Source organism: Anomaloglossus baeobatrachus, chromosome 10 (assembly GCF_048569485.1).
Source record: "Anomaloglossus baeobatrachus isolate aAnoBae1 chromosome 10, aAnoBae1.hap1, whole genome shotgun sequence".
Lineage (NCBI taxonomy): Eukaryota > Metazoa > Chordata > Amphibia > Anura > Aromobatidae > Anomaloglossus > Anomaloglossus baeobatrachus.
In genome coordinates this window covers 79,839,992-79,912,080 of record NC_134362.1, presented here as the reverse complement: position 1 = coordinate 79,912,080, position 72,089 = coordinate 79,839,992, and positions in this window count along the sequence as shown.

Here is a 72,089-nt window from a genome sequence, read left to right as displayed (position 1 = left end):
TCCTGACCTGGGGGGGTCACAAGTTTCCTCCGCAGGAAACCGCAGCTGCTCGTGCCCGCAATACAGGCTGGGGCAGCTGCTGTCTTTCTGTCTGTTCTCCCTGTGAAGGACGCTTGCAGCTGCATAGCAAAGAATTTACATGCTTGCAGCTCAGGAAGCCGCACCACAGGTCAGTTTTTGCTGTGGGCCGTACACGCACCGTGGGCATGGGATTTCTAGAAATCCATCCACTGTACAACACAGCGTTTGGACACAACTGAAACATGCTGCATCCAAAACACTGTGAACACTGATCATGGGCACGTACCCTAACTGTAGTATGCATAGCTACTGCTAAAGGTCATAAAAATGGGGGGTACACTTAGGTGTACAAACACTGAATGTTTTTTGTGGGCTATTGGTTCTCTTTTTGGATTCTTAGATTATTATTTTTGCCTGTGTTTCCGCTAGGTTAAAATAATAGGCTCTCTTGTTACCATCTCTCCTTAGGTCCAAAACTGCCTCTCTGTCACTATTCTGCCTACATCAACAGAATCAGAGTCCATAAATTGCCAATAAAAGTCAAGTGTGCTGTAGTCAAGACATCATGTCTGCAACCCATCAACGAAGCCTGGCACGGCGGCAGAGAGGCTGCGCGAGACCTGGGGAGGGTCAGTAATATCTGAGATTATTTTGTCTTAGAAGAGGTTAAATGAAAAAACTTGTACACATACATTTTTTTTTAATTACCGTAGAATGTTCATTTAACTAACAGGGGTTATATTTGCTAAGAAATTCACTTTAAGAAACGTTTTCTAATTTAGTGATGAACTGTACAGTCACACAACCTATGTTAGCGGATCAGCTAATCGTAACTTCATTCTTTCTAACCTTGAGTTTGGGCCTAAAAGGTCCTGTTTTGTCCTTCAGGATAGTCAATGTTACACTTGATAAAACTATTAACACACATTTGGGAGTTAATAGAACCAATGTGAACTTTGATTCTTAGTTGCAATAGATACTCCAAAAGAGTCAATCATATTTATTTCTTAAAATTGTGTGTGAGAGAGGAACTGCTCCATAGAATTGTGTCTTATGACTCCTTTGACCTTTCCAATTCCAATAATACAAAAGAAAAAATAATTGCTTGAAGGTTTCCAACCTCGAAGGTGCTTTTCTTTGACAACCTCATGGCAAGTCTGCTAAAGCAAGTCATTGTGTTATTGTTATTTTTGGTGAAATGTAATTTGAAAGAAAAAATATTGACCTCTAAAATTGCTTAATGACCTGGTTGCCATCTAAAATAACCTTTATGACTTCATCATTAGCTGCCAGTCTCTAAAAAAGTATGACACTATATAATTTACTCATCCCTGGAATATAAAATTGACATTTTTTTAGAGTTCTTACTTTACCCAGTTATTAAATTGAGCCACCGAGCTTGTCAACAAAGCTTGTAAGCTGATTCAATTCTGCTGGCATTTCATGGTAAGTTCATCGGTTAATTAAGGATAATGGAATGGAACTCCTGCCACTCGGTATTCAGCTCTAAACCCACCAGGTGTCATGGTGCCTTCTGGCCCTGTTCACACTGCAGAGTCTGGCACGCCACCTGGTGCTTTTGAGTTGCTCACTTAGAGCCGGGCGTCGACCCTTTGTGTGCTTATTAATGATCGGTTTAGCAGGAGTTAATTTTTGCTGGCCTGTGAATTGCTGCTAGGGTCATGGGTTTCTGTAGACCTATTACAGCCGCCTCCACACTTTAAAACAAGGTGGAATCTTTTCCTCCATGCCAATAATAACTTTTACTATTCTGGTCTGATCCAGCTTCTGGTGAACTTCTGGTGAACTGCTGTATGCACCGGTCAGATCGGAAATCATCTCTTGTAACTTGCAGTAATTGGCTGCTGGTTACAGGACCTCAGTCATGTGAGCTACAGGAGTCATCAAATGACCTTGTGTTACCATGATAACCATCGGATCCATGTTGTAACGTCACGTGACTTCCAGTGGTGGGCGGTGAGTACAGATCTACCACGATCGCCTCTAAAATGGCGCTGTCACATTTTGACAGCGCCGTTTAGGGGTTAACAGGTATGGATGGATAACGATTCAACTCGTGCCTGCAAGGCACTCATGTCAGCTGTACAAATCAGCTGACATGTGTGCAGATCACCGCCGACAGTCCGCAGCAGTCGGTAGGGATTAACACTATTACCGCTAGGGCGTAACTTTACTGCCCGCGATCGTTAAGGGGTTAAGGGGGACAACTGCTTTCTGTTTGTGCATTTGTTTCTATAATTTTGGCTCGTTGATACCATTGCTTTTTTGCTTTTTTTATAATTGAGTTAACTTTTTTTTTAATTTCCTCTCAAAAATGTCTGGGCTGTTTTCTATTGCTCTTCTTACAACAGTAAAGGCCGCTTTACATGGAATGACATCGCTAATGAGATTGTCGTTGGGGTCACGGAATTCGTGACTCACATCCGTTCTCATTAGCGGCGTTGTTGCGTGTGACACATACAAGTGACCGCTAACGATCAAAAATACTCACATTAACGTTGATCATTGACACGCTTTCCAAAATATCGTTGCTGTTGCAGGACGCATGTTGTTCGTCGTTCCTGCGGCAGCACACATCGCTATGTGTGACACCGCAGGAAGGAGGAACCTCACCTTACCTGCGGCCGCCCACAATGAGGAAGGAAGGAGGTGGGTGGGATGTTCGTCCCGCTCATCTCCACCCCCTCCTCTTCTATTGGGCGGCCGCTTAGTGACGTCGCTGTGACGCCGAACGAACCGCCCCCTTAGAAAGGAGGCGGTTCGCCGGACACAGCGACGTCACTAGGCAGGTAAGTAGTGTGACGGGTCTGAGCGATGTTGTGCGCCACGGGCAGCAATTTGCCCGTGACGCACAACCGACGGGGGTGGGTACGCTCGCTAGTGATCTCGCTATCGAGATCACAGCATGTAAAGTGCCCTTAAGGGTATCTTTTTATATTCTGCACACAGCAAATTTTCATATTTTTAATTCTCTTGAGAGCATTAATTATTGATAATAATGACTCGATCATACTCCAACACAATAAAAATGTCTCCTTTGATAGTCGAAGCAGTATTTTTGTATTTTTGCCCACCATTCAAAAAGAAAAAAGTACTTGTAAAAAATAAAAAACTTTCAGGTAATTATAAAAAAGTTTTTTTATTTTTCCAAGACTAAAGGGGGCTTTACACGGTAGCGATATCGCAAGTGTGTAAGCACCCTCTCCCGTCGCACATGCTATATCGTGTGATCGCTGCCGCAGCGAACATTATCGCTACGGCAGCGTCACACGCACTTACCTGGTCGTCGTCGTCGCTGTGACTGCCGAACAATCCCTCCCTCAAGGGGGAGGGATGTTCGACGTCACCCCGACGTCACTAAGCGGTCGGCCAATCAAAGCGGAGGGGCAAAGATGAGCGGGACGTAACATCCCGCCCACCTCCTTCCTTCCGCATTGCCGCCGGCGGCAGGTAAGGAGACGTTCCTCGCTCATGCGGTGTCACACATAGCGATGTGTGCTGCCGCATGAGCGATGAACAACACTGATAAACAACCCTTACCGATTTTTGAGTTTGTGACGACCTCTCCATGGTGAACGATTTTCACCATTTTTGAGGTCGCTTAAGGTCGCTGGTAAGTATCACACGCTGCGATATCGTTAATGATGCCGGATGTGCGTCACTAACAATGTGACCCTCCCTACCCACGGAGGGGTTAACATCCGGCTGCCATTACATCTCCCCCAGGTGTCCCACAGCAGCAGCGGTGATGTCCCACTTCACCACACACCGTAGGTGGCATGACAGACATTCTACAATCAATCCTGTACAAATACGTCCCCTTTTCATTCGTAGTGTCCGCGCAACCCCGTGTCCGGGGAACCCCTTGAACCGTACCGTAGACCCAGATCCGAGCAGCGCCAGCTGCTGGTGCGGGGGTGGCACAATTGTGTTACAAAAAATCAGTCTTTCCCTTTAATCCTGGACATCAATTTAATTGTATGAAAGGAAATGTTAAAGTGGCCAGACTACCCGGGTCCACACTTCAATTGCACAAAGTTGTCTAAAAAAAATAAATTAAATTTGCTGGATTAAGAAAATAGTAGTATTTTAAGTGCAGCTCGATGATATCTGGAGCTAGGGATATTAAGAATGGATGCTTATTAAAGTGTAATCTTATAGTTAGATATACAGCGGTAATGAACACAACATTGAAGTTCTTGTGAATTCTCAGGTGCCATCACGTCTCTTTCTCTACTATTCTGTGATACATTATGTTCTTAAAGACTTTGAAAGTGGAACAACAACATATCCTATGAGATGTAGACTGTGTTTTTGAATCTTGGACCATAATACATACAGAAGGTCTATTACTCCACTAAGTCTAATTAGATTTATACTTTCATCATCTGACTAAAGGTTTCCCTATAGACATCACATCCACTATTTCCCAGAAGGACTTCTGTATCCAGATGAATAAGAAGACTCATATCCTTCAATTAAATAATTTATCTACTGTTTCCTTTTTTACTTTTTATCATTCAGTTGTATATACTGTATTTTTATTGAATATTTCTATGTTCTGTTTCACACTTATATATGTCCATTTATTTACATGTTTCCAAGTCTCTTGTAGTTACTGCATATGGAAGTGTTTGGATAAGTAGATAAATTGTGCTTCTTGAGGTGTTGTCTACAAGGGTGGCTTAAGTAAAGATATTTCCATCATATCTTAAATTCCCTTACTTCACAAGGTAAGAGGTCCACCCTGACATCAGTCCTGGGAACCTAAAAGGAAGGTCAAAGCTATCTTTACAGTAAACCTGCTGTTAGGGTTCAGTATCTTCCATGGATTGTTTGATAGGTTATACTTGTATAAAGTGGATATATTCAACATTGATTTCAATTCCTAAAACCTCTAAACCAGGGATGGGGAATCTTTTTTTCTGCCAAGGGAGATTTGAAAACATCTACCATCATTATGGAGCCTCACGAAATTATCAACTTGAAAATTAACCTGCTATATTTGGTCAAACAATTAATGAACTCACCCCTACTGTGATGGCCAGAGTGACTTCTCTTTGGTGCGGCTGTGATCTTAGGTGATATTGATCATATTGCTTCTCACAACTCGTTTTCCACATTTGTCTCGATCTGGAGTGCAGTCAACTTTTTGTAATAATACACTGGAATGCAGAAGTTCGGGTTATTGTGAACAGTTAAGCAAATTGAAGATGAAATGTTCTCTAAAAGGCATGAAGTTAAGATGACACATGTACTTTGTATTTTAGACAAAATAAAACATTTTCATCTTTTACATTTTTAAATTATCAAAATTGAAAAATTAGCCAATGCAAAAGTTTGGGCACCCTCCGAGGTTAGTACCTTCTAGCACCCCCTTTGACAAGTATCACAGCTTGTAAACGCTTTTTGTAGCAGTCAAGAGACTTTCAATTCTTGTTTGAGGGCTTTTCATCCAATCTTCCTTGGAGACGTCTTCCAGTTTTGTGAGATTCCTGACTCATCTTGCATTTACTGTTCTTTTGAGGTCTAGCCACAGATTTTCAATCATGTTCAGATCAGGGGACTGTGAGAGAGTCATGGTAAAACATTCAGCTCACACCTATTTGAGATAGTCTATTGTGAGTTTTGTGTTTGGGTTCATATTCATATTCATTTGTAGAAGCTATCCTCTTTTCTTCTCTTTTCTACTTCAGCTTTTTTACAGATGGTATGTTTGCATCAAGAATTTGTTGAAATTTCATTTAATCTATTCTTACCTCTACCCATATAACGTTACCTTTGCCATTGGCTGCAACATAACCCCAAAGCATGAATGATCCACCCCCATGCTTAATGATTGGCGATATGTTCTTTTCCTGAAATCCTATGCCCTTCTTTCTCCACACATACCTTTTATCGTTGTGGCTAAAGATTTGTATTTTAACCTCATCAATCCACAGGATTTGTTTCCAAAATGCATTTCGCTTGTTTAGATATTATTTTGCATTCTTCTGATGCTGATCTTTATGGTGAGAACACAAGAGATGTTTTCTTCTGATGACTCCTCCAGATGGCCATATTTGTGCGGATGTCTCTGAACAGTAGAACAATGTACAACAACTCCAGAACGTCTTTTGTATTTTAGCAGGAGTTCTGATTTTCCACTCTAGCAATCCTATGAGTTGTGCTCCCAGAAATGTTGCTGTAAAAAGGATGAAGTTGAAAAGAGGATGCCTTTTATGAATGGATAATCGCTAAGAATGAGCAAAACCGAACTGTAAAGTTCAAACTCTGTACCAAACAGAAAGTGAGGGCAGTATGTGAACATTCTTACCATTGTTACCCTAATGCTGTGTACCGCCCCGTGTCAGCGGCCGAGCCGCTCGGATCCAGAACCGCGGTGGCTCGAGGGGTCTCCAGACCCGGGGGTTCGCGCGGTCACTTGAGTTTGAAAAGGGGGGTATAAACAGGGGAGTTAGAAGTTTGTAATGCCCCCCACGGTGCATGGTAAGATTGAGTACCACCGCTGCTGTTGGTGGGGGAGCCCGATGGCGGTGGTATGACAGCAAGGTGTTTAACCCCTCCGTGGGTAGGGAGGTTGTGCCCCGGGGCCCGGTGGTTGTGCAGGGTGGTGCCATTGGGAAAAGTAAGGGTCTCTGCGTACTCACTCAGTCCAAGAATACTGACACCGACAGCTTGTAAACCAGAGTTCTGAGCACCGCTGTAGCAAGGAAGGAGCACGCTTGGATCCGTGTCCTTGGTGTTGCTTGTTAGCCTGTGGCCTTTTCCGTGGCACCTTCTCACTTGTTGGACCCTATAGTCTGGAACTAATCGGATCCCGCTCACCCGTGTGGCTAACAGAGTGAGCTTGCTCTCAGGGTTCACGCTTGGGATTTGGTGGACTGTACTTTGGGACAAGTCCTATCCCCTCGTTGCACTAGTACCCCGATTTTGGAGCAGGTGAGAGATGAATCTTGAAGACTTCACCCCGTCAGGTAAATTGCCAGGACGCTTGAAGCTACTTCCCGGCCTAGGGTCCACGTACCCCGTCATGCCCTGGCCCCTGCCCGGAGATGCTCAAGGCCGCCGGCTGCCCTCATCGGCAACTCCGTGCCCCTTGACACGATCCCCTTTGACCGGCGGGGTTCCAGCTCCTACCAGGCCCAGACCAATGTCTGACACCTAGGATTCTACTAGGAGCCCAGCTCCTCAGCCTTCACTCTCCACTTCACAACTCCTCACACTTTTTCACTTTCCCCTTCCAACCCCCCAAGTTAGCTGCCCTATTCCCTTCAGGCCCAAAATGGTGTGTCTGGTGGGTATGGTGTAAAGTGTTCCTAGGGTTTTGACTGGCTCTGATCTTAGCAACACCAAAGGACAAGGATCCTTAACCAAGGAGGATTGGATAATACCGTGCAGAAGGGCAGATTGCACAGTACCCTGTGACGACCTGATAGGACAGGGCGTCACAGCTGCTCACCTGTCTGTGCTTCAAAGCCACTTCAGCCTTCCCGCTCAACACCTTCTATGTGACTTACCAATAAGATGGAACTCCACTTTGCATATTGTGGAGAGACTGTGCGAGCAGCAGCAGGCATTGGTGGAGTTTTGCCTCCATGTAGGGCCTGTGTGCCATGTTGGCTGCTTTAAATATTCGACCAACATAGCTAGTTCTGATGACACTATAATCCGCGTCACTATAATGATTTTATGCATGCTGGAAAAAACACTGGAGGCTATGATGGATGAGGTGGTAGCACCAGAGGAAGAGGATTTATCTAGGTTGTCATGCACACAGGTCTCCAAGGTATGATTTGTGGGCCGAAAGCGTCCATGTCCTCAGCTTTCCAGCCAGGGGACAGTTTCAGCAGAGGAGGAGGAAGAGGAGGAACCTTCTGTACACCAGGGTGGTTGAGAAGTTAGGTCAGGAGCATCACTGCAGCATCGCTGGTTGGATACTGAGGAGCCAGTCTATACACTTGCAATTGAGCACAGCTCGTCATTGACTCTGGGAAGCCTGGCACACTGAGCCAATAAATGATGTTGTGTCTGTGCAATGACCCTAGAGTTGTAAAGATTCTGACCAGTGGTGATTACTGGGTGGGGTGACAGCCTTGCTGGACGCACACAACAAGGACCATGTAGCATCATTACTTTCACCACTGAAGCAGCATCTAAAAATGCATGAATATAAGTCTTGTTAAAACAAGACAGTATAGGAGAAGGCAGAGGAAGTGAACAACGCAGCAGTTGCAGTGGCCACACCTACAGAGAGAGGGTCATCATGTCCGTACTTTGGCAACAATTCCTGTGCAGCCCTCTACACCATCCAGCAAGACCATTTGCTATAGTGCGTATTTCAACGAGTCAGTGTTTAGCAAACATGGTATAAGAGTACGGGTCCACACGTATCTCAATGCTATCTGATTGTTATACACCATTTAATTTCTGGGTTGCAAAATTGAATACATGTTCTAAGTTTGCACAGTATGCTTTGGAGGTGTTCGCCTCCCCTGCCACAAGAATACTGTTTGAAGGTGTGTTCAGTGCGTCAGGGGGGTCATCACACATAGGCACATCTGCCTGTCCTCAGCTAACGTGGACAAGATGACTGACTGAAATGAATGTCGTTGATTATACCAGACTTGTCCATACCTTTAGCTTAGTAGACAACTTGACCACCCGCAAACAGACATTGATATACTCTATTTGTCATACCCAGTGTTTTGGAGACTACAAAAATACAGTAACTTCTCACCAGGTTCTGTGCCTTTAATTTTTGGTAAAAAACTACCTCTCACCACTTCTCTCCAGAGTATGTCATCTTAATGTTTTGGAAAAACCACCAATCTCCATTTTTCACCAGGGTATGTGGTCTTCGTTTTTAACAAACTTCTTCTTGCCACCGCCTGTCTGCAGCCAGGTCTGTGAAATGAGTTGGAGAAAAAAACGAAAAAAAAAAAGTCACTGTGTACCAGGTATTGTGGACTTTATCTGTCACAAACCTTTAACTGTGCTGGAGCAGGCACAGTGTTACGGAGCTCGGAATACCATCTGTATTCCAGCACTGTGCAAGAGTGTTGGATCTTAGTCAACCTTGGCTGTGAGGGTCAAACAGGTAGAGAGGATGTTTAGGGGTCTTTTTAAAATAGGTTTTCTGGAGGGGGAGGGGGAAATCTGTAAATTGTAAGCTGTAATACACCTTCAGCTGGTGACTGCTTGTTGTTGCCTCTGTGCAGCGTGGCTAATGTGAGCAGGTCCTTGTTGAAGTAACTGCCAAGTGACCGCCAAGTTCCCCTCACTGTTACCAGTTCTGATTACTAGGTGGCCATCCTGCTGGATGACACTTACTACATCAAGGTGCCGTGGTAACTTCCATCACTGAAGCGTGGCCGAGTCACCTCTTCAACAACAGTACCATCAAACCCAAGAATGGGAACAGAGTGTTATCCATTATTCAAAGCTGTCGTATTCAGACAGAGCTGCTGTGCTTTGACCAATCATTTTTCAAAATACATGCTTTGGATTCATGGGATACAGACTGAGCAGCATTGGTGGGCCACTTCCAGTCAAATAAACAAAACAGTGTGTGTACATGATGCCTTGCATTGTGAATATCTGTGAAACCTGTTTCTGCATTGCATCATGCAGCTTTGTATAGCTATCCAATACTGCTGAGCACTAGAGATGAGCGAACCGGTCCCGGTTCGGCTCGAGGTCGGTTCGCCGAACGGAGGTCCCGTTCGAGTTCGGCTCGTCGAACGTTCGACGAACCGAACTCGAACTGCATAGGAAACAATGGCAGGCAATCACAAACACAGAAAAACACCTAGAAAACACCCTCAAAGGTGTCCAAAAGGTGACAAACAACTCACAACACAACACATGGGAAAGTGACAAGGACATATACTCATGCGAAAACAAAAGAGCTGGACAAGGAAAAAGAGGAGGACACACAGATATAGGCATGGCACGCCCTTCTAAAATCATGAAAAACACCGCAAGGTGACTCCAAGCGGAGTCTCCCTTTTTTCCAAAAATTGTGCCCCACACACACCCACCATAAACCAATTTTTTATTTATATTAGATTAGAGGATCACTTGAACACCAGAAATTTTCTCTCTAAAACGTCACTTTTATTATTACTATTAAAATACTAAAATAATACTAAATTCTGGAGTAATGTCCAGAAGTAAAGACATCAACAAGTCGTGCTTAGTGATAACAAGGTCTTGAGGTGGACAGGGGAAAAGGGGTGTGCACCGCCTACTAAATTCAATTGATATACTGATACTTATAAAGGTGGGATAGGGGGTCTGATAATCCCTGATGTTATTCCCTACCTAGCCACGGAGGTCAAAAGCACCTTAATTTTTTGGGTGCCCCCCGTTCCTCGGCGGCTAGCCCTAACTGCCCCTGTTACTACTCCTGACCCTGACCCACCACCAAGTGGATTGTGCAGTGGTGCATAACAGTCATGTGTCATAAGTCATACCAATTACAATAATAAACCCAAATCTCATGTGCAAATTAAAGATTTCAAGTCACAGTTTTTACAGATTGCCTATATGGCTAAGAAACTGGGAAGATACATGAGAATAAGGGTCTGATCAAAAGATGATGGACCTGTGGTCCTAGTACTTATCCTGCCAGGAATAACTTGATCCCACCCATTCAGTGGCAGCACTTGTGCCCTAGTTGTACACTTCACAGCTAGATTTGCATCAAGCACATTCCAAAATACGCCGTTCTTATCCGTCCCCAGGATGACACCGGGGTAGGTAGCAAAGTCTTTCCTGATCCCAGCTCTGTTCATCTTGGCTTCTTTTAAAAACACATCAAGCAAGGGTTACTCCAAGCGGAGCCTCCCTTTTTTCCAAAAATTGTGCCCCACACACACTTACCCATTCAGTGGCAGCACTTGTGCCCTAGTTGTACACTTCACAGCTAGATTTGCATCAAGCACATTCCAAAATACGCCGTTCTTATCCGTCCCCAGGATGACACCGGGGTAGGTAGCAAAGTCTTTCCTGATCCCAGCTCTGTTCATCTTGGCTTCTTTTAAAAACACATCAAGCAAGGGTTACTCCAAGCGGAGCCTCCCTTTTTTCCAAAAATTGTGCCCCACACACACCCACCCATTCAGTGGCAGCACTTGTGCCCTAGTTGTACACTTCACAGCTAGATTTGCATCAAGCACATTCCAAAATACGCCGTTCTTATCCGTCCCCAAGATGACACAGGGGTAGGTAGCAAAGTCTTTCCTGATCCCAGCTCTGTTCATCTTGGCTTCTTTTAAAAACACATCAAACAAGGGTTACTCCAAGCGGAGCCTCCCTTTTTTCCAAAAATTGTGCCCCACACACACCCACCCATTCAGTGGCAGCACTTGTGCCCTAGTTGTACACTTCACAGCTAGATTTGCATCAAGCACATTCCAAAATACGCCGTTCTTATCCATCCCCAGGATGACACCGGGGTAGGTAGCAAAGTCTTTCCTGATCCCAGCTCTGTTCATCTTGGCTTCTTTTAAAAACACATCAAGCAAGGGTTACTCCAAGCGGAGCCTCCCTTTTTTCCAAAAATTGTGCCCCACATACACCCACCCATTCAGTGGCAGCACTTGTGCCCTAGTTGTACACTTCACAGCTAGATTTGCATCAAGCACATTCCAAAATACGCCGTTCTTATCCGTCCCCAGGATGACACCGGGGTAGGTAGCAAAGTCTTTCCTGATCCCAGCTCTGTTCATTTTGGCTTCTTTTAAAAACACATCAAGCAAGGGTTACTCCAAGCGGAGCCTCCCTTTTTTCCAAAAATTGTGCCCCACACACACCCACCCATTCAGTGTAGCACTTGTGCCCTAGTTGTACACTTCACAGCTAGATTTGCATCAAGCACATTCCAAAATACGCCGTTCTTATCCGTCCCCAGGATGACACCGGGGTAGGTAGCAAAGTCTTTCCTGATCCCAGCTCTGTTCATCTTGGCTTCTTTTAAAAACACATCAAGCAAGGGTTACTCCAAGCGGAGCCTCCCTTTTTTCCAAAAATTGTGCCCCACACACACCCACCCATTCAGTGGCAGCACTTGTGCCCTAGTTGTACACTTCACAGCTAGATTTGCATCAAGCACATTCCAAAATACGCCGTTCTTATTCGTCCCCAGGATGAAACCGGGGTAGGTAGCAAAGTCTTTCCTGATCCCAGCTCTGTTCATTTTGGCTTCTTTTAAAAACACATCAAGCAAGGGTTACTCCAAGCGGAGCCTCCCTTTTTTCCAAAAATTGTGCCCCACACACACCCACCCATTCAGTGTAGCACTTGTGCCCTAGTTGTACACTTCACAGCTAGATTTGCATCAAGCACATTCCAAAATACGCCGTTCTTATCCGTCCCCAGGATGACACCGGGGTAGGTAGCAAAGTCTTTCCTGATCCCAGCTCTGTTCATCTTGGCTTCTTTTAAAAACACATCAAGCAAGGGTTACTCCAAGCGGAGCCTCCCTTTTTTCCAAAAATTGTGCCCCACACACACCCACCCATTCAGTGGCAGCACTTGTGCCCTAGTTGTACACTTCACAGCTAGATTTGCATCAAGCACATTCCAAAATACGCCGTTCTTATTCGTCCCCAGGATGAAACCGGGGTAGGTAGCAAAGTCTTTCCTGATCCCAGCTCTGTTCATTTTGGCTTCTTTTAAAAACACATCAAGCAAGGGTTACTCCAAGCGGAGCCTCCCTTTTTTCCAAAAATTGTGCCCCACACACACCCACCCATTCAGTGGCAGCACTTGTGCCCTAGTTGTACACTTCACAGCTAGATTTGCATCAAGCACATTCCAAATCCACAAGCATTTACTCTCCCCAGGATGACACAGTGGTAGTAAATTCCTTCTGGATCCATGACTTGTTCATTTTGATGAACGTCAGTCTGTCCACATTGTCACTGGACAGACGCGTGCGCTTATCTGTCAGCACACACCCAGCAGCACTGAAGACACGTTCAGAGGCAACGCTGGCAGCTGGACACGACAAATTCTCCAAGGCGTAACTGGATAGCTCTGGCCATTTTTCTAGATTTGAAGCCCAAAATGAGCAAGGCTCCATTTGCAAAGTCATGGCATCGATGTTCATTTGTAGATACTCCTGTATCATCCTCTCCAGCCGTTGACTATGTGTCAGACTTGTTGTCTCTGGTGGCCTTGCAAAGGAGGGTCTAAAAAAATTATGAAAAGATTCCATAAAATTGCTGTTACCAGCACCAGATACGGTCCTACTGGTACGTGTAGACTGTTGAAGATGACGAGACCGTCCCATGTTTGTCAAGTTACAACTGGGAGATTCACTCACTGCACCTGCACGGTTGTTTGGTGGAAAAGCGGATCTAAGATCGAGTAACAGCTTCTGCTGATACTCCTGCATACGTGCGTCCCTTTCTATGGCTGGAATTATGTCACAAAATTTGGACTTGTACCGGGGATCTAATAGTGTGGCAAGCCAGTAGTCATCATCACTTCTAATTTTGACAATACGAGGGTCATGTTGGAGGTAGTGTAACAAGAAGGCACTCATGTGTCTTGCGCAGCCATGCGGACCAAGTCCACGCTGTGTTTGTGGCATAGAGGTGCTAACCGTTCTTTCTTCCTCTGACATCTCCCCCCAACCTCTTTCAACTGAAATTTGACCAAGGTCTCCCTCATCTGCTGAGTCTTCCATGTCCATGGACAGTTCGTCCTCCATTTCTTCATGTCCTCCTGCACCTTCCTCAACATCTCGCTTGCTACCATGCGCCCTTGTTGATCCCTGTCCCCCATGGTCCCATGCCTGGCGCCTTGGTGATGATGAACGTCTGGACCTTGGTGATGTTGTTGTGTCTTGCGCATATGAATCCTCCTGTAGTTCATCCCCTTCCTGTTGTCCCACCCCCTGACTCCGAATAGTGTTTAGCGTGTGCTCCAGCATGTAAATGACTGGAATCGTCATGCTGATAATGGCATTGTCAGCGCTAAACATATTCGTCGCCATGTCGAAACTGTGCAGAAGGGTGCATAGGTCCTTGATCTGAGACCACTCCATCAGGGTGATCTGCCCCACCTCTGCATTTCGTTGGCCCAGGATATACGTCATGACGTATTGCACCAGGACACGGCGGTGCTGCCACAGTCGCTGTAACATGTGGAGAGTTGAATTCCAGCGTGTCGCCACATCGCATTTCAGGCGATGAACCGGCAGGCCGAAAGACTTCTGAAGCGATGCAAGTGGCTCAGCTGCGGCGCTTGAACGGCGGAAGTGAGCAGACAGTTTTCGTGCCCTGTTCAGAAGGCCATCTAGGCCGGGATAGTGTGTTAAAAATTGCTGCACGACAAGGTTCAACACGTGAGCCATACAAGGTACGTGTGTCACCTTGCCCAGGCGAAGGGCCGCACCCAGGTTTGCAGCATTGTCGCACACGGCCTTACCAGGCTGCAGGTTGAGTGGAGACAACCATTTATTAAACTCGGACCGCAGAGCTGACCACAACTCCTCAGCTGTGTGACTCTTGTTCCCAAGACATGTCAAGCTAAAGACCGCCTGATGCCGTTGCGCTCTTCTGCCAGCTAGAGATGAGCGAACCGGTCCCGGTTCGGCTCGAGGCGGTTCGCCGAACGGGGGGTCTGGCTCGAGTTCGGCTCGTCGAACGTTCGACGAACCGAACTCGAGCCCATAGGAAACAATGGCAGGCAATCACAAACACAGTAAAACACCTAGAAAACACCCTGAAAGGTGTCCAAAAGGTGACAAACAACTCACAACATAACACAAACACATGGGAAAGTGACAAGGACATATACTCATGTGAAAACAAAACAGCTGGACAAGGAAAAAGAGGGAGACACACAGATATATGAGTATATGCAAAGAAACATCGATTCCATTATTGTGCAACTTGAGCCCTGCTCATTTTAGGCTTCCAATCTGGATAAATTGCCTGAGCTCGCCACGTACGCCTTGAGGATCTTGTCGTGTCCTGCAGCCAGCGTTCTCTCGGAACCTGTCTTCAGTGCTGCTGGGGGTCTGCTGGCAGATAAGCACACGTGTCTGTCCACTGACAATGTGGACCTGGCTCTCAGAGGACTTTTCTTCCCCTGGGTCAGCCAGGGGAGGCGAAAGGCACGCGTATTTTTGAGAGTGCTTCATGCAAAGCATCTTTTTCTTTGTCAAAAGGGGGGCTCAACCGATGCCAGTCAAGTGGGGTGTGTGTGGCCCAGTTAGTGGCAACGAGGGAGACTGTGGTTGGAGTCCCCTCGCTGTGTCTCTAAAAGAACCAAGATGAACAAGTCATGGCTCTCAGAGGACTTTTCTTCCCCTGGGTCAGCCAGGGGACGGTAAAGGCACGCGTATTTTTGAGAGTGCTTCATGCAAAGCATCTTTTTCTTTTTCAAAAGGGGGCTCAACCGATGCCAGTCAAGTGGGGTGTGTGTGGCCCAGTTAGTGGCAACGAGGGAGACTGTGGTTGGAGTCCCCTCGCTGTGTCTCTAAAAGAACCAAGATGAACAAGTCATGGCTCTCAGAGGACTTTTCTTCCCCTGGGTCAGCCAGGGGACGGGAAAGGCACGCGTATTTTTGAGAGTGCTTCATGCAAAGCATCTTTTTCTTTGTCAAAAGGGGGGGTCAACCGATGCCAGTCAAGTGGGGTGTGTGTGGCCCAGTTAGTGGCAACGAGGGAGACTGTGGTTGGAGTCCCCTCGCTGTGTCTCTAAAAGAACCAAGATGAACAAGTCATGGCTCTCAGAGGACTTTTCTTCCCCTGGGTCAGCCAGGGGACGGGAAAGGCACGCGTATTTTTGAGAGTGCTTCATGCAAAGCATCTTTTTCTTTGTCAAAAGGGGGGGTCAACCGATGCCAGTCAAGTGGGGTGTGTGTGGCCCAGTTAGTGGCAACGAGGGAGACTGTGGTTGGAGTCCCCTCGCTGTGTCTCTAAAAGAACCAAGATGAACAAGTCATGGCTCTCAGAGGACTTTTCTTCCCCTGGGTCAGCCAGGGGACGGGAAAGGCACGCGTATTTTTGAGAGTGCTTCATGCAAAGCATCTTTTTCTTTTTCAAAAGGGGGCTCAACCGATGCCAGTCAAGTGGGGTGTGTGTGGCCCAGTTAGTGGCAACGAGGGAGACTGTGGTTGGAGTCCCCTCGCTGTGTCTCTAAAAGAACCAAGATGAACAAGTCATGGCTCTCAGAGGACTTTTCTTCCCCTGGGTCAGCCAGGGGACGGGAAAGGCACGCGTATTTTTGAGAGTGCTTCATGAAAAGCATCTTTTTCTTTGTCAAAAGGGGGGGTCAACCGATGCCAGTCAAGTGGGGTGTGTGTGGCCCAGTTAGTGGCAACGAGGGAGACTGTGGTTGGAGTCCCCTCGCTGTGTCTCTAAAAGAACCAAGATGAACAAGTCATGGCTCTCAGAGGACTTTTCTTCCCCTGGGTCAGCCAGGGGACGGGAAAGGCACGCGTATTTTTGAGAGTGCTTCATGCAAAGCATCTTTTTCTTTGTCAAAAGGGGGGCTCAACCGATGCCAGTCAAGTGGGGTGTGTGTGGCCCAGTTAGTGGCAACGAGGGAGACTGTGGTTGGAGTCCCCTCGCTGTGTCTCTAAAAGAACCAAGATGAACAAGTCATGGCTCTCAGAGGACTTTTCTTCCCCTGGGTCAGCCAGGGGACGGGAAAGGCACGCGTATTTTTGAGAGTGCTTCATGCAAAGCATCTTTTTCTTTTTCAAAAGGGGGCTCAACCGATGCCAGTCAAGTGGGGTGTGTGTGGCCCAGTTAGTGGCAACGAGGGAGACTGTGGTTGGAGTCCCCTCGCTGTGTCTCTAAAAGAACCAAGATGAACAAGTCATGGCTCTCAGAGGACTTTTCTTCCCCTGGGTCAGCCAGGGGACGGGAAAGGCACGCGTATTTTTGAGAGTGCTTCATGCAAAGCATCTTTTTCTTTTTCAAAAGGGGGCTCAACCGATGCCAGTCAAGTGGGGTGTGTGTGGCCCAGTTAGTGGCAACGAGGGAGACTGTGGTTGGAGTCCCCTCGCTGTGTCTCTAAAAGAACCAAGATGAACAAGTCATGGCTCTCAGAGGACTTTTCTTCCCCTGGGTCAGCCAGGGGACGGGAAAGGCACGCGTATTTTTGAGAGTGCTTCATGAAAAGCATCTTTTTCTTTGTCAAAAGGGGGGGTCAACCGATGCCAGTCAAGTGGGGTGTGTGTGGCCCAGTTAGTGGCAACGAGGGAGACTGTGGTTGGAGTCCCCTCGCTGTGTCTCTAAAAGAACCAAGATGAACAAGTCATGGCTCTCAGAGGACTTTTCTTCCCCTGGGTCAGCCAGGGGACGGGAAAGGCACGCGTATTTTTGAGAGTGCTTCATGAAAAGCATCTTTTTCTTTGTCAAAAGGGGGGGTCAACCGATGCCAGTCAAGTGGGGTGTGTGTGGCCCAGTTAGTGGCAACGAGGGAGACTGTGGTTGGAGTCCCCTCGCTGTGTCTCTAAAAGAACCAAGATGAACAAGTCATGGCTCTCAGAGGACTTTTCTTCCCCTGGGTCAGCCAGGGGACGGGAAAGGCACGCGTATTTTTGAGAGTGCTTAATGAAAAGCATCTTTTTCTTTGTCAAAAGGGGGGGTCAACCGATGCCAGTCAAGTGGGGTGTGTGTGGCCCAGTTAGTGGCAACGAGGGAGACTGTGGTTGGAGTCCCCTCGCTGTGTCTCTAAAAGAACCAAGATGAACAAGTCATGGCTCTCAGAGGACTTTTCTTCCCCTGGGTCAGCCAGGGGACGGGAAAGGCACGCGTATTTTTGAGAGTGCTTCATGCAAAGCATCTTTTTCTTTTTCAAAAGGGGGCTCAACCGATGCCAGTCAAGTGGGGTGTGTGTGGCCCAGTTAGTGGCAACGAGGGAGACTGTGGTTGGAGTCCCCTCGCTGTGTCTCTAAAAGAACCAAGATGAACAAGTCATGGCTCTCAGAGGACTTTTCTTCCCCTGGGTCAGCCAGGGGACGGGAAAGGCACGCGTATTTTTGAGAGTGCTTCATGCAAAGCATCTTTTTCTTTTTCAAAAGGGGGCTCAACCGATGCCAGTCAAGTGGGGTGTGTGTGGCCCAGTTAGTGGCAACGAGGGAGACTGTGGTTGGAGTCCCCTCGCTGTGTTTTACATGCTTTTAGAAGGGCATGAAATGGCTTGGAGGTTGACTTTCATCATATGCAAACTGTTGGCTACCAAAATGCTGCCTTTCCAACAACTGTGGTTATAGGCAATGAGGAACATACTGATGAAGATGAGACGCAGATACCCGATTGGGATGACAACTTAAATATTCGGTCAGGGCAAGAAGAAACTCGGTCTGAGGGGTAGGGGAGTGCAAACACAACAATTGATGATTAAGTTCTAGATCACACCTACTGTCAACCCACAGTCAGACACTCGAGGAGGTCAACAGAGGCGGTGGAGGAGGATGCAACCGACGTCGAAGTAACCTGGCGCCTTCCTGGACACAGTCGGAGCACTGGTAGCACGTCTACAACTGCATCCTCAGCCACCACTCTGCCTCTGAGCATTATTCGGGGTGGATCAACAGGTCGCATGGCCTCTAAGCCTTGCCTAGCCAGGTCCTTTTTTGACATAGAAAAAGATCGCCCAAATTATGTGATCTGTAAAATTTGTCATGGTTCTCTTAGTAGAGGTCAAAACCTCAGCAGTTTGACAACTTCTTCCATGAATCGTCACATGAATAAATATCATATGGCCCGATGGGAAGCTCACCGTGCTGCAATGCGGCCTAGCGGAGCGAACCATCCACCGCCTGCCCCTTCCAGTGCATCCGCGCGCTCGTCATCTTCTAGGACTGTGGGGACAGCTGTCACACCTGTTTTTCCACCCACAACTTCCACCACTGTAACCGCAACAGGCAGTTTGCTTGGTAGGTCGTCAGTTGGTTTGGAAGGGGAAACAAGTGAGTGTGTACAGCTCTCTCAGACATCGATAGCACCAACTTTGGATGAAGGCAACATCATGTCTCCGCCTGCACTTTCCTCACAAAGCTGCATTTTTCCAGGGACACCCGACTCAACACCGTCTACACACAGCAGCCAGATCCCTGTCCCTCAGATGTGGTCAAATAAAAGGCCACTTCCTGCGACCCATGACAAAGCGAAGAGGTTGACTCTATCCCTCTGTAAGCTGTTGACTACAGAAATGCTGCCTTTCCGCCTAGTGGACACACAGGATTTTAGAGACCTTATGTCTGTCGCTGTGCCCCAGTACCAGATGCCTAGTCGCCACTACTTCTCTAAGAAAGGTGTGCCCGCGCTACACCAGCATGTCGCACACAACATCACCGCTTCCTTGAGAAACTCTGTGTGTGAACGGGTGCATTTCACCACCGATACTTGGACCAGTAAGCATGGACAGGGACGTTACATGTCGCTGACTGGCCACTGGGTAACTATGGTGATAGATGGTGAAGGGTCTGCTGCACAAGTCTTGCCGTCCCCACGACTTGTGTGTCAATCCTCTGTCTGTCCAAGTTCCGCCACTGCTTCTGCATCCTCCACCTCATCTGGGTCCTCCACCTCCGCCCCAAGCCTGCCTGGTCAGGCCACCAGCGTTCTCACTGCGCAGAAGGAATCACGCACCCCTCATTACTATGCTGGTAGCAGAGCGCAACGGCATCAGGCGGTCTTTAGCTTGACATGTCTTTGAAATAGGAGTCACACAGCGACTGAGTTGTGGGCAGCTCTGGAGACTGATTTTGATAAATGGTTGTCTCCACTCAACCTGCAGCCTGGTAAGGCCGTGTGCGACAATGCTGCAAACCTGGGTGCGGCCCTTCGCCTGGGCAAGGTGACACACGTGCCTTGTATGGCTCACGTGTTTAACCTTGTTGTCCAGCAATTTTTAACACACTATCCCGGCCTAGATGGCCTTCTGACCAGGGCACGGAAACTGTCTGCAGTGCTCACTTCCGCCGTTCAACCGCCGCACCTGAGCGACTTGCATCGCTCCAGAAGTCTTTCGGCCTGCCGGTTCATCGCCTGAAATGCGATGTGGCGACACGCTGGAATTCAACTCTCCACATGTTACAGCGACTGTGGCAGCACCGGCGAGCCCTGGTGCAATACGTCATGATGTATAGCCTGGGCCAACGAGATGCAGAAGTGGGGCAGATCACCCTGATGGAGTGATCTCAGATCAAGGACCTATGCACCCTTCTGCACAGTTTCGACATGGCGACGAATATGTTTAGCGCTGACAATGCCATTATCAGCATGACGATTACAGTCATTTACATGCTGGAGCACACGCTAAACACTATTCGTAGTCAGGGGGTGGGACAACAGGAAGGGGAGGAACTACAGGAGGATTCATATGCGCAAGACACAACAACATCACCAAGGTCCAGACGTTCATCATCACCAATGCGGCAGGCATGGGACCATGGGGGACAGGGATCAACAAGGGCGCATGGTAGCAGGTGAGATGTTGAGGAAGGTGCAGGAGGACATGAAGATATGGAGGACGAACTGTCCATGGACATGGAAGACTCAGCAGATGAGGGGGACCTTGGTCAAATTTCAGTTGAAAGAGGTTGGGGGGAGATGACAGAGGAAGAAAGAACGGTTAGCACCTCTATGCCACAAACACAGCGTGGACTTGGTGCGCATGGCTGCGCAAGACACATGAGTGCCTTCTTGTTGCACTACCTCCAACATGACCCTCGTATTGTCAAAATTAGAAGTGATGATGACTACTGGCTTGCCACACTATTAGATCCCCGGGACAAGTCCAAATTTTGTGACATAATTCCACCCATAGAAAGGGACGCACGTATGCAGGAGTATCAGCAGAAGCTGTTACTCGATCTTAGCTCGGCTTTTCCACCAAACAACCGTGCAGGTGAAGGGAGTGATTCTCCCAGTTGTAACTTGACAAACATGGGACGGCCTCGTCATCTTCAACAGTCTACCCGTACCAGTAGGACCGTATCTGGTGCTGGTAACAGCAATTTTATGGAATCTTTTCATAATTTTTTTAGACCCTCCTTTGCAAGGCCACCAGAGACAACAAGTCTGACACATAGTCAACGGATGGAGAGGATGATACAGGAGTATCTCCAAATGAACATCGATGCAATGACTTTGCAAATGGAGCCTTGCTCCTTTTGTGCTTCAAATCTAGAAAAATGTCAAGAGCTCTCCAGTTACGCCTCGAATATTTTGTCGTGTCCAGCTGCCAGCGTTGTCTCTGAACGTGTCTTCAGTGCTGCTGGGTGTGTGCTGACAGATAAGCGCACGCGTCTGTCCAGTGACAATGTGGACAGACTGACGTTCATCAAAATGAACAAGTCATGGATCCAGAAGGAATTTACTACCCCTGTGTCATCCTGGGGAGAGTAAATGCTTGTGGATTTGGAATGTGCTTGATGCAAATCAAAACATCCTGTTTGCAACTAGGGCACAAGTGCTGCCACTGATAAGGTGTCTGTGTGGGGCCCAATTTTTGGAAAAAAAGGGAGACTCCGCTTGGAGTAACCCTTGCTTGCTGTGTTTTTTAAAAATGATACAAGATGAACAGATCTGAAGGCAAGATGAAGCCAACATCATGTCTCCGCCTGCACTTTTCTCACAAACCTGCATTTTTCCAGGGACACCCTACTCAACACCGTCTACAGACAGCAGCCAGATCTCTGTCCCTCAGATGTGGTCAAATAAAAGGCCACTTACTGCGACCCATGACAAAGCTAAGTGGTTGACTCTATCCCTCTGTAAGCTGTTGGCTACCGAAATGCTGCCTTTACGCGTAGTGGACACACAGGATTTTACAGACCTTATGTCTGTCGCTGTGCCCCAGTACGAGATGCCCAATCACCACTGCTTCTCCAAGAAAAGCATGCCCGCGCTACACCGGCATGTCGCACACAACATCACCACTTCCTTGAGAAAATCTGTGTGCGACAGGGTGCATTTCAACACAGATACTTGGACCAGTAAGCATAGACAGGGTCATTACATGTCACTGACTGGGCACTGGCAAACTATGGTGAGAGATGGAGAAGGGTCTGCTGTACAAGTCTTGCCGTCCCCACGAGTTGTTTCAATCCTTGTTCTGTATGTAGAAGTTAATACACTGCTTCTGCCTCTTCAACCTCGTGTGGGTCCTCTACCTTTGCGCAAACCCTGTGTGGTCAGGCCACCCTTCCTTGCAACTGCGCACAAGGACTACCACACACCTCCTTACTATGCTGGCAGCAGAGCTCAATGCCATCAGGCGGTCAAAGTTTTACTTTGAAATGTATGGGAAATGTGAGTCACACCGCTATTACAGAGAATAGTAGTCAGGCAGGGTCAAAACATTAATTGAGGAACAGGAACAGAATGGGACGGCCAGGACTTAATCAGAAAACAAGCAGAGGTGAAATGCGTATCGGCCAACAAGGTACATAAACAGCAAGCAGGAAAAGTAGTCAGGTAACAAGCACACAAAATCATAAAACTGAACTGGGGGTAAAATTAACCAGAGGTTCATAGCTATGTCTGGCAGTGGTCTGCAGACAGGATGGGCATAAAAAAGGGTGTGGTGTCTTCCCATTGGTTGTAGCTGAATGATGGTATTTCATCTGTGAGATACCCACCAGCTACATTCAGCCAGAGATTCTGCATCTGTCAAGGTAATGCAGCCCAGTGGGTGAGCATAACCTGCGTCCACCTGCGCCGCTGGCATCGACTACTCTCCCATCATCAGCACTATTCATGAAAGGAACACGTTGTCACCTGGCGACCGGAGTACAAATTGACGGAGCGGACTCCGTTGGTGACTTAACAGCCGTGTGCGGCAATGATGCAAACCTGGCTGCGGGCCATCCTCAGGGCAATGTGACACACGTGCCTTTTATGGCTCACGTGTTGATCCGAATTCTCCAGCAATTTTTAAAACACCATCACGGCCTACATGGCCTTGTGCAGCGGGCACGCTCGCTATGTGCTCACTTCCATCGTGCGCACACAGCAGCTCAACAACTTTCATCACTCCGGAAGTCTTAGGGTCTGGCAGTTAAACGCCGGAAATGCGATGTTCCGACACGCAGGAATTGGAATCTGCACATGTTGCAGCGTGTGTGGCAGCACCGCAGAGCCCTGCTGAAATACGGTAAGACATATAGCCTGGGATAAGTTGATCCAGAGGTGGTGCAGATCACGCTGCTGGAGTGGTGTCAGATCAAGGACCTATGCACCCTGCTACACAGTTTTGAAATGTCGACGAAGATGTTTAGCACTGGCAATGTCATTCTCAGCGTGACAATTCTGGTCATCTACATGATGGAGCACACTGTAATTATTATTCGGAGTCAGGTGTTGGGACAAGAGGAAGGGGAGGAAGTACAGGAGGAGTCATATGCGGAAGGGATAACAAGATCTACGAGGTCCAGATGGTCAGCGGCACCTATGCGGCAGTCATGGTGAGGGAGAGGGATTAACAAGGGCGCATAGTATCAGCAAAAAGTGTTGATGAAAGTGCAGGAGCCCATGAAGAAATGGAGGACGAACTGGCGATGGGCATGGAAGACTCAGCAGATGAGTGAGAGCTTGCTCACATTTCGGTTGTGCGAGGTTGTGGGTAGAGGGCAGAGGAAGGATGCACGATTCTCACCTCTCTGCCACCAACACACCAAGGACTTGGTCCTCCTGGATGCACAAGACACATGAGCGCCTTCTTGCTGCACTACCTACATGACCCTCGGATTGTATGAATTTGAAGTAATCCTGAATACTGGGTTGCCACACTGTTAGATCCCCGGTACAAGACAAAATTTGGCGAACTAATTCCTGCCATAGAAATAGACGCACGTATACAGGAGTATCTGCAGAATGTGGTACGCAATCTTAGATCTACTTTTCCACTAAACACCAGTGCTGCACAGAGTGAATCTCAACACTTTGTCATGGATAGGAGGAAATGGTCTTTTACTTGTCCACATCGGAGGGACCGAGGGATGGCTGCTGTGCTGAGATGGCGTTGAGTACGGTGTCCCTGCACAGTTGCACTTTTGGTCATATCCCAAAATGAGTTGAAAAAGGACAGATGCTGTTGGAAAGGGGAACAGGTGTGTTGGAAAGGGGAAAAAAATTTTGGTCCGTGGATTTGGTGGTTAAACAACTGTAACATTTGCTGAAGAAACAACATCTGTTACAGTGGGACTGGCAGATTTGGATAAAGTGGTATATAATCTGTGACCGCTATATAACAAAAATTAATAAGAAAAGAAAGAGAAAGGTATATATCACCTTCAGCAGTCAGTGTCCACCGTGCTCCCAGTTGGAAAAGGAGAGGTTGGCAACTTGAAGGTTTGGTGGAGGATACAGAGCTGTGTGGCTATGAAACTAATAGTAGCCTGAACCGAGTTAGACGCCATTCGGATCTGGAGACTGTGAGCCCTGTTAGCGTCACAGGGTCCACATGCCCACCCAGCCCAGGAACTCCCTGTTAACAACACAGGGGCCATTGAGTACGCTGACCGTGTGCGTAGGGGCCACACCTGTGGACAGCAGGCGCATCAGCAGCAGCAGGCCTGTTAATGCCACTGGGCTGCACAAGCAGGACTGTTAGGACAGGAGCTGGTCTTAACCGTTCTGCGTTACCAACTGTGGTGGTGGCCTGCATCCACCACCCTATCCCTGCCTACCTCTGGCCTAAAGCCGCAATGGGTTCAACACATGGAGGTGTGCTCTTTCGGAGCATAATAGAAGACTGCGCACCTCCTTGTTGGCTCCAGCCCCTTTTATAACCTGGGTCCGCCCCAAACCAGGGTGAACCACAATGCACCTCCTGGAGACAAAAGCAGAGTGACACGTCATGAGTGGCATAACTAGCGTCCTATTTGGAAACGCAAGTTCAATGATGACCTCATGGCTGCCATGACCCAAACACCTCACCAGTCATCGTCTGACCATCAATAATGCGGTGACAAGTCATAGGTGTGGGCCTCTGCAAGCCATTTGGGAGGACACCTGATGCCCTGTGGTCTATATGGGACCCCCACATCAGGGCCAGGGCCAAAGAGTTCATTACCGGACCTAGTCTCTGATGCAGGAAGTGCCTGAGCATGCTCAGTAGCATGAAATACAGTCTCTGAAAAAAGACTATCAGCTTTAGCATGGTGTCTAGGCACAAAACAGGACTTAGACCCGGCACAGAATGCAAGCACCTGTGCAAAGAGGCTTTTCACACTTAGTGTGGGAGCATGCGCTGTATCCCGAAATGAAGACTTAGCGTCAGGAATGGCACAGTCAGGCTGAGCATACTCACTAGGCGAAACACTGTAATTATGCTGCAGCTGGGGTACATCGGCACACGCATGCGCACTAGCTGCCTCTCCACACTTAGACGTGGAGGGGAAATTTGTCTTGGAGATGCTGTCTATGAACAGAAGGAAAAGCTAAAGGAAGCCTGACTTTCTATCCCTCCGAATTATGAAATGCAGCAATGAATTCCATGAGTTTGCTATAACATTAGCGTAGCTAAATGTGCATGAGGGTGTGATGTAGAGGTGCTAGAAATAGCTTGTCACCAGTGGGGCACTAATGGAATACAACAGCCAGTTCTATGATGCCACAAAATGGCAGTATTTTGTGCTATCATTATAGCTTATTAAAAACAGAGCACGAGGTTGTCATGCAGAGGTGCTGCACATAGATTTGCAGTAGTGTGAATAGACAAAAGTACAATAGCCACGTTTAGGATACAACTAGGTACAGTGAGTGTTTGCTAGTATAATGGCTGAGTTTAAAAAAGTTTGAGTGTGCAATGCAGGCAGATGTCCTGCAAATATCGTTCCAATACTGTGAATTGACAAAAGTACAATAGCCACGTTTAGGATACAACTAGGTACAGTGAGTGTTTGCTAGTATAATGGCTGAGTTTAAAAAAGTTTGAGTGTGCAATGCAGGCAGACGTGCTGCAAATAACGTTCCAATACTGTGAATAGACAAAAGTACAATAGCCACGTTTAGGATACAACTAGGTACACTGAGTGTTTGCTACTATAAATGGCTGAGTTTAAAAAAGTTTGAGTGTGCAATGCAGGCAGACGTGCTGCAAATAACGTTCCAATACTGTGAATTGACAAAAGTACAATAGCCACGTTTAGGATACAACTAGGTACAGTGAGTGTTTGCTAGTATAATGGCTGAGTTTAAAAAAGTTTGAGTGTGCAATGCAGGCAGACGTGCTGCAAATAACGTTCCAATACTGTGAATTGACAAAAGTACAATAGCCACGTTTAGGATACAACTAGGTACAGTGAGTGTTTGCTAGTATAATGGCTGAGTTTAAAAAAGTTTGAGTGTGCAATGCAGGCAGACGTGCTGCAAATAACGTTCCAATACTGTGAATTGACAAAAGTACAATAGCCACGTTTAGGATACAACTAGGTACAGTGAGTGTTTGCTAGTATAATGGCTGAGTTTAAAAAAGTTTGAGTGTGCAATGCAGGCAGACGTGCTGCAAATAACGTTCCAATACTGTGAATTGACAAAAGTACAATAGCCACGTTTAGGATACAACTAGGTACAGTGAGTGTTTGCTAGTATAATGGCTGAGTTTAAAAAAGTTAGAGTGTGCAATGCAGGCAGACGTGCTGCAAATAACGTTCCAATACTGTGAATAGACAAAAGTACAATAGCCACGTTTAGGATACAACTAGGTACACTGAGTGTTTGCTACTATAAATGGCTGAGTTTAAAAAAGTTTGAGTGTGCAATGCAGGCAGACGTGCTGCAAATAACGTTCCAATACTGTGAATTGACAAAAGTACAATAGCCACGTTTAGGATACAACTAGGTACAGTGAGTGTTTGCTAGTATAATGGCTGAGTTTAAAAAAGTTAGAGTGTGCAATGCAGGCAGACGTGCTGCAAATATCGTTCCAATACTGTGAATAGACAAAAGTAAAATAGCCACGTTTAGGATACAACTAGGTACACTGAGTGTTTGCTAGTATAATGGCTGAGTTTAAAAAAGTTTGAGTGTGCAATGCAGGCAGACGTGCTGCAAATAACGTTCCAATACTGTGAATTGACAAAAGTACAATAGCCACGTTTAGGATACAACTAGGTACAGTGAGTGTTTGCTAGTATAATGGCTGAGTTTAAAAAAGTTTGAGTGTGCAATGCAGGCAGACGTGCTGCAAATAACGTTCCAATACTGTGAATTGACAAAAGTACAATAGCCACGTTTAGGATACAACTAGGTACAGTGAGTGTTTGCTAGTATAATGGCTGAGTTTAAAAAAGTTTGAGTGTGCAATGCAGGCAGACGTGCTGCAAATAACGTTCCAATACTGTGAATTGACAAAAGTACAATAGCCACGTTTAGGATACAACTAGGTACAGTGAGTGTTTGCTAGTATAATGGCTGAGTTTAAAAAAGTTAGAGTGTGCAATGCAGGCAGACGTGCTGCAAATATCGTTCCAATACTGTGAATAGACAAAAGTAAAATAGCCACGTTTAGGATACAACTAGGTACACTGAGTGTTTGCTAGTATAATGGCTGAGTTTAAAAAAGTTAGAGTGTGCAATGCAGGCAGACGTGCTGCAAATATCGTTCCAATACTGTGAATAGACAAAAGTACAATAGCCACGTTTAGGATACAACTAGGTACACTGAGTGTTTGCTACTATAAATGGCTGAGTTTAAAAAAGTTAGAGTGTGCAATGCAGGCAGACGTGCTGCAAATATCGTTCCAATACTGTGAATAGACAAAAGTACAATAGCCACGTTTAGGATACAACTAGGTACACTGAGTGTTTGCTAGTATAATGGCTTAGTAACAATGAGTTGTAGTGTGCAATGCAGGCAGACGTGCTCTGCAAATGTCTTTGCACTAGTGGGACTATAGCAAAGTCCAATAGCCACGTTTAGGATGCCACTAGGTACACTGAGTGTTTGCTAGTAAAATTGCTTAGTTTAAAAAAGTTGGAGTGTGCAATGCAGGCAGATGTGCTCTGCTAATATCTTTGCACTAGTGGGACTATAGCAAAGTCCAATAGCCACGTATAGGATGCCACTAGGTACACTGAGTGTTTGCTAGTATAATGGCTTAGTTAAAATGAGTTTGAGTGTGCAATGCAGGCAGACGCGCTATGCAAATGTCTTTGCACTAGTGGGACTATAGCAAAGTCCAATAGCCACGTATAGGATGCCACTAGGTACACTGAGTGTTTGCTAGTATAATGGCTTGGTTTTAATGAGTTGGAGTGTGCAATGCAGGCAGACGCGCTCTGCAAATGTCTTTGCACTAGTGGGACTATAGCAAAGTCCAATAGCCACGTATAGGATGCCACTAGGTACACTGAGTGTTTGCTAGTATAATGGCTTGGTTAGAATGAGTTGTAGTGTGCAATGCAGGCAGATGTGCTCTGCTAATGTCTTTGCACTAGTGGGACTATAGCAAAGTCCAATAGCCACGTATAGGATGCCACTAGGTACACTGAGTGTTTGCTAGTATAATGGCTGAGTTTAAAAAAGTTTGAGTGTGCAATGCAGGCAGACGTGCTGCAAATAACGTTCCAATACTGTGAATTGACAAAAGTACAATAGCCACGTTTAGGATACAACTAGGTACAGTGAGTGTTTGCTAGTATAATGGCTGAGTTTAAAAAAGTTTGAGTGTGCAATGCAGGCAGACGTGCTGCAAATAACGTTCCAATACTGTGAATTGACAAAAGTACAATAGCCACGTTTAGGATACAACTAGGTACAGTGAGTGTTTGCTAGTATAATGGCTGAGTTTAAAAAAGTTTGAGTGTGCAATGCAGGCAGACGTGCTGCAAATAACGTTCCAATACTGTGAATTGACAAAAGTACAATAGCCACGTTTAGGATACAACTAGGTACAGTGAGTGTTTGCTAGTATAATGGCTGAGTTTAAAAAAGTTAGAGTGTGCAATGCAGGCAGACGTGCTGCAAATAACGTTCCAATACTGTGAATAGACAAAAGTACAATAGCCACGTTTAGGATACAACTAGGTACACTGAGTGTTTGCTACTATAAATGGCTGAGTTTAAAAAAGTTTGAGTGTGCAATGCAGGCAGACGTGCTGCAAATAACGTTCCAATACTGTGAATTGACAAAAGTACAATAGCCACGTTTAGGATACAACTAGGTACAGTGAGTGTTTGCTAGTATAATGGCTGAGTTTAAAAAAGTTAGAGTGTGCAATGCAGGCAGACGTGCTGCAAATATCGTTCCAATACTGTGAATAGACAAAAGTAAAATAGCCACGTTTAGGATACAACTAGGTACACTGAGTGTTTGCTAGTATAATGGCTGAGTTTAAAAAAGTTAGAGTGTGCAATGCAGGCAGACGTGCTGCAAATAACGTTCCAATACTGTGAATAGACAAAAGTACAATAGCCACGTTTAGGATACAACTAGGTACACTGAGTGTTTGCTACTATAAATGGCTGAGTTTAAAAAAGTTTGAGTGTGCAATGCAGGCAGACGTGCTGCAAATAACGTTCCAATACTGTGAATTGACAAAAGTACAATAGCCACGTTTAGGATACAACTAGGTACAGTGAGTGTTTGCTAGTATAATGGCTGAGTTTAAAAAAGTTTGAGTGTGCAATGCAGGCAGACGTGCTGCAAATAACGTTCCAATACTGTGAATTGACAAAAGTACAATAGCCACGTTTAGGATACAACTAGGTACAGTGAGTGTTTGCTAGTATAATGGCTGAGTTTAAAAAAGTTTGAGTGTGCAATGCAGGCAGACGTGCTGCAAATAACGTTCCAATACTGTGAATTGACAAAAGTACAATAGCCACGTTTAGGATACAACTAGGTACAGTGAGTGTTTGCTAGTATAATGGCTGAGTTTAAAAAAGTTAGAGTGTGCAATGCAGGCAGACGTGCTGCAAATATCGTTCCAATACTGTGAATAGACAAAAGTAAAATAGCCACGTTTAGGATACAACTAGGTACACTGAGTGTTTGCTAGTATAATGGCTGAGTTTAAAAAAGTTAGAGTGTGCAATGCAGGCAGACGTGCTGCAAATATCGTTCCAATACTGTGAATAGACAAAAGTACAATAGCCACGTTTAGGATACAACTAGGTACACTGAGTGTTTGCTACTATAAATGGCTGAGTTTAAAAAAGTTAGAGTGTGCAATGCAGGCAGACGTGCTGCAAATATCGTTCCAATACTGTGAATAGACAAAAGTACAATAGCCACGTTTAGGATACAACTAGGTACACTGAGTGTTTGCTAGTATAATGGCTTAGTAACAATGAGTTGTAGTGTGCAATGCAGGCAGACGTGCTCTGCAAATGTCTTTGCACTAGTGGGACTATAGCAAAGTCCAATAGCCACGTTTAGGATGCCACTAGGTACACTGAGTGTTTGCTAGTAAAATTGCTTAGTTTAAAAAAGTTGGAGTGTGCAATGCAGGCAGATGTGCTCTGCTAATATCTTTGCACTAGTGGGACTATAGCAAAGTCCAATAGCCACGTATAGGATGCCACTAGGTACACTGAGTGTTTGCTAGTATAATGGCTTAGTTAAAATGAGTTTGAGTGTGCAATGCAGGCAGACGCGCTATGCAAATGTCTTTGCACTAGTGGGACTATAGCAAAGTCCAATAGCCACGTATAGGATGCCACTAGGTACACTGAGTGTTTGCTAGTATAATGGCTTGGTTTTAATGAGTTGGAGTGTGCAATGCAGGCAGACGCGCTCTGCAAATGTCTTTGCACTAGTGGGACTATAGCAAAGTCCAATAGCCACGTATAGGATGCCACTAGGTACACTGAGTGTTTGCTAGTATAATGGCTTGGTTAGAATGAGTTGTAGTGTGCAATGCAGGCAGATGTGCTCTGCTAATGTCTTTGCACTAGTGGGACTATAGCAAAGTCCAATAGCCACGTATAGGATGCCACTAGGTACACTGAGTGTTTGCTAGTATAATGGCTGAGTTTAAAAAAGTTTGAGTGTGCAATGCAGGCAGACGTGCTGCAAATAACGTTCCAATACTGTGAATTGACAAAAGTACAATAGCCACGTTTAGGATACAACTAGGTACAGTGAGTGTTTGCTAGTATAATGGCTGAGTTTAAAAAAGTTTGAGTGTGCAATGCAGGCAGACGTGCTGCAAATAACGTTCCAATACTGTGAATTGACAAAAGTACAATAGCCACGTTTAGGATACAACTAGGTACAGTGAGTGTTTGCTAGTATAATGGCTGAGTTTAAAAAAGTTAGAGTGTGCAATGCAGGCAGACGTGCTGCAAATAACGTTCCAATACTGTGAATAGACAAAAGTACAATAGCCACGTTTAGGATACAACTAGGTACACTGAGTGTTTGCTACTATAAATGGCTGAGTTTAAAAAAGTTTGAGTGTGCAATGCAGGCAGACGTGCTGCAAATAACGTTCCAATACTGTGAATTGACAAAAGTACAATAGCCACGTTTAGGATACAACTAGGTACAGTGAGTGTTTGCTAGTATAATGGCTGAGTTTAAAAAAGTTAGAGTGTGCAATGCAGGCAGACGTGCTGCAAATATCGTTCCAATACTGTGAATAGACAAAAGTACAATAGCCACGTTTAGGATACAACTAGGTACACTGAGTGTTTGCTACTATAAATGGCTGAGTTTAAAAAAGTTTGAGTGTGCAATGCAGGCAGACGTGCTGCAAATAACGTTCCAATACTGTGAATTGACAAAAGTACAATAGCCACGTTTAGGATACAACTAGGTACAGTGAGTGTTTGCTAGTATAATGGCTGAGTTTAAAAAAGTTTGAGTGTGCAATGCAGGCAGACGTGCTGCAAATAACGTTCCAATACTGTGAATTGACAAAAGTACAATAGCCACGTTTAGGATACAACTAGGTACAGTGAGTGTTTGCTAGTATAATGGCTGAGTTTAAAAAAGTTAGAGTGTGCAATGCAGGCAGACGTGCTGCAAATATCGTTCCAATACTGTGAATAGACAAAAGTAAAATAGCCACGTTTAGGATACAACTAGGTACACTGAGTGTTTGCTAGTATAATGGCTGAGTTTAAAAAAGTTTGAGTGTGCAATGCAGGCAGACGTGCTGCAAATATCGTTCCAATACTGTGAATAGACAAAAGTACAATAGCCACGTTTAGGATACAACTAGGTACACTGAGTGTTTGCTACTATAAATGGCTGAGTTTAAAAAAGTTAGAGTGTGCAATGCAGGCAGACGTGCTGCAAATATCGTTCCAATACTGTGAATAGACAAAAGTACAATAGCCACGTTTAGGATACAACTAGGTACACTGAGTGTTTGCTAGTATAATGGCTTAGTAACAATGAGTTGTAGTGTGCAATGCAGGCAGACGTGCTCTGCAAATGTCTTTGCACTAGTGGGACTATAGCAAAGTCCAATAGCCACGTTTAGGATGCCACTAGGTACACTGAGTGTTTGCTAGTAAAATTGCTTAGTTTAAAAAAGTTGGAGTGTGCAATGCAGGCAGATGTGCTCTGCTAATATCTTTGCACTAGTGGGACTATAGCAAAGTCCAATAGCCACGTATAGGATGCCACTAGGTACACTGAGTGTTTGCTAGTATAATGGCTTAGTTAAAATGAGTTTGAGTGTGCAATGCAGGCAGACGCGCTATGCAAATGTCTTTGCACTAGTGGGACTATAGCAAAGTCCAATAGCCACGTATAGGATGCCACTAGGTACACTGAGTGTTTGCTAGTATAATGGCTTGGTTTTAATGAGTTGGAGTGTGCAATGCAGGCAGACGCGCTCTGCAAATGTCTTTGCACTAGTGGGACTATAGCAAAGTCCAATAGCCACGTATAGGATGCCACTAGGTACACTGAGTGTTTGCTAGTATAATGGCTTGGTTAGAATGAGTTGTAGTGTGCAATGCAGGCAGATGTGCTCTGCTAATGTCTTTGCACTAGTGGGACTATAGCAAAGTCCAATAGCCACGTATAGGATGCCACTAGGTACACTGAGTGTTTGCTAGTATAATGGCTTAGTTAAAATGAGTTTGAGTGTGCAATGCAGGCAGACGCGCTATGCAAATGTCTTTGCACTAGTGGGACTATAGCAAAGTCCAATAGCCACGTATAGGATGCCACTAGGTACACTGAGTGTTTGCTAGTATAATGGCTTGGTTAAAATGAGTTGTAGTGTGCAATGCAGGCAGATGTGCTCTGCTAATGTCTTTGCACTAGTGGGACTATAGCAAAGTCCAATAGCCACGTATAGGATGCCACTAGGTACACTGAGTGTTTGCTAGTATAATGGCTTAGTTAAAATGAGTTTGAGTGTGCAATGCCGGCAGACGCGCTATGCAAATGTCTTTGCACTAGTGGGACTATAGCAAAGTCCAATAGCCACGTATAGGATGCCACTAGGTACACTGAGTGTTTGCTAGTATAATGGCTTGGTTTTAATGAGTTGGAGTGTGCAATGCAGGCAGACGCGCTCTGCAAATGTCTTTGCACTAGTGGGACTATAGCAAAGTCCAATAGCCACGTATAGGATGCCACTAGGTACACTGAGTGTTTGCTAGTATAATGGCTTGGTTAGAATGAGTTGTAGTGTGCAATGCAGGCAGACGCGCTCTGCAAATGTCTTTGCACTAGTGGGACTATAGCAAAGTCCAATAGCCACGTATAGGATGCCACTAGGTACACTGAGTGTTTGCTAGTATAATGGCTTGGTTAGAATGAGTTGTAGTGTGCAATGCAGGCAGACGCGCTCTGCAAATGTCTTTGCACTAGTGGGACTATAGCAAAGTCCAATAGCCACGTATAGGATGCCACTAGGTACACTGAGTGTTTGCTAGTATAATGGCTTAGTTATCAGTTGGAGTGTGCAGAGGACAAGAGGGTACAGTGGCAGGATTGTGGTGCTCTGGGTAGAGGAATGGAAGCCTGCCTTTCTATTCCCTCCTAATGGTGAAATGCAGGTAGGAAATCCCTGACCTGGGCTACACAGACGCTGTTGCTGTTTGCAGGACCTGTCACCTATGGCTCTCTGACCCTGCCGGTTGGAGCCCTTAAAAGGACTGCTATAAAGTGCTCTCCCTAAGCTGTCTAACGCTGTGTATGCAGCGCATACAGCTGTATCGGCTATAGGACTCAGGAAGACGGAGCTGCGACAGTGATGTCTGACACCAAAGACGCAGAAGGCAGATAATGGCGTCCGTGAAGAAAATGTCCGGTTTTATAATGCAGGGACATGTGACATGCAGATCCTATCACACATGCCGTTGCTTCTCTGGCTCAAAGTCCACTTAGCTGTGTGTGTGTCTGGGATTGGCTGACATGCTGGCCCGCCCCACAAGACGCGCGCGCTTAGGGAAGGAAGACAAGAAAAAAAAAAAAAAAAAATGGCGATCGCCATTATAGAAACAGCAGTGATCTGAAGGCGCTGTTCACGCACACTATACACTGAAATGTGATAATAGTTTGATTCACAGAGTGACTTACACTATTACAGCAGAAACCAAGCTATGATTTAGCTGTTTTTTGGCTGCTAGAACCGTTCTCGAACGTTTCTAGAACTACCGAGCTTTTGCAAAAAGCTCGAGTTCTAGTTCGATCTAGAACATGCCCCAAAATCACTCGAGCCGCGAACTGGAGAACCACGAACCACGAACCGCGCTCAACTCTACTGCCAGCATAGTAATGAGGGGTGCGTGATTCCTTCTGCGCAGTGAGAACGCTGGTGGCCTGACCAGGCAGGCTTGGGGCGGAGGTGGAGGACCCAGATGAGGTGGAGGATGCAGAAGCAGTGGCGGAACTTGGACAGACAGAGGATTGACACACAAGTCGTGGGGACGGCAAGACTTGTGCAGCAGACCCTTCACCATCTATCACCATAGTTACCCAGTGCCCAGTGAGCGACATGTAACGTCCCTGTCCATGCTTACTGGTCCAAGTATCGGTGGTGAAATGCACCCGTTCACACACAGAGTTTCTCAAGGAAGCGGTGATGTTGTGTGCGACATGCTGGTGTAGCGCGGGCACACCTTTCTTAGAGAAGTAGTGGCGACTAGGCATCTGGTACTGGGGCACAGCGACAGACATAAGGTCTCTAAAATCCTGTGTGTCCACTAGGCGGAAAGGCAGCATTTCGGTAGCCAACAGCTTACAGAGGGATAGAGTCAACCCCTTAGCTTTGGCATGGGTCGCAGGAAATGGCCTTTTATTTGTCCACATCTGAGGGACAGAGATCTGGCTGCTGTGTGTAGACGGTGTTGAGTAGGGTGTCCCTGGAAAAATGCAGGTTTGTGAGGAAAGTGCAGGCGGAGACATGATGTTGCCTTCATCCAAAGTTGGTGCTATCGATGTCTGAGAGAGCTGTACACACTCACTTGTTTCCCCTTCCAAAACAACTGACGACCTACCAAGCAAACTGCCTGTTTCGGTTACAGTGGTGGAAGTTGTGGGTGGAAAAACAGGTGTGACAGCTGTCCCCACAGTCCTAGAAGATGACGAGCGCGCGGATGCACTGGAAGGGGCAGGCGGTGGATGGTTCGCTCAGCTAGGCCGCATTGCAGCACGGTGAGCTTCCCACCGGGCCATATGATATTTATTCATGTGACGATTCATGGAAGAAGTTGTCAAACTGCTGAGGTTTTGACCTCTACTAAGAGAACCATGACAAATTTTACAGATCACATAATTTGGGCGATCTTTTTCTATGTCAAAAAAGGACCAGGCTAGGCAAGGCTTAGAGGCCATACGACCTGTTGATCCACCCCGAATAATGCTCAGAGGCAGAGTGGTGGCTGAGGATGCAGTTGTAGACGTGCTACCAGTACTCCGACTCTGTCCAGGAAGGCGCAAGGTAACTTCGTCATCAGTTGCATCCTCCTCCACCACCTCTGTTGACCTCCTCGAGTGCCTGACTGTGGGTTGACAGTAGGTGGGATCTTGAACTTCATCATCAATTGTTGTGTTTGTACTCCCCTCCCCCTCAGACCGAGCCTCTTCTTGCCCTGACCGAATATTTAAGTTGTCATCCCAATCGGGTATCTGAGTCTCATCTTCATCAGTATGTTCCTCATTGTCTATAACCACAGGTGTTACAGTTTGTGACAAAGGGTCAACATTATGCTCCGAAACTTGGTCCTCACGGCCTGAATCAGAGTCACAAAGGTTCTGGGCATCACTGCAGACCATTTCCTGTTCTGTACTCACTGTAGCTTGGGAGCAGACCTCTGATTCCCAGGCTATAGTGTGACTGAACCGCTCTGCAGACTCAGCCATCTCAGTTCCACCATACTGTGCAGGGCTGATGGAGACTTCAGAGCTGGGCGAAATCAAGTTTGATTGGGATGACAACTCAGAGGACTGGTGTTTTTTGGATGCGGTACTTGAAGTGGCTGAGAGGGCACTTGTTGGACCACTTGAGATACATTCAAGCATTTTCCTTTTTTGGCCATCATCTACCTTTGTTCCTGTTGTTCGTGTCCGTAAAAAAGGGAGCACATCGGATTGTCCACGGTAAGTAGTAGACATCTTACTTTTGCTGGTAGATGGTCTATCTTCAGCAGATGATAATGGAGCTTTGCCACCTTCCCCACGGACAAAACCTTTTTTGCCTTTTCCACCACGCCTCTTCCCCTTTCCACCAGCATCTGTCATTTTGCCACTCATGTTGATTGCGACAAGATTGTGGACTGAAAATGTGGTAGTAAAAATTGAGAGGTGGTGTAGATTGCAGTGGTGGTCTAGCTTTATTAACAGCAGAATAATAAAGAATAAATATCCCTGACAATGCAACTACGGCCCTTAAACTGGCAGCAAAAATTGCTAGTATAATGGCTTAGTTATAATGAGTTGGAGTGTGCAATGCAGGCAGAGGTGCTGCAAATGTCTTTGCACTAGTGGGACTATAGCAAAGTCCAATAGCCACGTTTAGGATGCCACTAGGTACACTGAGTGTTTGCTAGTATAATGGCTTAGTTATAATGAGTTGGAGTGTGCAATGCAGGCCGAGGTGCTGCAAATGTCTTTGCACTAGTGGGACGATAGCAAAGTCCAATAGCCACGTTTAGGATGCCACTAGGTACACTGAGTGTTTGCTAGTATAATGGCTTACTTATAATGAGTTGGAGTGTGCAATGCAGGCAGAGGTGCTGCAAATGTCTTTGCACTAGTGGGACTATAGCAAAGTCCAATAGCCACGTTTAGGATGCCACTAGGTACACTGAGTGTTTGCTAGTATAATGGCTTACTTATAATGAGTTGGAGTGTGCAATGCAGGCAGAGGTGCTGCAAATGTCTTTGCACTAGTGTGACTAGACAAAAGTCCAATAGCCACGTTTAGGATGCCAAAAGGTACACTGAGTGTTTGCTAGTATAATGGCTTAGTTATAATGAGTTGGAGTGGGCAATGCAGGCAGAGGTGCTGCAAATGACTTTGCACTAGTGGGACTATAGCAAAGTCCAATAGCCACGTTTAGGATGGCACTAGGTACACTGAGTGTTTGCTAGTATAATGGCTTACTTATAATGAGTTGGAGTGTGCAATGCAGTCAGAGGTGCTGCAAATGTCTTTGCACTAGTGGGACTATAGCAAAGTCCAATAGCCACGTTTAGGATGCCACTAGGTACACTGAGTGTTTGCTAGTATAAGGGCTTACTTATAATGAGTTGGAGTGTGCAATGCAGGCAGAGGTGCTGCAAATGTCTTTGCACTAGTGTGACTAGACAAAAGTCCAATAGCCACGTTTAGGATGCCACTAGGTACACTGAGTGTTTGCTAGTATAATGGCTTAGTTATAATGAGTTGGAGTGTGCAATGCAGGCAGAGGTGCTGCAAATGTCTTTGCACTAGTGGGACTATAGCAAAGTCCAATAGCCACGTTTAGGATGCCACTAGGTACACTGAGTGTTTGCTAGTATAATGGCTTAGTTATAATGAGTTGGAGTGTGCAATGCAGGCAGAGGTGCTGCAAATGTCTTTGCACTAGTGTGACTAGACAAAAGTCCAATAGCCACGTTTAGGATACCACTAGGTACACTGAGTGTTTGCTAGTATAATGGCTTAGTTATAATGAGTTGGAGTGTGCAATGCAGGCAGAGGTGCTGCAAATGTCTTTGCACTAGTGGGACTATAGCAAAGTCCAATAGCCACGTTTAGGATGCCACTAGGTACACTGAGTGTTTGCTAGTATAATGGCTTACTTATAATGAGTTGGAGTGTGCAATGCAGGCAGAGGTGCTGCAAATGTCTTTGCACTAGTGGGACTATAGCAAAGTCCAATAGCCACGTTTAGGATGCCACTAGGTAAACTGAGTGTTTGCTAGTATAATGGCTTACTTATAATGAGTTGGAGTGTGCAATGCAGGCAGAGGTGCTGCAAATGTCTTTGCACTAGTGGGACTATAGCAAAGTCCAATAGCCACGTTTAGGATGCCACTAGGTACACTGAGTGTTTGCTAGTATAATGGCTTAGTTATAATGAGTTGGAGTGTGCAATGCAGGCAGAGGTGCTGCAAATGTCTTTGCACTAGTGTGACTAGACAAAAGTCCAATAGCCACGTTTAGGATGCCACTAGGTACACTGAGTGTTTGCTAGTATAATGGCTTAGTTATAATGAGTTGGAGTGTGCAATGCAGGCAGAGGTGCTGCAATTGTCTTTGCACTAGTGTCACTAGACAAAAGTCCAATAGCCACGTTTAGGATGCCACTAGGTACACTGAGTGTTTGCTAGTATAAGGGCTTACTTATAATGAGTTGGAGTGTGCAATGCAGGCAGAGGTGCTGCGAATGTCTTTGCACTAGTGTGACTAGACAAAAGTCCAATAGCCACGTTTAGGATGCCACTAGGTACACTGAGTGTTTGCTAGTATAATGGCTTAGTTATAATGAGTTGGAGTGTGCAATGCAGGCAGAGGTGCTGCAAATGTCTTTGAACTAGTGTGACTAGACAAAAGTCCAATAGCCACGTTTAGGATGCCACTAGGTACACTGAGTGTTTGCTAGTATAATGGCTTAGTTATAATGAGTTGGAGTGTGCAATGCAGGCAGAGGTGCTGCAAATGTCTTTGCACTAGTGGGACTATAGCAAAGTCCAATAGCCACGTTTAGGATGCCACTAGGTACACTGAGTGTTTGCTAGTCTAATGGCTTAGTTATAATGAGTTGGAGTGTGCAATGCAGGCAGAGGTGCTGCAAATGTCTTTGCACTAGTGTGACTAGACAAAAGTCCAATAGCCACGTTTAGGATACCACTAGGTACACTGAGTGTTTGCTAGTATAATGGCTTAGTTATAATGAGTTGGAGTGTGCAATGCAGGCAGAGGTGCTGCAAATGTCTCTGCACTAGTGAGACTATAGCAAAGTCCAATAGCCACGTTTAGGATGCCACTAGGTACACTGAGTGTTTGCTAGTATAATGGCTTACTTATAATGAGTTGGAGTGTGCAATGCAGGCAGAGGTGCTGCAAATGTCTTTGCACTAGTGGGACTATAGCAAAGTCCAATAGCCACGTTTAGGATGCCACTAGGTACATTGAGTGTTTGCTAGTATAATGGCTTACTTATAATGAGTTGGAGTGTGCAATGCAGGCAGAGGTGCTGCAAATGTCTTTGCACTAGTGGGACTATAGCAAAGTCCAATAGCCACGTTTAGGATGCCACTAGGTAGACTGAGTGTTTGCTAGTATAATGGCTTACTTATAATGAGTTGGAGTGTGCAATGCAGGCAGAGGTGCTGCAAATGTCTTTGCACTAGTGGGACTATAGCAAAGTCCAATAGCCACGTTTAGGATGCCACTAGGTACACTGAGTGTTTGCTAGTATAATGGCTTAGTTATAATGAGTTGGAGTGTGCAATGCAGGCAGAGGTGCTGCAAATGTCTTTGCACTAGTGTGACTAGACAAAAGTCCAATAGCCACGTTTAGGATGCCACTAGGTACACTGAGTGTTTGCTAGTATAATGGCTTAGTTATAATGAGTTGGAGTGTGCAATGCAGGCAGAGGTGCTGCAAATGTCTTTGCACTAGTGGGACTATAGCAAAGTCCAATAGCCACGTTTAGGATGCCACTAGGTACACTGAGTGTTTGCTAGTATAATGGCTTAGTTATAATGAGTTGGAGTGTGCAATGCAGGCAGAGGTGCTGCAAATGTCTTTGCACTAGTGTGACTAGACAAAAGTCCAATAGCCACCTTTAGGATGCCACTAGGTACACTGAGTGTTTGCTAGTATAATGGCTTAGTTATAATGAGTTGGAGTGTGCAATGCAGGCAGAGGTGCTGCAAATGTCTTTGCACTAGTGGGACTATAGCAAAGTCCAATAGCCACGTTTAGGATACCACTAGGTACACTGAGTGTTTGTTAGTATAATGGCTTACTTATAATGAGTTGGAGTGTGCAATGCAGGCAGAGGTGCTGCAAATGTCTTTGCACTAGTGGGACTATAGCAAAGTCCAATAGCCACGTTTAGGATGCCACTAGGTACACTGAGTGTTTGCTAGTATAATGGCTTACTTATAATGAGTTTGAGTGTGCAATGCAGGCAGAGGTGCTGCAAATGTCTTTGCACTAGTGGGACTATAGCAAAGTCCAATAGCCACGTTTAGGATGCCACTAGGTACACTGAGTGTTTGCTAGTATAATGGCTTAGTTATAATGAGTTGGAGTGTGCAATGCAGGCAGAGGTGCTGCAAATGTCTTTGCACTAGTGGGACTATAGCAAAGTCCAATAGCCACGTTTAGGATGCCACTAGGTACACTGAGTGTTTGCTAGTATAATGGCTTAGTTATAATGAGTTGGAGTGTGCAATGCAGGCAGAGGTGCTGCAAATGTCTTTGCACTAGTGTGACTAGACAAAAGTCCAATAGCCACGTTTAGGATGCCACTAGGTACACTGAGTGTTTGCTAGTATAATGGCTTAGTTATAATGAGTTGGAGTGTGCAATGCAGGCAGAGGTGCTGCAAATGTCTTTGCACTAGTGGGACTATAGCAAAGTCCAATAGCCACGTTTAGGATGCCACTAGGTACACTGAGTGTTTGCTAGTATAATGGCTTACTTATAATGAGTTGGAGTGTGCAATGCAGGCAGAGGTGCTGCAAATGTCTTTGCACTAGTGGGACTATAGCAAAGTCCAATAGCCACGTTTAGGATGCCACTAGGTACACTGAGTGTTTGCTAGTATAATGGCTTAGTTATAATGAGTTGGAGTGTGCAATGCAGGCAGAGGTGCTGCAAATGTCTTTGCACTAGTGTGACTAGACAAAAGTCCAATAGCCACGTTTAGGATGCCACTAGGTACACTGAGTGTTTGCTAGTATAATGGCTTAGTTATAATGAGTTGGAGTGTGCAATGCAGGCAGAGGTGCTGCAAATGTCTTTGCACTAGTGGGACTATAGCAAAGTCCAATAGCCACGTTTAGGATGCCACTAGGTACACTGAGTGTTTGTTAGTATAATGGCTTACTTATAATGAGTTGGAGTGTGCAATGCAGGCAGAGGTGCTGCAAATGTCTTTGCACTAGTGGGACTATAGCAAAGTCCAATAGCCACGTTTAGGATGCCACTAGGTACACTGAGTGTTTGCTAGTATAATGGCTTACTTATAATGAGTTTGAGTGTGCAATGCAGGCAGAGGTGCTGCAAATGTCTTTGCACTAGTGTGACTAGACAAAAGTCCAATAGCCACGTTTAGGATGCCACTAGGTACACTGAGTGTTTGCTAGTATAATGGCTTAGTTATAATGAGTTGGAGTGTGCAATGCAGGCAGAGGTGCTGCAAATGTCTTTGCACTAGTGGGACTATAGCAAAGTCCAATAGCCACGTTTAGGATGCCACTAGGTACACTGAGTGTTTGCTAGTATAATGGCTTAGTTATAATGAGTTGGAGTGTGCAATGCAGGCAGAGGTGCTGCAAATGTCTTTGCACTAGTGTGACTAGACAAAAGTCCAATAGCCACGTTTAGGATACCACTAGGTACACTGAGTGTTTGCTAGTATAATGGCTTAGTTATAATGAGTTGGAGTGTGCAATGCAGGCAGAGGTGCTGCAAATGTCTTTGCACTAGTGGGACTATAGCAAAGTCCAATAGCCACGTTTAGGATGCCACTAGGTACACTGAGTGTTTGCTAGTATAATGGCTTACTTATAATGAGTTGGAGTGTGCAATGCAGGCAGAGGTGCTACAAATGTCTTTGCACTAGTGGGACTATAGCAAAGTCCAATAGCCACGTTTAGGATGCCACTAGGTACACTGAGTGTTTGCTAGTATAATGGCTTACTTATAATGAGTTGGAGTGTGCAATGCAGGCAGAGGTGCTGCAAATGTCTTTGCACTAGTGGGACTATAGCAAAGTCCAATAGCCACGTTTAGGATGCCACTAGGTACACTGAGTGTTTGCTAGTATAATGGCTTAGTTATAATGAGTTGGAGTGTGCAATGCAGGCAGAGGTGCTGCAAATGTCTTTGCACTAGTGTGACTAGACAAAAGTCCAATAGCCACGTTTAGGATGCCACTAGGTACACTGAGTGTTTGCTAGTATAATGGCTTAGTTATAATGAGTTGGAGTGTGCAATGCAGGCAGAGGTGCTGCAATTGTCTTTGCACTAGTGTCACTAGACAAAAGTCCAATAGCCACGTTTAGGATGCCACTAGGTACACTGAGTGTTTGCTAGTATAAGGGCTTACTTATAATGAGTTGGAGTGTGCAATTGAGGCAGAGGTGCTGCGAATGTCTTTGCACTAGTGTGACTAGACAAAAGTCCAATAGCCACGTTTAGGATGCCACTAGGTACACTGAGTGTTTGCTAGTATAATGGCTTAGTTATAATGAGTTGGAGTGTGCAATGCAGGCAGAGGTGCTGCAAATGTCTTTGAACTAGTGTGACTAGACAAAAGTCCAATAGCCACGTTTAGGATGCCACTAGGTACACTGAGTGTTTGCTAGTATAATGGCTTAGTTATAATGAGTTGGAGTGTGCAATGCAGGCAGAGGTGCTGCAAATGTCTTTGCACTAGTGGGACTATAGCAAAGTCCAATAGCCACGTTTAGGATGCCACTAGGTACACTGAGTGTTTGCTAGTATAATGGCTTAGTTATAATGAGTTGGAGTGTGCAATGCAGGCAGAGGTGCTGCAAATGTCTTTGCACTAGTGTGACTAGACAAAAGTCCAATAGCCACGTTTAGGATACCACTAGGTACACTGAGTGTTTGCTAGTATAATGGCTTAGTTATAATGAGTTGGAGTGTGCAATGCAGGCAGAGGTGCTGCAAATGTCTTTGCACTAGTGAGACTATAGCAAAGTCCAATAGCCACGTTTAGGATGCCACTAGGTACACTGAGTGTTTGCTAGTATAATGGCTTACTTATAATGAGTTGGAGTGTGCAATGCAGGCAGAGGTGCTGCAAATGTCTTTGCACTAGTGGGACTATAGCAAAGTCCAATAGCCACGTTTAGGATGCCACTAGGTACACTGAGTGTTTGCTAGTATAATGGCTTACTTATAATGAGTTGGAGTGTGCAATGCAGGCAGAGGTGCTGCAAATGTCTTTGCACTAGTGGGACTATAGCAAAGTCCAATAGCCACGTTTAGGATGCCACTAGGTAGACTGAGTGTTTGCTAGTATAATGGCTTACTTATAATGAGTTGGAGTGTGCAATGCAGGCAGAGGTGCTGCAAATGTCTTTGCACTAGTGGGACTATAGCAAAGTCCAATAGCCACGTTTAGGATGCCACTAGGTACACTGAGTGTTTGCTAGTATAATGGCTTAGTTATAATGAGTTGGAGTGTGCAATGCAGGCAGAGGTGCTGCAAATGTCTTTGCACTAGTGGGACTATAGCAAAGTCCAATAGCCACGTTTAGGATGCCACTAGGTACACTGAGTGTTTGCTAGTATAATGGCTTAGTTATAATGAGTTGGAGTGTGCAATGCAGGCAGAGGTGCTGCAAATGTCTTTGCACTAGTGGGACTATAGCAAAGTCCAATAGCCACGTTTAGGATGCCACGAGGTACACTGAGTGTTTGCTAGTATAATGGCTTAGTTATAATGAGTTGGAGTGTGCAATGCAGGCAGAGGTGCTGCAAATGTCTTTGCACTAGTGTGACTAGACAAAAGTCCAATAGCCACGTTTAGGATGCCACTAGGTACACTGAGTGTTTGCTAGTATAATGGCTTAGTTATAATGAGTTGGAGTGTGCAATGCAGGCAGAGGTGCTGCAATTGTCTTTGCACTAGTGTCACTAGACAAAAGTCCAATAGCCACGTTTAGGATGCCACTAGGTACACTGAGTGTTTGCTAGTATAAGGGCTTACTTATAATGAGTTGGAGTGTGCAATGCAGGCAGAGGTGCTGCGAATGTCTTTGCACTAGTGTGACTAGACAAAAGTCCAATAGCCACGTTTAGGATGCCACTAGGTACACTGAGTGTTTGCTAGTATAATGGCTTAGTTATAATGAGTTGGAGTGTGCAATGCAGGCAGAGGTGCTGCAAATGTCTTTGCACTAGTGTGACTAGACAAAAGTCCAATAGCCACGTTTAGGATACCACTAGGTACACTGAGTGTTTGCTAGTATAATGGCTTAGTTATAATGAGTTGGAGTGTGCAATGCAGGCAGAGGTGCTGCAAATGTCTTTGCACTAGTGAGACTATAGCAAAGTCCAATAGCCACGTTTAGGATGCCACTAGGTACACTGAGTGTTTGCTAGTATAATGGCTTACTTATAATGAGTTGGAGTGTGCAATGCAGGCAGAGGTGCTGCAAATGTCTTTGCACTAGTGGGACTATAGCAAAGTCCAATAGCCACGTTTAGGATGCCACTAGGTAGACTGAGTGTTTGCTAGTATAATGGCTTACTTATAATGAGTTGGAGTGTGCAATGCAGGCAGAGGTGCTGCAAATGTCTTTGCACTAGTGGGACTATAGCAAAGTCCAATAGCCACGTTTAGGATGCCACTAGGTACACTGAGTGTTTGCTAGTATAATGGCTTACTTATAATGAGTTGGAGTGTGCAATGCAGGCAGAGGTGCTGCAAATGTCTTTGCACTAGTGGGACTATAGCAAAGTCCAATAGCCACGTTTAGGATGCCACTAGGTACACTGAGTGTTTGCTAATATAATGGCTTACTTATAATGAGTTGGAGTGTGCAATGCAGGCAGAGGTGCTGCAAATGTCTTTGCACTAGTGGGACTCTAGCAAAGTCCAATAGCCACGTTTAGGATGCCACTAGGTACACTGAGTGTTTGCTAGTATAATGGCTTAGTTATAATGAGTTGGAGTGTGCAATGCAGGCAGAGGTGCTGCAAATGTCTTTGCACTAGTGTGACTAGACAAAAGTCCAATAGCCACGTTTAGGATGCCACTAGGTACACTGAGTGTTTGCTAGTATAATGGCTTAGTTATAATGAGTTGGAGTGTGCAATGCAGGCAGAGGTGCTGCAATTGTCTTTGCACTAGTGTCACTAGACAAAAGTCCAATAGCCACGTTTAGGATGCCACTAGGTACACTGAGTGTTTGCTAGTATAAGGGCTTACTTATAATGAGTTGGAGTGTGCAATGCAGGCAGAGGTGCTGCGAATGTCTTTGCACTAGTGTGACTAGACAAAAGTCCAATAGCCACGTTTAGGATGCCACCAGGTTCACTGAGTGTTTGCTAGTATAATGGCTTAGTTATAATGAGTTGGAGTGTGCAATGCAGGCAGAGGTGCTGCAAATGTCTTTGAACTAGTGTGACTAGACAAAAGTCCAATAGCCACGTTTAGGATGCCACTAGGTACACTGAGTGTTTGCTAGTATAATGGCTTAGTTATAATGAGTTGGAGTGTGCAATGCAGGCAGAGGTGCTGCAAATGTCTTTGCACTAGTGGGACTATAGCAAAGTCCAATAGCCACGTTTAGGATGCCACTAGGTACACTGAGTGTTTGCTAGTATAATGGCTTAGTTATAATGAGTTGGAGTGTGCAATGCAGGCAGAGGTGCTGCAAATGTCTTTGCACTAGTGTGACTAGACAAAAGTCCAATAGCCACGTTTAGGATACCACTAGGTACACTGAGTGTTTGCTAGTATAATGGCTTAGTTATAATGAGTTGGAGTGTGCAATGCAGGCAGAGGTGCTGCAAATGTCTTTGCACTAGTGAGACTATAGCAAAGTCCAATAGCCACGTTTAGGATGCCACTAGGTACACTGAGTGTTTGCTAGTATAATGGCTTACTTATAATGAGTTGGAGTGTGCAATGCAGGCAGAGGTGCTGCAAATGTCTTTGCACTAGTGGGACTATAGCAAAGTCCAATAGCCACGTTTAGGATGCCACTAGGTAGACTGAGTGTTTGCTAGTATAATGGCTTAGTTATAATGAGTTGGAGTGTGCAATGCAGGCAGAGGTGCTGCAAATGTCTTTGCACTAGTGGGACTATAGCAAAGTCCAATAGCCACGTTTAGGATGCCACTAGGTACACTGAGTGTTTGCTAGTATAATGGCTTAGTTATAATGAGTTGGAGTGTGCAATGCAGGCAGAGGTGCTGCAAATGTCTTTGCACTAGTGTGACTAGACAAAAGTCCAATAGCCACGTTTAGGATGCCACTAGGTACACTGAGTGTTTGCTAGTATAATGGCTTAGTTATAATGAGTTGGAGTGTGCAATGCAGGCAGAGGTGCTGCAAATGTCTTTGCACTAGTGGGACTATAGCAAAGTCCAATAGCCAAGTTTAGGATGCCACTAGGTACACTGAGTGTTTGCTAGTATAATGGCTTAGTTATAATGAGTTGGAGTGTGCAATGCAGGCAGAGGTGCTGCAAATGTCTTTGCACTAGTGTGACTAGACAAAAGTCCAATAGCCACCTTTAGGATGCCACTAGGTACACTGAGTGTTTGCTAGTATAATGGCTTAGTTATAATGAGTTAAAGTGTGCAATGCAGGCAGAGGTGCTGCAAATGTCTTTGCACTAGTGGGACTATAGCAAAGTCCAATAGCCACGTTTAGGATGCCACTAGGTACACTGAGTGTTTGTTAGTATAATGGCTTACTTATAATGAGTTGGAGTGTGCAATGCAGGCAGAGGTGCTGCAAATGTCTTTGCACTAGTGGAACTATAGCAAAGTCCAATAGCCACGTTTAGGATGCCACTAGGTACACTGAGTGTTTGCTAGTATAATGGCTTACTTATAATGAGTTTGAGTGTGCAATGCAGGCAGAGGTGCTGCAAATGTCTTTGCACTAGTGGGACTATAGCAAAGTCCAATAGCCACGTTTAGGATGCCACTAGGTACACTGAGTGTTTGCTAGTATAATGGCTTAGTTATAATGAGTTGGAGTGTGCAATGCAGGCAGAGGTGCTGCAAATGTCTTTGCACTAGTGGGACTATAGCAAAGTCCAATAGCCACGTTTAGGATGCCACTAGGTACACTGAGTGTTTGCTAGTATAATGGCTTAGTTATAATGAGTTGGAGTGTGCAATGCAGGCAGAGGTGCTGCAAATGTCTTTGCACTAGTGGGACTATAGCAAAGTCCAATAGCCACGTTTAGGATGCCACTAGGTACACTGAGTGTTTGCTAGTATAATGGCTTAGTTATAATGAGTTGGAGTGTGCAATGCAGGCAGAGGTGCTGCAAATGTCTTTGCACTAGTGTGACTAGACAAAAGTCCAATAGCCACCTTTAGGATGCCACTAGGTACACTGAGTGTTTGCTAGTATAATGGCTTAGTTATAATGAGTTGGAGTGTGCAATGCAGGCAGAGGTGCTGCAAATGTCTTTGCACTAGTGGGACTATAGCAAAGTCCAATAGCCACGTTTAGGATGCCACTAGGTACACTGAGTGTTTGTTAGTATAATGGCTTACTTATAATGAGTTGGAGTGTGCAATGCAGGCAGAGGTGCTGCAAATGTCTTTGCACTAGTGGGACTATAGCAAAGTCCAATAGCCACGTTTAGGATGCCACTAGGTACACTGAGTGTTTGCTAGTATAATGGCTTACTTATAATGAGTTTGAGTGTGCAATGCAGGCAGAGGTGCTGCAAATGTCTTTGCACTAGTGGGACTATAGCAAAGTCCAATAGCCACGTTTAGGATGCCACTAGGTACACTGAGTGTTTGCTAGTATAATGGCTTAGTTATAATGAGTTGGAGTGTGCAATGCAGGCAGAGGTGCTGCAAATGTCTTTGCACTAGTGGGACTATAGCAAAGTCCAATAGCCACGTTTAGGATGCCACTAGGTACACTGAGTGTTTGCTAGTATAATGGCTTAGTTATAATGAGTTGGAGTGTGCAATGCAGGCAGAGGTGCTGCAAATGTCTTTGCACTAGTGGGACTATAGCAAAGTCCAATAGCCACGTTTAGGATGCCACTAGGTACACTGAGTGTTTGCTAGTATAATGGCTTAGTTATAATGAGTTGGAGTGTGCAATGCAGGCAGAGGTGCTGCAAATGTCTTTGCACTAGTGGGACTATAGCAAAGTCCAATAGCCACGTTTAGGATGCCACTAGGTACACTGAGTGTTTGCTAGTATAATGGCTTACTTATAATGAGTTTGAGTGTGCAATGCAGGCAGAGGTGCTGCAAATGTCTTTGCACTAGTGGGACTATAGCAAAGTCCAATAGCCACGTTTAGGATGCCACTAGGTACACTGAGTGTTTGCTAGTATAATGGCTTAGTTATAATGAGTTGGAGTGTGCAATGCAGGCAGAGGTGCTGCAAATGTCTTTGCACTAGTGGGACTATAGCAAAGTCCAATAGCCACGTTTAGGATGCCACTAGGTACACTGAGTGTTTGCTAGTATAATGGCTTAGTTATAATGAGTTGGAGTGTGCAATGCAGGCAGAGGTGCTGCAAATGTCTTTGCACTAGTGGGACTATAGCAAAGTCCAATAGCCACGTTTAGGATGCCACTAGGTACACTGAGTGTTTGCTAGTATAATGGCTTAGTTATAATGAGTTGGAGTGTGCAATGCAGGCAGAGGTGCTGCAAATGTCTTTGCACTAGTGTGACTAGACAAAAGTCCAATAGCCACGTTTAGGATGCCACTAGGTACACTGAGTGTTTGCTAGTATAATGGCTTAGTTATAATGAGTTGGAGTGTGCAATGCAGGCAGAGGTGCTGCAAATGTCTTTGCACTAGTGGGACTATAGCAAAGTCCAATAGCCACGTTTAGGATGCCACTAGGTACACTGAGTGTTTGCTAGTATAATGGCTTACTTATAATGAGTTGGAGTGTGCAATGCAGGCAGAGGTGCTGCAAATGTCTTTGCACTAGTGGGACTATAGCAAAGTCCAATAGCCACGTTTAGGATGCCACTAGGTACACTGAGTGTTTGCTAGTATAATGGCTTAGTTATAATGAGTTGGAGTGTGCAATGCAGGCAGAGGTGCTGCAAATGTCTTTGCACTAGTGTGACTAGACAAAAGTCCAATAGCCACGTTTAGGATGCCACTAGGTACACTGAGTGTTTGCTAGTATAATGGCTTAGTTATAATGAGTTGGAGTGTGCAATGCAGGCAGAGGTGCTGCAAATGTCTTTGCACTAGTGGGACTATAGCAAAGTCCAATAGCCACGTTTAGGATGCCACTAGGTACACTGAGTGTTTGTTAGTATAATGGCTTACTTATAATGAGTTGGAGTGTGCAATGCACGCAGAGGTGCTGCAAATGTCTTTGCACTAGTGGGACTATAGCAAAGTCCAATAGCCACGTTTAGGATGCCACTAGGTACACTGAGTGTTTGCTAGTATAATGGCTTACTTATAATGAGTTGGAGTGTGCAATGCAGGCAGAGGTGCTGCAAATGTCTTTGCACTAGTGGGACTATAGCAAAGTCCAATAGCCACGTTTAGGATGCCACTAGGTACACTGAGTGTTTGCTAGTATAATGGCTTAGTTATAATGAGTTGGAGTGTGCAATGCAGGCAGAGGTGCTGCAAATGTCTTTGCACTAGTGGGACTATAGCAAAGTCCAATAGCCACGTTTAGGATGCCACTAGGTACACTGAGTGTTTGCTAGTATAATGGCTTAGTTATAATGAGTTGGAGTGTGCAATGCAGGCAGAGGTGCTGCAAATGTCTTTGCACTAGTGTGACTAGACAAAAGTCCAATAGCCACGTTTAGGATGCCACTAGGTACACTGAGTGTTTGCTAGTATAATGGCTTAGTTATAATGAGTTGGAGTGTGCAATGCAGGCAGAGGTGCTGCAAATGTCTTTGCACTAGTGGGACTATAGCAAAGTCCAATAGCCACGTTTAGGATGCCACTAGGTACACTGAGTGTTTGTTAGTATAATGGCTTACTTATAATGAGTTGGAGTGTGCAATGCACGCAGAGGTGCTGCAAATGTCTTTGCACTAGTGGGACTATAGCAAAGTCCAATAGCCACGTTTAGGATGCCACTAGGTACACTGAGTGTTTGCTAGTATAATGGCTTACTTATAATGAGTTGGAGTGTGCAATGCAGGCAGAGGTGCTGCAAATGTCTTTGCACTAGTGGGACTATAGCAAAGTCCAATAGCCACGTTTAGGATGCCACTAGGTACACTGAGTGTTTGCTAGTATAATGGCTTAGTTATAATGAGTTGGAGTGTGCAATGCAGGCAGAGGTGCTGCAAATGTCTTTGCACTAGTGGGACTATAGCAAAGTCCAATAGCCACGTTTAGGATGCCACTAGGTACACTGAGTGTTTGCTAGTATAATGGCTTAGTTATAATGAGTTGGAGTGTGCAATGCAGGCAGAGGTGCTGCAAATGTCTTTGCACTAGTGTGACTAGACAAAAGTCCAATAGCCACGTTTAGGATGCCACTAGGTACACTGAGTGTTTGCTAGTATAATGGCTTAGTTATAATGAGTTGGAGTGTGCAATGCAGGCAGAGGTGCTGCAAATGTCTTTGCACTAGTGGGACTATAGCAAAGTCCAATAGCCACGTTTAGGATGCCACTAGGTACACTGAGTGTTTGCTAGTATAATGGCTTACTTATAATGAGTTGGAGTGTGCAATGCAGACAGAGGTGCTGCAAATGTCTTTGCACTAGTGGGACTATAGCAAAGTCCAATAGCCACGTTTAGGATGCCACTAGGTACACTGAGTGTTTGCTAGTATAATGGCTTACTTATAATGAGTTGGAGTGTGCAATGCAGGCAGACGTGCTGCAAATGTCTTTGCACTAGTGTGACTAGACAAAAGTCCAATAGCCACGTTTAGGATGCCACTAGGTACACTGAGTGTTTGCTAGTATAATGGCTTAGTTATAATGAGTTGGAGTGTGCAATGCAGGCAGAGGTGCTGCAAATGTCTTTGCACTAGTGGGACTATACAAAAGTCCAATAGCCACGTATAGGATGCCACTAGGTACACTGAGTGTTTGCTAGTATAATGGCTTAGTTATAATGAGTTGGAGTGTGCAGAGGACAAGAGGGTACAGTGGCAGGATTGTGGTGCTCTGGGTAGAGGAATGGAAGCCTGCCTTTCTATTCCCTCCTAATAGGGAAATGCAGGGAGGAAATCCCTGACCTTGGCTACACAGACGCTGTCGCTGTTTTCAGGACCTGTCACCTATGGCTCTGACCCTACCGGTTTGAGCCCTTAAAAGGACTGATAGAAAGTGCTATCCCTATGCTGTCCAGCGCTGTGTATGGAGCGCATACAGCTGTATCGGCGATAGGACAAAGGACGGAGCTGCGACAGTGATGTCTGACACCAAAGACGCAGAAGAGATAATGGCGTCCTGGAGGAAAATGTCCGGTTTTATAATGCAGGGACATGTGACATGGACATCCTATCACACATGCCGTTGCTTCTCTGGCTAAAAGTCCACTTAGCTGTGTGTGTGTCTGGGATTGGCTGACATGCTGGCCCGCCCCACAAGACGCGCGCGCTTAGGGAAGGAAGACAAGGAAAAAAAAAAAAATGGCGATCGCCATTATAGAAACAGCAGTGATCTGAATGAAGGCGCTGTTCCCGCACACTATACACTGAAATGTCATAATAGTGTGATTCACAGAGTGACTTACACTATTACAGCGGAAAGCCAGCTAGGAATTAGCTGTTTTTTTGCTGCTAGAACCGTTCTCGAACGTTTCTAGAACTATCGAGCTTTTGCAAAAAGCTCGAGTTCTAGTTCGATCTAGAACAGGCCCCAAAATCACTCGAGCCTAGAACTGGAGAACCTCGAACCGCGAACCGCGCTCAACTCTACTGAGCACAGGCAGCATAATCTCTTCATGGCGACAGTACCACCAAACCCCAAAATGGAAACTGAGTATTAGTTCATTATTCAAAGCTGTCATATTCAGACAGAGCTGCCAGCTTTGAACAATATATGTCGCGTGCGAATGGGTTGGGAACGCCGCTCGCCTGGGAATCGCTGGCGCTCGGGTCCGGTGCTTCTGCTCCTCGGTGGCTTGAACACAGGTCCGGACCCGGGGCTCGAGCAGTGCCTCCTCGCCCACGAGTGAAAAGGGGGAAAGGTTTGTGGTGGGATGTCGGTTGTGACGCCACCCACGGGTTATGGTGATGGTGGGCACCACCGCTGCTGGTGACAGGGGATCCCGGGAGCGAAGGCGGACAGGTTGGGCTGTTGCCTTCTGACGGGACTTGGTTGGGAATGAACCCCTGAGGTCCAGACCGCAATCAGAGAATTTGACCTTTATGGCGGCTTCCGAGCCTAGTCGGGGTCTGAGTACCCTGCCTTGGTGCTTGGCTTCAATCTGCTCCCCGGTTCGGTACCGGCGGGGCCACCGCCCGACCCCGGTCCTACGGTTCCGCCGACCTCCACCAACTCCTGCAGACGGCCACCACCGTCTGCCGACCTTGCTGATTGTGCCTGGGCTCCGACCCAGACACACTCAGTCTTTGCTCCTCTCTAGAGTTGAGCGCGGTTCGCGGTTCGAGGTTCTCCAGTTCTAGGCTCGAGTGATTTTGGGGCCTGTTCTAGATCGAACTAGAACTTGAGCTTTTTGCAAAAGCTCGATAGTTCTAGAAACGTTCGAGAACGGTTCTAGCAGCAAAAAAACAGCTAATTCCTAGCTGGCTTTCCGCTGTAATAGTTTAAGTCACTCTGTGACTCACACTATTATGACATTTCAGTGTCTGGTGTGCGTGAACAGCGCCTTCAGATCACTGCTGTTTGTATAATGGCGATCGCCATTTTTTTTTTTTTCTCCTTGTCTTCCTTCCGCGCGCGTCTTGTGGGGCGGGCCAGCATGTCAGCCAATCCCAGACACACACACAGCTAAGTGGACTTTTAGCCAGAGAAGCAACGGCATGTGTGATAGGATGTCCATGTCACATGTCCCTGCATTATAAAACCGGACATTTTCCTCCAGGACGCCATTATCTCTTCTGCGTCTTTGGTGTCAGACATCACTGTCGCAGCTCCGTCCTTTGTCCTATCGCTGATACAGCTGTATGCGCTCCATACACAGCGCTGGACAGGTTAGGGAGAGCACTTTCTATCAGTCCTTTTAAGGGCTCAAACCGGCAGGGTCAGAGCCATAGGTGACAGGTCCTGAAAACAGCGACAGCGTCTGTGTAGCAAAGGTCAGGGATTTCCTCCCTGCATTTCCCTATTAGGAGGGAATAGAAAGGCAGGCTTCCTTTCCTCTACCCAGAGCCCCACAATCCTGGCACTGTACCCTCCTGTCCTCTGCACACTCCAACTCATTATAACTAAGCCATTATACTAGCAAACACTCAGTGTACCTAGTGGCATCCTAAACGTGGCTATTGGACATTTGTCTAGTCACACTAGTGCAAAGACATTTGCAGCACATCTGCCTGCATTGCACACTCCAACTCATTATAACTAAGCCATTATACTAGCAAACACTCAGTGTACCTAGTGGCATCCTAAACGTGGCTATTGGACTTTGCTATAGTCCCACTAGTGCAAAGACATTTGCAGCACCTCTGCCTGCATTGCACACTCCAACTCATTATAACTAAGCCATTATACTAGCAAACACTCAGTGAACCTAGTGGCATCCTAAACGTGGCAATTGGACTTTGCTATAGTCCCACTAGTGCAAAGACATTTGCAGCACCTCTGCCTGCATTGCACACTCCAACTCATTATAACTAAGCCATTATACTAGCAAACACTCAGTGTACCTAGTGGCATCCTAAACGTGGCTATTGGACATTTGTCTAGTCACACTAGTGCAAAGACATTTGCAGCACCTCTGCCTCCATTGCACACTCCAACTCATTATAACTAAGCCTTTATACTAGCAAACACTCAGTGTACCTAGTGGCATCCTAAACGTGGCAATTGGACTTTGCTATAGTCCCACTAGTGCAAAGACATTTGCAGCACCTCTGCCTGCATTGCACACTCCAACTCATTATAACTAAGCCATTATACTAGCAAACACTCAGTGTACCTAGTGGCATCCTAAACGTGGCTATTGGACATTTGTCTAGTCACACTAGTGCAAAGACATTTGCAGCACCTCTGCCTGCATTGCACACTCCAACTCATTATAACTAAGCCATTATACTAGCAAACACTCAGTGTACCTAGTGGCATCCTAAATGTGGCTATTGGACATTTGTCTAGTCACACTAGTGCAAAGACATTTGCAGCACCTCTGCCTGCATTGCACACTCCAACTCATTATAACTAAGCCATTATACTAGCAAACACTCAGTGTACCTAGTGGCATCCTAAACGTGGCTATTGGACTTTGCTATAGTCCCACTAGTACAAAGACATTTGCAGCACCTCTGCCTGCATTGCACACTCCAACTCATTATAACTAAGCCATTATACTAGCAAACACTCAGTGTACCTAGTGGCATCCTAAACGTGGCTATTGGACATTTGTCTAGTCACACTAGTGCAAGGACATTTGCAGCACCTCTGCCTGCATTGCACACTCCAACTCATTATAACTAAGCCATTATACTAGCAAACACTCAGTGTACCTAGTGGCATCCTAAACGTGGCTATTGGACATTTGTCTAGTCACACTAGTGCAAAGACATTTGCAGCACCTCTGCCTGCATTGCACACTCCAACTCATTATAACTAAGCCATTATACTAGCAAACACTCAGTGTACCTAGTGGCATCCTAAACGTGGCTATTGGACATTGCTATAGTCCCACTAGTGCAAAGACATTTGCAACACCTCTACCTGCATTGCACACTCCAACTCATTATAACTAAGCCATTATACTAGCAATTTTTTGCTGCCAGTTTAAGGGCCGTAGTTGCATTGTCAGGGATATTTATTCTTTATTATTCTGCTGTTAATAAAGCTAGACCACCACTGCAATCTACACCACCTCTCAATTTTTACTACCACATTTTCAGTGCACAATCTTGTCGCAATCAACATGAGTGGCAAAATGTCAGATGCTGGTGGAAAGGGGAAGAGGCGTGGTGGAAAAGGCAAAAAAGGTTTTGTCCGTGGGGAAGGTGGCAAAGCTCCATTATCATCTGCTGAAGATAGACCATCTACCAGCAAAAGTAAGATGTCTACTACTTACCGTGGACAATCCGATGTGCTGCCTTTTTTACGGACACGAACAACAGGAACAAAGGTAGATGATGGCCAAAAAAGGAAAATGCTTGAATGGATCTCAAGTGGTCCAACAAGTGCCCTCTCAGCCACTTCAAGTACCGCATCCAAAAAACACCAGTCCTCTGAGTTGTCATCCCAATCAAACTTGCTTTCACCCAGCTCTGAAGTCTCCATCAGCCCTGCACAGTATGGTGGAACTGAGATGGCTGAGTCTGCAGAGCTGTTCAGTCACACTATAGCCTGGGAATCAGAGGTCTGCTCCCAAGCTACAGTGAGTACAGAACAGGAAATGGTCTGCAGTGATGCCCAGAACCTTTGTGACTCTGATTCAGGCCGTGAGGAACAAGTTTCTGAGCATAATGTTGACCCTTTTTCACAAACTGTAACACCTGTGGTTATAGACAATGAGGAACATACTGATGAAGATGAGACGTAGATACCCGATTGGGATGACAACTTAAATATTCGGTCAGGGCAAGAAGAGGCTCGGTCTGAGGGGGAGGGGAGTGCAAACACAACAATTGATGATGAAGTTCTAGATCCCACCTACTGTCAACCCACAGTCAGGCACTCGAGGAGGTCAACAGAGGCGGTGGAGGAGGATGCAACCGACGACGAAGTTACCTTGCGCCTTCCTGGACAGAGTCGGAGAACTGGTAGCACGTCTACAACTGCATCCTCAGCCACCACTCTGCCTCTGAGCATTATTAGGGGTGGATCATTAGGTCGCATGGCCTCTAAGCCTTGCCTAGCCTGGTCCTTTTTTGACATAGAAAAAGATCGCCCAAATTATGTGATCTGTAAAATTTGTCATGGTTCTCTTAGTAGAGGTCAAAACCTCAGCAGTTTGACAACTTCTTCCATGAATCGTCACATGAATAAATATCATATGGCCCGGTGGGAAGCTCACCGTGCTGCAATGCGGCCTAGCGGAGCGAACCATCCACCGCCTGCCCCTTCCAGTGCATCCGCGCGCTCGTCATCTTCTAGGACTGTGGGGACAGCTGTCACACCTGTTTTTCCACCCACAACTTCCACCACTGTAACCGCAACAGGCAGTTTGCTTGGTAGGTCATCAGTTGGTTTGGAAGGGGAAACAAGTGAGTGTGTACAGCTCTCTCAGACATCGATAGCACCAACGTTGGATGAAGGCAACATCATGTCTCCGCCTACACTTTCCTCACAAACCTGCATTTTTCCAGGGACACCCTACTCAACACCGTCTACACACAGCAGCCAGATCTCTGTCCCTCAGATGTGGTCAAATAAAAGGCCACTTCCTGCGACCCATGACAAAGCTAAGAGGTTGACTCTATCCCTCTGTAAGCTGTTGGCTACCGAAATGCTGCCTTTCCGCCTAGTGGACACACAGGATTTTAGAGACCTTATGTCTGTCGCTGTGCCCCAGTACCAGATGCCTAGTCGCCACTACTTCTCTAAGAAAGGTGTGCCCGCGCTACACCAGCATGTCGCACACAACATCACCGGTTCATTGAGAAACTCTGTGTGTGAACGGGTGCATTTCACCACCGATACTTGGACCAGTAAGCATGGACAGGGACGTTACATGTCGCTCACTGGGCACTGGGTAACTATGGTGATAGATGGTGAAGGGTCTGCTGCACAAGTCTTGCCGTCCTCACGACTTGTGTGTCAATCCTCTGTCTGTCCAAGTTCCGCCACTGCTTCTGCATCCTCCACCTCATCTGGGTCCTCCACCTCCGCCCCAAGCCTGCCTGGTCAGGCCACCAGCGTTCTCACTGCGCAGAAGGAATCACGCACCCCTCATTACTATGCTGGCAGCAGAGCGCAACGGCATCAGGCGGTCTTTAGCTTGACATGTCTTGGGAATAAGAGTCACACAGCTGAGGAGTTGTTGTCAGCTCTGCGGTCCGAGTTTAATAAATGGTTGTCTCCACTCAACCTGCAGCCTGGTAAGGCCGTGTGCGACAATGCTGCAAACCTGGGTGTGGCCCTTCGCCTGGGCAAGGTGACACACGTACCTTGTATGGCTCACGTGTTGAACCTTGTCGTGCAGCAATTTTTAACACACTATCCTGGCCTAGATGGCCTTTTGAACAGGGCACGAAAACTGTCTGCTCACTTCCGCCGTTCAAGCGCCGCAGCTGAGCGACTTGCATCGCTCCAGAAGTCTTTCGGCCTGCCGGTTCATCGCCTGAAATGCGATGTGGCAACACGCTGGAATTCAACTCTCCACATGTTACAGCGACTGTGGCAGCACCGCCGTGCCCTGGTGCAATACGTCATGACGTATAGCCTGGGCCAACGAGATGCAGAGGTGGGGCAGATCACCCTGATGGAGTGGTCTCAGATCAAGGACCTATGCACCCTTCTGCACAGTTTCGACATGGCGACGAATATGTTTAGCGCTGACAATGCCATTATCAGCATGACGATTCCAGTCATTTACATGCTGGAGCACACGCTAAACACTATTCGGAGTCAGGGGGTGGGACAACAGGAAGGGGATGAACTACAGGAGGATTAATATGCGCAAGACACAACAACATCACCAAGGTCCAGACGTTCATCATCACCAAGGCGCCAGGCATGGGACCATGGGGGACAGGGATCAACAAGGGCGCATGGTAGCAGGCGAGATGTTGAGGAAGGTGCAGGACGACATGAAGAAATGGAGGACGAACTGTCCATGGACATGGAAGACTCAGCAGATGAGGGAGACCTTGGTCAAATTTCAGTTGAAAGAGGTTGGGGGGAGATGTCAGAGGAAGAAAGAACGGTTAGCACCTCTATGCCACAAACACAGCGTGGACTTGGTCCGCATGGCTGCGCAAGACACATGAGTGCCTTCTTGTTGCACTACCTCCAACATGACCCTCGTATTGTCAAAATTAGAAGTGATGATGACTACTGGCTTGCCACACTATTAGATCCCCGGTACAAGTCCAAATTTTTGTGACATAATTCCAGCCATAGAAAGGGACGCACGTATGCAGGAGTATCAGCAGAAGCTGTTACTCGATCTTAGATCCGCTTTTCCACCAAACAACCGTGCAGGTGCAGTGAGTGAATCTCCCAGTTGTAACTTGACAAACATGGGACGGTCTCGTCATCTTCAACAGTCTACACGTACCAGTAGGACCGTATCTGGTGCTGGTAACAGCAATTTTATGGAATCTTTTCATAATTTTTTTAGACCCTCCTTTGCAAGGCCACCAGAGACAACAAGTCTGACACATAGTCAACGGCTGGAGAGGATGATACAGGAGTATCTACAAATGAACATCGATGCCATGACTTTGCAAATGGAGCCTTGCTCATTTTGGGCTTCAAATCTAGAAAAATGGCCAGAGCTATCCAGTTACGCCTTGGAGATTTTGTCGTGTCCAGCTGCCAGCGTTGTCTCTGAACGTGTCTTCAGTGCTGCTGGGTGTGTGCTGACAGATAAGCGCACGCGTCTGTCCAGTGACAATGTGGACAGACTGACGTTCATCAAAATGAACAAGTCATGGATCCAGAAGGAATTTACTACCCCTGTGTCATCCTGGGGAGAGTAAATGCTTGTGGATTTGGAATGTGCTTGATGCAAATCTAGCTGTGAAGTGTACAACTAGGGCACAAGTGCTGCCACTGAATGGGTGGGTGTGTGTGGGGCACAATTTTTGGAAAAAAAGGGAGGCTCTGCTTGGAGTAACCCTTGCTTGATGTGTTTTTAAAAGTAGCCAAGATGGACAGAGCTGGGATCAGGAAAGACTTTGCTACCTACCCCGGTGTCATCCTGGGGACGGATAAGAATGGCGTATTTTGGAATGTGCTTGATGCAAATCTAGCTGTGAAGTGTACAACTAGGGCACAAGTGCTGCCACTGAATGGGTGGGTGTGTGTGGGGCACAATTTTTGGAAAAAAGGGAGGCTCCACTTCTTGCTTGATGTGTTTTTAAAAGAAGCCAAGATGAACAGAGCTGGGATCAGGAAAGACTTTGCTACCTACCCCAGTGTCATCCTGGGGACGGTTAAGTATGGCGTATTTTTGAATGTGCTTGATGCAAATCTAGCTGTGAAGTGTACAACTAGTGTACAAGTGCTGCCACTGAATGGGTGGGTGTGTGTGGGGCCCAATTTTTGGAAAAAAAGGGAGACTACGCTTGGAGTCACCTTGCGGTGTTTTACATGATTTTAGAAGGGCGTGCCATGCCTATATCTGTGTGTCCTCCTCTTTTTCCTTGTCCAGCTGTTTTGTTTTCGCATGAGTATATGTCCTTGTCACTTTCCCATGTGTTTGTGTTGTGTTGTGAGTTGTTTGTCACCTTTTGGACACCTTTGAGGGTGTTTTCTAGGTGTTTTTATGTGTTTGTGATTGCCTGCCATTGTTTCCTATGCAGTTCGAGTTCGGTTCGTCGAACGTTCGATGAGCCGAACTCGAAAGGGACCTCCGTTCGGCGAACCGACCTCGAGCCGAACAGGGACCGGTTCGCTCATCTCTACTCCTCTCACTTCCACCTCTCACTTCAACTCCAAAACTAAACTGAACTGACTACTTTTCCCACCTCCAGGCCTGGGAACTCATCGGTGGGCGGGGCCAACCGCCTGGCTCCACCCCACTTGGTGTGAACATCAGACCCTGGAGGGAGGCAACAAGGGTTTGTTTGACTGATGTTCCTGACCAGGGGAGGGGGTGTGTGTATGTGGTGTTATTCTGTGAACCCTGGAGTCCAGGGCATCACACTCCCCCTTGGTAAAATGCAGACCGGTTTTATTTTTCTGAAATTTATAAAAATAACCAACTGTACGCATATTTTAAATCTTCCCTTACGGGAGGCATGTTACTTTGAACGTTACTAACGGTAATAAAAACACTTTTAATAATAACGGACGGGTCCCAGTTCTTCCGATTTCCCACCCAAACAACCTAAACCTTGATGCTGCCCCTAAGAAGCAGGCAGCACCCCTTTTCCCCAGTCCGGAAAACAGAACCTGGTTCAGGTCGCCCAAGCGGGAACGGGTACGGTGTCTTGCACCCGGCTGTCATTCAGGGGGCCCCACATCCCGGGGGACCCCTGACTCCGGAAGATGGTCACCGGTCCTGGTGGTGACCGGACCCCAGCCTGCTCTGCTGCGGGTCCTTGCTCCAACCTGCCTCTCCAGAGGCGGTTAACGGAGCTCCAGCCCGGAATTATTTACAAGCCCACAAGTTCGTGGGTGGCCTGCTAGTTCTCGGCTGTGTTCATGAGCAGTTTCTCATGTGGGCATGAGCTTTTATAAAAAAACAAGTAACTTAGGGTCCCAACGGGGACAACGGTTCTTCTGCAACGGGGGTCCGCTGCCAATCACTTGAGGTCGCCTTCCTCATATGCCTCCAGCTCTACATCCGGACGGTATGGTGGGGGAGGGGACTGGGGCCGCCTAGGGACACTGCGGCTTTCTCTTTCCTTCACATCAAGGGCGAACCAGCCCCTCTCCCCGTAGTGTCGGGTGTACGTCACCAGGTCACCTGGTTGCAAGTCATGGCCAGGGTGGCCTGTTGGGAGATGAGAATTTACGTCTCTGTGAGCTACAAAGATTTCGGCCTCCAGGCCCGGTTCGTGTATGAATCCATACCCTCGCTGGGGATCGAACCGCCTGACCTGGCCCTCGTAGATTGGGCCCCGCACTCGGTAGGTGGCGTTTCGAAGATTATCTTTTTCCCGGATTGTGCGGGCCAGCACTTTGGATCTCTGCTGCTCCCTGGCGGCAATCTCGCGGCCCAGCTGGCTCGGCTGCCGATCCCAAAGAAGGGCACTTGCACACCCCTGCTGCGCGCGGGTCGGGCCCCGTCGGATCTCCCCCGTATTGCTACAACTGATACTACTGCTGGGAGGTCCTGTGGTGACACGGCCTGGGATGCTGCCTTGCAGCAGCGACCCGGCGCTGCCTCAGCCGAGGCGTGGGGTTCAGGGACGGCAGGCCTCACCTGCTGGGCCTTCCTGCTGGCGGCCTCCACTACTTCCACGGCCAGGCGGACTGCCGGTGCTGGGACTCTCTTGGACGCGGTCACTTCTGGGACCGGCGGCTTCACCTCACGGATGGACACCTACCGAGGAACCTTCCATGGTAACAGGATCGGTGCTGGTTGTTCATATGGTTGTCCGTGGGCTGCGCTTACAGGCTTTTCCTCTGGGGCGGGCGAGTTGGACTCCACTGCCGGTGTTGGGGGCAGCGGACCAATTGGCGGGGCAGCGACAACCGATACGCATGGCTGGGGAGGCAGCAGGGTGAACGGGCACAGACCGGGCCCCTCAACCGCAGCGACCGGTCCCTCCGGGACACAGGGGCGTGGGTCGCTTACCCGCTCCTCCAGCACTGCCTCCGCCTTGCGTTTCCGCACAGCCGCCCTCCATTTCAGCCGCCCATTGCTCCACTAGGAACCGGACTTGAGCCTGCAGGCGGCAACACATCTGTGCTGTCTCCACCCACGCCGCTGTTCCTGGCGCGGGCTCCGGGATCTCAGGATTGCCAGACAGGACGGACATCTTGTGCGGATGCTTCCAGGAATTGGATGAATGGCAGAGTCCTGGCGTCCCTGCCCTTTATCCCTTCGGTTACATGAGTCAGGCCTTCACCCGCCCCCCCTTGGTTCTCTCTGGCACCTCCTTCCTCTGGGGCCGGGGCTTCACTTTTCGCGCCTTCCCTGCTCAGGGAAGACGACTCGAGCGGGAACTTTTCGCACCCAAGATGGAGGACTTTAAAATTTTTCGGCCGGACACCACCAGCGGGGACTGCAAGGCGCACTTCTACTGGTAAGTAGACGGGTAGGATCCTGTTCGTAACGCCAAGTTGTCGCGGGCGGAGGGGTTGGGAACCCCGCTCGCCTGGGAATCACTGGCGCTCGGGTCCGGTGCTTCTGCTCCTCGGTGGCTCGAGCACGGGTCTCGACCCGGGGCTCAAGCAGCGCTTCCTCGCCCATGAGTGAAAAGGGGGAATGGTTTGTGGTGGGATGTCGGTTGTGATGCCACCCACGGGTTGTGGTGATGGTGGGCACCACCGCTGCTGGTGACGGGGGATCCCGGGAGCGATGGCGGAGAGCAGCTAAGGTGTTGACCCCTCCGTGGGTAGGGGCTGTTGGTCCCGGGGCCCCAGTTGTGGAACAGGGAGGAGGGATAGGTGCAGGTGCTGATGCGGGGAGGCAGCGTGGACGCGGGTGCAATGTTGCGGTACAGCGCAGTGCCAGATGGCACTGGTGTACTCACTCAGGTAGACAAGGACAAAGTCTTTGGTAAACCAAATGGCTGGATGGATGGGGCCCACAGTCGGCTGCGGTGTTTTCACTCTCCCTGGACGGGTTGATGGTGGCTGTCGTTTCCTGCACCTATGTGTTTGTGTTTAACTCCTATGGCTTCCCACGGGTAGTCTTCTCCCCGGCGTGTACGTGTCGGGAGAGCCCATTTTGCCTGCAGGCGCTGGCCCTTGGATCTCTGGCCCTTGGCGGTGGCTCTTATCCGGACGGGTTGGGCTGTTGCCTTCTGACGGGACTTGGTTGGGAATGAACCCCTGAGGTCCAGACCGCAATCAGAGAATTTGACCTTTATGGCGGCTTCCGAGCCTAGTCGGGGTCTGAGTACCCTGCCTTGGTGCTTGGCTTCAATCTGCTCCCCGGTTCGGTACCGGCGGGGCCACCGCCCGACCCCGGTCCTACGGTTCCGCCGACCTCCACCAACTCCTGCAGACGGCCACCACCGTCTCCCGACCTTGCTGATTGTGCCTGGGCTCCGACCCAGACACACACAGTCTTTGCTCCTCTCCCTTCCACCTCTCACTTCAACTCCAAAACTCCCTGTAAGCTGTAAGCCATCCGACATATATGCTGTACCTGCTGGATTTTTACTTCATATTTAATAAAATGGATTTTTAACCTGCTTTTCCTGGCGCTGGAAATTCCCTTCCTAATTTCTACAATTGATTGGCTGCCTAGCCACATTCCATGCGCAGGATTTGGATTCTACCAGCAAGGCAGTTTCGTGAGCAGGACTTTTCTCCTCTTTTGTTGCTTTTTAAAAATTGGGTGCAGTGTGGTGGATCTTGGGAAATCTTGACTGTGAGAGTTAACCTGGAAAAGATACTCTTTAGGTGCCTTTTTTACAATTCGGTGGTCTAAAGTGGAACTCTGCCAATCTTGGCTCTGTGGGGAAATGGGGATACAGGCTACATAGAGCAAATTTGTTAAACTTCTTGCTCTATTAGGGAAGTCTGACAATCTTGTGGGGCAACTGTTTAAAGAGGCTCTGTTGAGGCCTATGTTTTAAACTTATGCTCTGTGGTTAAACTTTGCCAAACTTTACTGTGTGGGGCAACTGTTTAAAGAGGCTCTGTTGTGGCCTCAATTTAAAATTTACTCTCTTTGGTTACACTGGCAATTTTGACTGTGGGGGTGAACTGAGTATACAGACTAAAGGGAAAATTGGTTAAACTTATTGCTCTGTGGAAGAAGTCTGGAAGTCTTGACTGTGTGGGTAAACTGGGAATACAGGCTCTGTAAGAGCCTTTCATAAATTGTTGATTTGTGGAGAATCGCTTAAATCCATCTCTGTGGGGTAACTGAAAATGTACTTCAATTAGTTGCTATACAACCATAATTACTAGGATGACAGAAGCCCTTTAAGTCATTTAAGTATCCACATTTGTTTGCGGGGAAATTGTCCTGCTCTTACCCCCATTCTGGTTCCTTTTGCAGCCCCCCTATCCCTTACTACAATCATTCTACAGCCCCAAACTTGAGCTCCTCATTGACTTCTATAAGGTTTGTTGTTTAGGGTTAAGTTAGGTGTCGGCTCGAGGTTGGTTCGCCGAACGGACCTCCCGTTCGAGTTCGGTTCGTCGAACGTTCGACGAACCGAACTCGAACTGCATAGGAAACAATGGCAGGCAATCACAAACACAGAAAAACACCTAGAAAACACCCTCAAAGGTGTCCAAAAGGTCACAAACAACTCACAACACATGGGAAAGTGACAAGGACATATACTCATGCGAAAACAAAAGAGCTGGACAAGGAAAAAGAGGAGGACACACAGATATATGAGTATATGCAAGGAAACATGCCATTATTGTGCAACTTGAGCCCTGCTCATTCTTGGCTTCCAATCTTGATAAATTGCCTGAGCTCGCCACGTACGTCTTGGGGATCTTGTCGTGTCCTGCAGCCAGCGTTCTCTCTGAACCTGTCTTCAGTGCTGCTGTGGGTCTGCTGGCAGATAAGCACACGTGTCTGTCCACTGACAATGTGGACATGGCTCTCAGAGGACTTTTCTTCCCCGGGGTCAGCCAGGGGACGGGAAAGGCACGCGTATTTTTGAGAGTGCTTCATGCAAAGCATCTTTTTCTTTTTCAAAAGGGGGCTCAACCGATGCCAGTCAAGTGGGGTGTGTGTGGCCCAGTGAGTGGCAACGAGGGAGACTGTGGTTGGAGTCCCCTCGCTGTGTTTCTAAAAGAACCAAGATGAACAAGTCATGGCTCTCAGAGGACTTTTCTTCCCCGGGGTCAGCCAGGGGACGGGAAAGGCACGCGTATTTTTGAGAGTGCTTCATGCAAAGCATCTTTTTCTTTTTCAAAAGGGGGCTCAACCGATGCCAGTCAAGTGGGGTGTGTGTGGCCCAGTGAGTGGCAACGAGGGAGACTGTGGTTGGAGTCCCCTCGCTGTGTTTCTAAAAGAACCAAGATGAACAAGTCATGGCTCTCAGAGGACTTTTCTTCCCCGGGGTCAGCCAGGGGACGGGAAAGGCACGCGTATTTTTGAGAGTGCTTCATGCAAAGCATCTTTTTCTTTTTCAAAAGGGGGCTCAACCGATGCCAGTCAAGTGGGGTGTGTGTGGCCCAGTGAGTGGCAACGAGGGAGACTGTGGTTGGAGTCCCCTCGCTGTGTTTCTAAAAGAACCAAGATGAACAAGTCATGGCTCTCAGAGGACTTTTCTTCCCCGGGGTCAGCCAGGGGACGGGAAAGGCACGCGTATTTTTGAGAGTGCTTCATGCAAAGCATCTTTTTCTTTTTCAAAAGGGGGCTCAACCGATGCCAGTCAAGTGGGGTGTGTGTGGCCCAGTGAGTGGCAACGAGGGAGACTGTGGTTGGAGTCCCCTCGCTGTGTTTCTAAAAGAACCAAGATGAACAAGTCATGGCTCTCAGAGGACTTTTCTTCCCCGGGGTCAGCCAGGGGACGGGAAAGGCACGCGTATTTTTGAGAGTGCTTCATGCAAAGCATCTTTTTCTTTTTCAAAAGGGGGCTCAACCGATGCCAGTCAAGTGGGGTGTGTGTGGCCCAGTGAGTGGCAACGAGGGAGACTGTGGTTGGAGTCCCCTCGCTGTGTTTCTAAAAGAACCAAGATGAACAAGTCATGGCTCTCAGAGGACTTTTCTTCCCCGGGGTCAGCCAGGGGACGGGAAAGGCACGCGTATTTTTGAGAGTGCTTCATGCAAAGCATCTTTTTCTTTTTCAAAAGGGGGCTATACCGATGCCAGTCAAGTGGGGTGTGTGTGGCCCAGTGAGTGGCAACGAGGGAGACTGTGGTTGGAGTCCCCTCGCTGTGTTTCTAAAAGAACCAAGATGAACAAGTCATGGCTCTCAGAGGACTTTTCTTCCCCGGGGTCAGCCAGGGGACGGGAAAGGCACGCGTATTTTTGAGAGTGCTTCATGCAAAGCATCTTTTTCTTTTTCAAAAGGGGGCTCAACCGATGCCAGTCAAGTGGGGTGTGTGTGGCCCAGTGAGTGGCAACGAGGGAGACTGTGGTTGGAGTCCTCTCGCTGTGTTTCTAAAAGAACCAAGATGAACAAGTCATGGCTCTCAGAGGACTTTTCTTCCCCGGGGTCAGCCAGGGGACGGGAAAGGCACGCGTATTTTTGAGAGTGCTTCATGCAAAGCATCTTTTTCTTTTTCAAAAGGGGGCTCAACCGATGCCAGTCAAGTGGGGTGTGTGTGGCCCAGTGAGTGGCAACGAGGGAGACTGTGGTTGGAGTCCCCTCGCTGTGTTTCTAAAAGAACCAAGATGAACAAGTCATGGCTCTCAGAGGACTTTTCTTCCCCGGGGTCAGCCAGGGGACGGGAAAGGCACGCGTATTTTTGAGAGTGCTTCATGCAAAGCATCTTTTTCTTTTTCAAAAGGGGGCTCAACCGATGCCAGTCAAGTGGGGTGTGTGTGGCCCAGTGAGTGGCAACGAGGGAGACTGTGGTTTGAGTCCCCTCGCTGTGTTTCTAAAAGAACCAAGATGAACAAGTCATGGCTCTCAGAGGACTTTTCTTCCCCGGGGTCAGCCAGGGGACGGGAAAGGCACGCGTATTTTTGAGAGTGCTTCATGCAAAGCATCTTTTTCTTTTTCAAAAGGGGGCTCAACCGATGCCAGTCAAGTGGGGTGTGTGTGGCCCAGTGAGTGGCAACGAGGGAGACTGTGGTTGGAGTCCCCTCGCTGTGTTTCTAAAAGAACCAAGATGAACAAGTCATGGCTCTCAGAGGACTTTTCTTCCCCGGGGTCAGCCAGGGGACGGGAAAGGCACGCGTATTTTTGAGAGTGCTTCATGCAAAGCATCTTTTTCTTTTTCAAAAGGGGGCTCAACCGATGCCAGTCAAGTGGGGTGTGTGTGGCCCAGTGAGTGGCAACGAGGGAGACTGTGGTTGGAGTCCCCTCGCTGTGTTTCTAAAAGAACCAAGATGAACAAGTCATGGCTCTCAGAGGACTTTTCTTCCCCGGGGTCAGCCAGGGGACGGGAAAGGCACGCGTATTTTTGAGAGTGCTTCATGCAAAGCATCTTTTTCTTTTTCAAAAGGGGGCTCAACCGATGCCAGTCAAGTGGGGTGTGTGTGGCCCAGTGAGTGGCAACGAGGGAGACTGTGGTTGGAGTCCCCTCGCTGTGTTATACATGCTTTTAGAAGGGCATGACATGGCTTGGAGGTTGACTTTCATAAAATGCAAACTGTTGGCTACCAAAATGCTGCCTTTCCAACAACTGTGGTTATAGGCAATGAGGAACATACTGATGAAGATGAGACGCAGATACCCGATTGGGATGACAACTTAAATATTCGGTCAGGGCAAGAAGAAACTCGGTCTGAGGGGGAGGGGAGTGCAAACACAACAATTGATGATGAAGTTCTAGATCCCACCTACTGTCAACCCACAGTCAGACACTCGAGGAGGTCAATAGAGGAGGTGGAGGAGGATGCAACCGACGTCGAAGTAACCTGGCGCCTTCCTGGACACAGTCGGAGCACTGGTAGCACGTCTACAACTGCATCCTCAGCCACCACTCTGCCTCTGAGCATTATTCGGGGTGGATCAACAGGTCGCATGGCCTCTAAGCCTTGCCTAGCCTGGTCCTTTTTTGACATAAAAAAAGATCGGCCAAATTATGTGATCTGTAACATTTGCCATGGTTATCTTAGTAGAGGTCAAAACCTCAGCAGTTTGACAACTTCTTCCATGAATCGTCACATGAATAAATATCATATGGCCTGGTGGGAAGCTCACCGTGCTGCAATGCGGCCTAGTGGAGCCAACCATCCACCGCCTGCCCCTTCCAGGGCATCCGCGCGCTCGTCATCTTCTAGGACTGTGGGGACAGCTGTCACACCTGTTTTTCCACCCACAACTTCCACCACTGTAACCGCAACAGGCAGTTTGCTTGGTAGGTCGTCAGTTGGTTTGGAAGGGGAAACAAGTGAGTGTGTACAGCTCTCTCAGACATCGATAGCACCAACTTTGGATGAAGGCAACATCATGTCTCCGCCTGCACTTTCCTCCCAAAGCTGCATTTTTCCAGGGACACCCTACTCAACACCGTCTACACACAGCAGCCAGATCTCTGTCCCTCAGATGTGGTCAAATAAAAGGCCACTTCCTTCGACCCATGACAAAGCGAAGAGGTTGACTCTATCCCTCTGTAAGCTGTTGGCTACAGAAATGCTGCCTTTCCGCCTAGTGGACACACAGGATTTTAGAGACCTTATATCTGTCGCTGTGCCCCAGTACCAGATGCCTAGTCGCCACTACTTCTCTAAGAAAGGTGTGCCCGCGCTACACCAGCATGTCGCACACAATATCACCGCTTCCTTGAGAAACTCTGTGTGTGAACGGGTGAATTTCAGCACCGATACTTGGACCAGTAAGCATGGACAGGGACGTTACATGTCGCTGACTGGGCACTGGGTAACTATGGTGATAGATGGTGAAGGGTCTGCTGCACAAGTCTTGCCGTCCCCACGACTTGTGTGTCAATCCTCTGTCTGTCCAAGTTCCGCCACTGCTTCTGCATCCTCCACCTCATCTGGGTCCTCCACCTCCGCCCCAAGCCTGCCTGGTCAGGCCACCAGCGTTCTCACTGCGCAGAAGGAATCACGCACCCCTCATTACTATGCTGGCAGCAGAGCGCAACGGCATCAGGCGGTCTTTAGCTTGACATGTCTTGGGAATAAGAGTCACACAGCTGAGGAGTTGTGGTCAGCTCTGCGGTCCGAGTTTAATAAATGGTTGTCTCCACTCAACCTGCAGCCTGGTAAGGCCGTGTGCGACAATGCTGCAAACCTGGGTGCGGCCCTTCAACTGGGCAAGGTGACACACGTGCCTTGTATGGCTCACGTGTTGAACCTTGTTGTCCAGCAATTTTTAACACACTATCCCGGCCTAGATGGCCTTCTGACCAGGGCACGGAAACTGTCTGCAGTGCTCACTTCCGCCGTTCAAGCGCCGCAGCTGAGCGACTTGCATCGCTCCAGAAGTCTTTCGGCCTGCCGGTTCATCGCCTGAAATGCGATGTGGCGACACGCTGGAATTCAACTCTCCACATGTTACAGCGACTGTGGCAGCACCGCAGAGCCCTGGTGCAATACGTCATGACGTATAGCCTGGGCCAACGAGATGCAGAGGTGGGGCAGATCACCCTGATGGAGTGATCTCAGATCACGGACCTATGCACCCTTCTGCACAGTTTCGACATGGCGACGAATATGTTTAGCGCTGACAATGCCATTATCAGCATGACGATTACAGTCATTTACATGCTGGAGCACACGCTAAACACTATTCGGAGTCAGGGGGTGGGACAACAGGAAGGGGAGGAACTACAGGAGGATTCATATGCGCAAGACACAACAACATCACCAAGGTCCAGACGTTCATCATCACCAACGCGGCAGGCATGGGACCATGGGGGACAGGGATCAACAAGGGCGCATGGTAGCAGGCGAGATGTTGAGGAAGGTGCAGGAGGACATGAAGATATGGAGGACGAACTGTCCATGGACATGGAAGACTCAGCTGATGAGGGGGACCTTGGTCAAATTTAAGTTGAAAGAGGTTGGGGGGAGATGACAGAGGAAGAAAGAACGGTTAGCACCTCTATGCCACAAACACAGCGTGGACTTGGTCCGCATGGCTGCGCAAGACACATGAGTGCCTTCTTGTTGCACTACCTCCAACATGACCCTCGTATTGTCAAAATTAGAAGTGATGATGACTACTGGCTTGCCACACTATTAGATCCCCGGGACAAGTCCAAATTTTGTGACATAATTCCACCCATAGAAAGGGACGCACGTATGCAGGAGTATCAGCAGAAGCTGTTACTCGATCTTAGCTCGGCTTTTCCACCAAACAACCGTGCAGGTGAAGGGAGTGATTCTCCCAGTTGTAACTTGACAAACATGGGACGGCCTCGTCATCTTCAACAGTCTACCCGTACCAGTAGGACCGTATCTGGTGCTGGTAACAGCAATTTTATGGAATCTTTTCATAATTTTTTTAGACCCTCCTTTGCAAGGCCACCAGAGACATCAAGTGTGTCACATAGTCAACGGATGGAGAGGATGATACAGGAGTATCTCCAAATGAACATCGATGCAATGACTTTGCAAATGGAGCCTTGCTCCTTTTGTGCTTCAAATCTAGAAAAATGTCAAGAGCTCTCCAGTTACGCCTTGAAGATTTTGTCGTGTCCAGCTGCCAGCGTTGTCTCTGAACGTGTCTTCAGTGCTGCTGGGTGTGTGCTGACAGATAAGCGCACGCGTCTGTCCAGTGACAATGTGGACAGACTGACGTTCATCAAAATGAACAAGTCATGGATCCAGAAGGAATTTACTACCCCTGTGTCATCCTGGGGAGAGTAAATGCTTGTGGATTTGGAATGTGCTTGATGCAAATCAAAACATCCTGTTTGCAACTAGGGCACAAGTCCTGCCACTGATGGGGTGTCTGTGTGCCCAATTTGGGGAAAAAAGGTAGACTCCGCTTGGAGTAACCCTTGCTTGCTGTGTTTTTTAAAAATGATACAAGATGAACAGATCTGAAGGCAAGATGAAGGCAACATCATGTCTCCGCCTGCACTTTTCTCACAAACCTGCATTTTTCCAGGGACACCCTACTCAACACCGTCTACAGACAGCAGCCAGATCTCTGTCCCTCAGATGTGGTCAAATAAAAGGCCACTTACTGCGACCCATGACAAAGCTAAGTGGTTGACTCTATCCCTCTGTAAGCTGTTGGCTACCGAAATGCTGCCTTTACGCGTAGTGGACACACAGGATTTTACAGACCTTATGTCTGTCGCTGTGCCCCAGTACCAGATGCCCAATCACCACTGCTTCTCCAAGAAAAGCATGCCCGCGCTACACCAGCATGTCGCACACAACATCACCACTTCCTTGAGAAAATCTGTGTGCGACAGGGTGCATTTCAACACAGATACTTGGACCAGTAAGCATAGACAGGGTCATTACATGTCACTGACTGGGCACTGGCAAACTATGGTGAGAGATGGAGAAGGGTCTGCTGTACAAGTCTTGCCGTCCCCACGAGTTGTTTCAATCCTTGTTCTGTATGTAGAAGTTAATACACTGCTTCTGCCTCTTCAACCTCGTGTGGGTCCTCTACCTTGGCGCAAACCCTGTGTGGTCAGGCCACCCTTCCTTGCAACTGCGCACAAGGACTACCACACACCTCCTTACTATGCTGGCAGCAGAGCTCAATGCCATCAGGCGGTCAAAGTTTTACTTTGAAATGTATGGGAAATGTGAGTCACACCGCTATTACAGAGAATAGTAGTCAGGCAGGGTCAAAACATTAATTGAGGAACAGGAACAGAATGGGACGGCCAGGAAAGAATCAGAAAACAAGCAGAGGTGAAATGCGTATCGGCCAACAAGGTACATAAACAGCAAGCAGGAAAAGTAGTCAGGTAACAAGCACACAAAATCATAAAACTGAACTGGGGGTAAAATTAACCAGAGGTTCATAGCTATGTCTGGCAGTGGTCTGCAGACAGGATGGGCATAAAAAAGGGTGTGGTGTCTTCCCATTGGTTGTAGCTGAATGATGGTATTTCATCTGTGAGATACCCACCAGCTACATTCAGCCAGAGATTCTGCATCTGTCAAGGTAATGCAGCCCAGTGGGTGAGCATAACCTGCGTCCACCTGCGCCGCTGGCATCGACTACTCTCCCATCATCAGCACTATTCATGAAAGGAACACGTTGTCACCTGGCGACCGGAGTACAAATTGACGGAGCGGACTCCGTTGGTGACTTAAC